This window comes from Prosopis cineraria, unplaced genomic scaffold (assembly GCF_029017545.1).
Source record: "Prosopis cineraria cultivar Desert tree isolate PC_DT_omini unplaced genomic scaffold, ASM2901754v1 PC10, whole genome shotgun sequence".
Taxonomy (NCBI): domain Eukaryota; kingdom Viridiplantae; phylum Streptophyta; class Magnoliopsida; order Fabales; family Fabaceae; genus Prosopis; species Prosopis cineraria.
The window spans coordinates 9,202,926-9,275,014 of record NW_026555341.1 but is presented as its reverse complement, the minus strand read 5'-3'; the positions used below and the strand labels follow the sequence as shown (position 1 = coordinate 9,275,014).

Sequence of the window (72,089 nt, the reverse complement as noted above, 5' to 3'; positions counted from 1 at the left end):
TAATTTTTAAGCTATATATTTTATATGAGGTTTTGCATGTTGTAATGGATTAATATAGCATCATAAGAATAATTTGGTTTGGTTTAGGTGATTATTCAAGTTTTGTTTTTGGTGTGGTTAATACAAAAATAATTGTTAGGTTATAAATTAAAAGAGATTTCAATTAATCTATAAATTAATTTCTTATTTAATTTTTGAATGATAATTTAAAAAATATATAATAAAATAAAAATAATAAAATTAAATGAATTTAATTTATTTTGTGGATAAAAAAGATTAAGTTTAGGTTATTGAATTGTAATTGATTGCGCTACTTATACTTAATAATTTTTCTTATTGAACTTACTTTATTTATTTAATTTGAATTTAATTTTTTAAATTAATTTCATTATAAAAAAATCTTTCATTATTTAGCTTTTCATAATCATAATTTAAATAATTTATTTATTCTCTCTTAGAGAGATGACCTAATTTACACATTACTATAAAATTTAATTTTTATTAATTTTGATATTATTCGATAATAATATCAATGTCTTTTTGTCATAGATATGTATCATAATGTTGACAAAAAGGTTTTATGCTAGTTAATAATTCAAGGAACAATGTGGCCATGATTCATTGAAGATAAGGATAAACTTGATTAATAGCAGACAAATTAGGGATTGAATTTTATGCGACTCAATAGCTTAAGAAATGAATTGTATTGAGTTATACTTGAGAGGCTATGTTATATTAAATTACACTTAAGAAATTGGTTTTTAAGTGAGTCACAGCTTGAAGAATCAAGAGATTAATTTTCTCAAGTAAAAATAAAATATAGCTTAAAATAATTTATATTGAATATTAATTTCAATATATGTTACCACTTACCACTTCTATCTCATCTCAATTACAAGTAAACCGAACCAAATTTTTCAATCTTAATTATAAGAAAGCTGCAAAAGTTACTTCATTGTTTCATGCACTGGGAGTTTCAACCCCCAGCCGCTCCCCACCTCATTCTTGTCACTTAGGCTATCCTCAAGTAATTGAAAGTTATCCAATTTTAAGTTTAATTAGCATTTTTTTAATTAATGTAAAGATCATATAAGTAAACAATATGTATGTATTTATGTAAGCACTTTTAGAGTCTAAAGCATGTTTTGACTTTGATAAATTCTCAAAACTTAACTCACATAATTTTTTTTATTTATAAAACAAAAATTTTGCCTCCTCATTTAAAATATTAAAAGTTTAGTAGTTTATTGCAATTGGGCCTCTATATATTGAAATCTTTTAGGAGGCAAAAATAGTTGATCTGTTGGTCTTTTAAATTTTTTTTTTTCTGGCTTAGGGTATATAGGAAGTGTTTGAGATTGCTTCTTTCTCTAGATAGGGCCCATTTGAGGAAAGGCTCACTTCTATATATGAATGAATGCTGGCCCATAAAATTTTTTTTTAACCATTGCAATGGATCTCAGAAAAATTAATTGACTTTTGATCTGAAGAATGACAGAAGAAAACAGCAAACATCTATGTCAAAAATAGTAATAATAATAATAATAAACAAAAGAGGATGAACTATGAAGCTTATGGATCCTTTCTTGAGGAAAAGAAAGCAATAATGAAATGAACCTTGAACTAATGAATTTCTCATGACATTTTCAAATGACACATCATGTGATATGCACATACAAGGCTGCTTGTTATATTACTTAATATTTTCAAAACACGCCTTCATTGTAAGAATTCTTTTGTATTATAAATCTTTGCGTGTTTAAAAACTGGTTGAGGAAACTGAAGAAGACGCGCGATTACGTATAAACATAAATGTGATGTTTTATAATTTAATTGAAGGCTGGTGGGGGAGGGCTGGAATATTGGAGCTTTACTTAAAAGGAGATATGAGTATATATGGCTTTAACAAGCCAATTGAATTAGCTTTAACATACGGATTTCAATTCATCAACTCAGTTCCTTTTCTTCAAATGGCTTTGCACAGAAACACATTTAAGCTTTAAATCTCTTCTCTGGAAAGAGGGATGGAAAAGAAGAAGAAGAAGAAAAGTGCAAACTGTTGAAGGATTCGCTTTGTTCTAAAGAACAGGTGAGGAACATCCATGTTTGTTTGTTTGTTTCTTTTATTTTTATTAATTTTTCTCCTTTGCTGATCATGGAGAATCCAAATTCTAAAACTAGATGAACATTTGGATTGCTTTTATTTTTATATAAGTTCGCTCTCCATTCAATTTCATCCACTAAGTGACAGTTTAACAGCTAATTTGTTTGAAAACTTCTTCCCCATCAAGCTAAACTTTTCCTTTATTATCCCCAACTTTTAATATTGATATGTAACATGTGGTATTTCTATATATTGACATGTAACACGTGGTATTTTTGGCCAAAAACTTCAAGAATTTGTCATTTGGCCCAAAAAAGAAAAACTTCAAGAATTCATTCAAGATTCCCTCCACTAGAACAATGATCTTATAGCCTTGTAGCATGTAGGCTCCCTTATAAGTGGAAAGTTGTCTGTTCAATTCAGCTTATAATCTTATTAGAATATTATAAGTTCCTACCTCTCTAATTAAAAAAAGAACTAATTAATATCGTTTAATTAAGAAGTTTTAAACTAAATATTTAGTATTTAAAAATTGAAACATGCACACCCTATATTTCTAAACGTTTGCTTCTAGTGCACATATCTTGAGATAATTAATGAGTGTCATTATACATGATCTTTATTTATAAATAAGTTTCACCAAAATTTAAAAACTAGAGTCAAGTTCTTTAGGTGAGTTTAATTTGATGGTGGTATTCAAAAACAATGCTACGGGTTTTAAGTAAAAATTTATAATTCACAAATTAATTTTTTTTAACACTTGATATAACGTATAGTCTCCATGAAGTTAACTGTGCCTACTTAAAGCTACATAATTATATAGTGAATTATAAATTTTACATCTCAATTAAACTAATTATAAAAGAAAAAAATTATTTACTTCTTATAATTTTAAATAGATTACAACTCGATTTATAAAATTTACTCGTCCAACTAAGCCACTCTAGTATAATTTGTTGGTCCTTGAACTTTTAGAAAATATCCAGTCATTCAAGGATTGATGTACTAGATTGCATTGGTCAGTAAAATTTTAAAAATACTAAGTTGTAGTCAAATTAAAATTGCAATGGCTTAATTTTCATATGAATAGAAAGTCATAATTTTATAAGCCTTGGAGAGTATATATGATTATATCAGTTTTAATTATGCAATGTAGTAGAAATGTGTCTAGCATATATAATAAAATTTATAACAAACTAAACTACCATAAATACAACCAAAAGTTTTAATTATCAGACTAAATATGAATACATCTTATATATCAATGCAAGGTTGTAAACTTACGAGTTTAAATAAATTTATGATAAAAATGTAAACTCTTATCGTAAATTTGAATCATAAATTCATAAGAATTTACCTCTATTAACAAATAACTATTAAAATATGATCGTAATTTAATTTAAATATATTAAAAATACAAATTATTAAAATTAAACCCATCCACATTGATAAATTACCATGTACAAAATATAAAAATTTTAAAATAGAGAAACTTATTTTTGATATTTTTGTTTTCTTTTTCATCAATATTAGTTTTTGCATTTCAATTTTTGTTATGAAATAAGTCCTATAACTTTTATGAACTAAATTCTTCATAGTATATATTTAAATTGTTCAAGTCAAAAAAAAATAATGAGCTTAACAATTTTAACTAAGTTTGCATTTAATCTAAATTTATGAATTAGTCAACACAATTTTATAAGTTAGAAGTATAAAAATGATAAATTCAAAGGTAAACTCAAATTTGTATCTATTCCAAATTTATGAGTGAGTTGATAAGATTTTATTAGTTAAAAATTTAAAAATGTTAAATTCAAACAATCAACTCTAGAGTTTAACAACTATGTACCAATATTTTAAAAATGATTTATAAAATATCAATTAAGTTTTTTAATTGTTATAAAGAGAAAGAAACAAGGCTTTGGCATTATCAAAGTGGGAGGACCTGTTGTATTTGTTCTATTATATTAGCAATCATACATCATGCAGAAGTGGAAGCGTGCATGTGTGCGTGTGTGCGCAATTTTGAAGGATAAAACACATAGACTAAAATGTGAGAATAATTAACTATTTCAAGGATGGACCTAATGTCTAACTAATTAAATTAATACTTGATATATGTAGAAAAAGGGCAAAATTGTTGGGTTTGAATTCAGAATTCCCACCGTTATATATGCAAAGTGATCAGTAATGGCATTAGTGCAGTTAGCAGCTGCAGCAGCTCAAGCACAGAGAGACAGAGGTACGGTTTCACTTAAAAAGCTTCACTCAACAGTAATTGCGCAACGTAGACTAGGCTACACTTCATTCATAGCCCACTTGTTGGTCTCTTCTTTTAATCAAAAGACACCTCTCTCTCTCTCTCTCTCTCACGCACATAATAACCAAAGTTATCAAACCCTAAGCATTGGAAATGGAGAAAGAAACACTATTGGAGATCTCCACTTTGTAGGAGGATCGCTGAATGAGTAGCTTTATGATCACTTTTCAAACTATACTATTATTATTATACCCCCCCCCTCTCTCTCGCCTGTAAAATACTCGCCAGCATTCTTAACGTTAAAAGTGGTCTAATCCCCCACCATGCTTCCTTGTTCTCTGCTTTCAAACCACATTTTGAATCTCACTTGCTTCAACCATATAGATCCTATACAGCTCTCTCAACATATATTTCAGGATGATGAAGTAGGAATTAATTCTTCTGACATATATTTAATTATGTTGTGGTTATATATGTTGAACTATACGTTTATCAATATATAGATATTAACCATTTAATTAATCACGTGGTAAAAACTATAATTATTTAGCCTATACTGTTATCCCATAATCTTAGTATTTGACTTATGCTTGAGTAGGATTACGATTTATATCATTTAAGATGTAGAGAGAGAGAGAGAGAGAGAGAGAGATGTACATATACTTTTATTTTGAAAAATTGCGGTTTCGTTTTTCTCTTTATTTGGTCGACGTTTTAAGAGACTTTTTTTTTTGTTTTGGCTGTGTTTTCTCTTTACATGCATAGATAGAAGATAAAAAAACGACAGAGATAATAATTAAAGTGTCGGATAATTTTTGAACTGTATTCAAAACCAAAACTTGGACCTTGACTACATATGCTTTTCTTCCTTAACAAGATCTAGCGAGAGCCTCTTTAGCTAAAGCAGACCACCCAGATGTTGACACGTGGAAGGCCCATCTTCAGATTACATCACAAGGCCAGAGAGAGGAAAACCCTAAATGAGGTCACAACAGAAAGATTGCGCAGTCTAAGAGTGTGTGTGTGTGAGGGAGAGAGAGAAAGAGAAGAAAGAAATTTGCAGTATGTTATTTTATTTGGACGGTTTAATTTGGTGTCCCTCTACTCCAAGCATTCTTTGCTTAAAGAGAGGTTAGCCCCAGGAATAAAGCCAGAGGACAAAAATAGCAGTGGGTTAAAGTTAAAGCACATCACTTGCCCACCATGCCAATTCACCATTAATTGTTTTCTACAAAATCATAACAAGTTTTTAAATATATTGCACACGTCAGAGTTACATTATAACGTATTAACGTATATATATGCAGTATTTACAAATGTTTTCACATCAGCTGGAAATTAAAGATCCAACGGAACCGGCCAGTCTGCAACTTTTACGACGGATCATATCGACATGATGAAAAGAATGATTTGCAACTTTTTAACATATTTAATTTGATTTTCACACTCTGAGGGAATAGTGTTGCACTGTGTATATAGCAGGACAGAGCTAGAGTGTAGTTAGATAAATTAGGGACCGTCTGGGACTTTGCTATTCATTGGACGAAACCTTTTCTAAGACCTCGTCACATTTGATTCTGTCCAAAAAAATATATCCTTGGTACTTCAATCATAAGGGAACGGAACTAAGATTATATATATGTGATCATGGAATGAGAGCTTTTTGGAACCAAGTTGGTATCAGAAGTGGAAAAACGATCATGGAATGAACTGGAAAAGCACTTGGGGACGAATGGGGGATTTCAGAGACGAATATATAAGGAAGAAGCATGTGTGGTGGTAAAGAAAGTAGAAGATGAGACAATTAAGACAATTGAAAACTTTTATGAAAAGGATCGCTAAAAAGCTTATATGTAAGTGATTGGGTTTAGAATAAATGTGATCGATCATGGGTAGGAAGGTTAAGGTAAGCTTTGTTATTTTATATAGGTAGTAGGTAGGTATATAGGTATCTATAGGTTAATTCGGTGTAGCATATGCATGCACGGTGTAGCTTCTCGTACATGCAAACTTATTGTCTCTCGACTCTAAAAGAGTCATAGATTAAAAAGCTTAACATTTAAGCAATGTCGTCTTCTTCTTTTCTCTCTTGATCGATCGTCTTTATTGTACATTGCAGAATCACGCGTGTTTAGGTTTTGATCAACCCACTCATACATATATAAGTGTCTCACACTTAGTATCGTTAAACAAGTAATGATTGTTGCTGGGAGATAGTACCTTATATATTTACAATAGTATTAATTGATTAATTCTATGCCCTGCATTTCCTACGTTTTCAAATGCAAAAGAGTTTCAATCAACTCATTCAGTTTAAAAAAATTAATTAGTTTTAATAACTATGTTTGAAATTGAAATGTTTGGACTAAAATATCTTTTATAATTAATGTTTATTTCCCCCCTTTAATTTAATGATACTATCCATTTATGAGGGACTATTTAAATAAAAAAATATAATTAATGCTTTTTAAAATTTGTAGTTTTGCTTCCAATTAAAAACAAAGAAACATGTGATAGTTTCTCTTATATCTAAAAACAGAAGGAGTGTCTATTAATTCTCAAGCACCTTCAAACAACTCAAAGGAAACAATAATGAAAGATGATAGAAATCTTGTTTGGACTGAGTATGTATAAGAAATCTTGGTAAAACATCATATCACCTTTGCATATCTATAATTTGAATATACAACAATCTTAATTATTGTACTCATTTTTCCTCATTTAACTCCCTCTGTTAAAAAAATACAAGTTTTTAAGAGCTGTATGTTAAAAAAATGTAAGGCTTTTTAGTATTTTAAAATGTAATTAATGTGTTTCTCCCAAAATTTCCCTCAATAAATAAATCATTTTATAGATATTTTTAAATAAAACACATTATTAAATAAGGATAATTTATGAAAAGATGGTATTGATTTAAAGGCAATTAACTAATTTATTGAGAGATAGGATTCAATTTAAAATATCTTATATTTTTCAATAAAGGAAGTATAAGATATTCTTTTGGATGACTTATGTATGTTTCATAATAAAATGTTTTGAAAAATAATGATTAATTAATAAAGCTTATTTAAAAATCACTCCTGATTATTTCACTCTTTAATTATCTTTATTTCTTTGTATCTCTCATTAAATGAAGGATGTTTGTAAAAGCGTATACTTCATCTGTTAAAAAATATAAGATAATTTTTGAAATGTTGAATGTTAAAAAATGTAAAATATTTTTAGTCTCTTAAGGTGTAATTATTATTATTTTTTAAAGTGTCCCTATTGAATAAATTATTTTATATTTATTTTAGGATGAAACACTCTATTAAATAGAAATAAATATAAAAAGATAAGGTTAGTTTGAAAATAAATAACTATTTTATTGAGGGTTAATATTCAATTAAAAATGTCTTATATTTTTAAATAGAGAAAATATTTATTTAAAAAAATAAAATTCTAAGTTATATTTAGTTAATTTAATTAATATTTTTAATTTAATTAATCAGAAAATTTCTTATAAAATATGATGAAGGGAATATTATTTGTTTAAGAAAGTTAAAGGTAAATCTATTGATGTCTGGTCTGGTTTTCTATTATGTATTAATCATTAATTATTATATATGAATGCTTTTAAACTTATTTAGGTTACAAAACACATCACTTTACATCGAAAACCAAAAAAACGAACTCTCTTGGCTCTTTGCATAACCAGCAACGAGAATGATAGAGAGAATGAAATCTCGCTCTGTACTTACTTGAAGGATATTTTTGGTACATCATTGACTTTTGCATATAAACTAAAATATAAATATGAATATGAATATAAAAATATAACTAAATCAAATCAATTAGACGTTTTGTAATGGATTTATATCAAAATGAAAGAAACTTACTAAACACTTCTATTTCTCATGCGTGTGTATATTCATATAGTTTCAATTTTAAAATTAGTATTATATATTAGGACGTTGAATTTACACTAACTCAACCCAAAAAACTTCAATCATTGGCCAAAACACTTTAATTTAAAATTTATAGCAACCAATTATCTAATATTTTAATAGGAAAAAGATCATAGTTTAGCGTAAATATAAAATGACCCAATCATCAACTCAAATAACATCAAAGCCAGTAACAAGATGCCACGTGGCCACCTGACCAGGACATGTGGGCCCCAAATGTCTTATTTGCTTGAGACCACAGGCTCTGTAAATTCCCTCCCATCTTAACGGTTTCTCACTCACGGACACGAACCATTTTCCGTTATATAACGGTGAAATCACACGTCGTTAACCTCTTCCTCCTCCATATAAATACGACGATCTCAAACGATTTCTTTCCCTCGTCTGCGATTTCCCCATGTTTGAGCTCTCTCTTTCTGCCATTAAATCTCAATTTCGTATCCGATTCTTTCCAGATTTCGCAAACTAAATGCCGCCTAATCCATTCATCGCTGAATTTTGTATTGCCTGTGTTGATTCCTGAGCAGATTCCTCTGTTTCCTGAAGATCTTTTTGGGAGGTTCAGTCGCAGCTGAAATTCAGTGCGCGAAGGAAATTGCATTTCCTCCTCCCCTGAGTTTACTCAGTGGCGTTGGAGGAATTTGGAGCTTTAACGTTCTCACTAGAAAAAGGTGGCGATGAATTTTCACGATTCTGCTCTGTTTGGAGATGGAGGAATGAAGAGCCGATGATAAACTCAAATGAATTCGGAGCTTGTTCCTACGAGAAGAAATTCTTAGGAGGTAAGCTTATCAATCTGTTTAGGAAAAAGAGTGTTAGTCGTAAGCCGTCTTTCTCCTCCATGTGTGTTTGTTTTAGCATTTAACTCAATTTCGGATCCCAACTGTTTAAATCCATGGAGTGATTTAGCATTAACGTAACTATATTAGATATTGTTGTGACGCTCTCTTTTAAATTTTCATTTTCGTTTACCAGAGCTCTTCTACTGGTGGTTTTGCAAACGAATGTGAGAAATCGAGTTGCGGTGTAGATGATGAAGTTGAAGCATATGTGAAACCACCATACCGAAAGAAAGATTCATTAGTCTCCTTGTGGCTGTGCCTCGGGTCTCTGAAACATTTGAGTGCAAAAAGCAGTTTAGGTTTTGCTTGGTAAGTCATTTTGGAATGGCAAATTGGCAATGACTACTACATTCTACTCTTAGAAACCAAATGCCAAACAGGATTCCAATTTCCGAGTTCTTATTTTATTCATCTCATTGCTTTCGTCCTCCGACATACTTTGATTTCCCAACCCATTTTTGTGTTTCTCAATCCCCAAAAGCACAGAACATTGGTCATATCACAACTCTTTAATAATAGAAATACGTATCAGTTTCTCTCTCATTTGGATATCTCGGAGAATGGGGATTGATGTGATTAATGATCCATACATAAAAGAAAAAGAGAGAGTCCAGGGGACAAATTAGTGTGTATTTTTTTAATTGGGGTTTTTGGGTTGGTGCATGGTGTCAGAAACTTCGGCTTGGTCCGCTTGGACACGCTTTGGTTCTTGATTTCGATTTGTGCAGGCTAAAGCGGGCACATAGTATCCTTGGTCACTCTAACAACACCTGCTTGAAGAACCCTTGTCCCATTCTGTTTCTTTCTACTTTTAATTATTGAGTAGACCCGTTTTCAATTGCCATTCATTCTTTTGGGTTTTAGAGATTGCTTTCATTCTGCTCGGATCCCGAGCCTCGTTGAATAATGCTTTTTCCTTTTTCCTCTTTTGCTAGGACTATTTTGTTTCGCCCTGACCATATATAATATTATAACTCCATTGTCTTTTCTTTTCATTCGAACTTGGTTGTAGCTGGGATTTCTTTATTTTGGTGCTCTTTTTTTTTGCAACCTAACTATCGCCATTGCCTATCACTGTTTTATTAAAGAAAAAGTGTGACTTCGTCCGCCAATCGAATTCGCCCCTGATACCCAAATTGTTCTAATTATATTCAGTTTTTTAACGTGATTTTTTTTTGTTAATTAGACCAAAACTTGAAGGTGGAGCGGTAATTAGACAGTTCAAATTTTTTTATTCACCGAATTTAATTTTTGGGCAGAAACAAAAAGGGGATAGCGAGTAAAGATGTTTACGTGCATAGCATGTACGAAGCAAACGACGGATGACAGGGAAGAAGAAGAAGGTGGACGTGACAGTGGCACGCCCAGTACGAAAGAGGCCGTCAAAGGCCTGACGGCGCAGGTTCTTAGTTCCTCTCTCTCTTTTCCCCCTTCCCCTCTACCCCCACCCTCTCCCCTTCAGCTACAATGTTTGCTTTTTGGTTTCGGAACTTCTGGAAACGATAACCCCATTAAGGCCCTGATTTAGCGGGGACCATTCTTGGAATCTTTTATATCCACGGATACCTATATTGTCATGTAAAATCCATCCTAGAGAACAAAATATAAAGTTCTTTTTAATAAAAATTAAGAAAGCCAGTTTTTAGTACTTTTAAATTATATATAAATTAAAATTTCCACCTGAATCTCCTTTTTTTATTCTACCCAAAAATACAGGGCGCTGTTTTGGGTGGGGAGTAAATTGTTTCGGTTCTACAGATGACGTATCTCGTTAGGCCCATTGTTGTTGAGGGATGGTCCACTTCCCTGTCCTGTTTTTTTTTTTTTTTTTCCTTTTGATCTGCTTCCTTATGATGGTTTTTTTATTCGTTAAGTTCAAGATTATTTAGCGCCATGAGACCCGTTATGTTATGACTATCTTGGGCCAATGAAGCTTTTTTCAGAGGCATGTTTGAGTTAGAAATCACACCGCTAACTTGGTATTGAACGGGGCAAAGTGCTAAATAACTGTGTGAAATGATTATTTTCCACCGCTACACATTTACAATAGGCTAATAAAGTTGGAGTAAATTTAACCGGGCAGTAGCTTTTCCTCCCTCCTCTTTTTCATCAATTCTTAGCTCTGTTTGCATTTCAAAAGAAATTTCGATTTTTGGTCAATTTTTCTTATATTAAAGGAGAAGAATAGTAGTGGGAACATATTTCATATTCAGCAATTGATCTGTTGATAAAAGATGCAATGCACAGAAGAATCTGCTAAATGCGTATCCTTGGTGTGGCCCATCCTTGAATTCTTGTCGACCCTTTGTTGTCAAAAGCTTATGAGCGCGCACACACGCGCAGGCGTTAATAGAAAAGAAAGAAACTTACATCAGCGAAAAGCCAAACCTGGATAGTTATAAGGCATAAAAATATCTGGGCATAATGGTAACTTCTACTTTGATCGATCACTATATAAGGCACTATATTTCTAAAAACTATCTTTGTATTTGTCTATTTACAATTGCTGCATGATCATCTCTGATCCGCGTCATGTCAATACGCTGATTAGTTGTCTTGAAATGGTCGGGGTAGAGATTTTGCCGGGAAGCATTTTATGATTAAGCAACATAGTTTGGCAACTAACAATTGGCTATAAATTGGTGAGAACTGAGAGGGTTCAACAATTAGAAAATGCTTACCTTACCGTTAGAGTACATGGTGTCGAAGACTCAAAGGAGGCTCCTTTAAGACTTCACATTACGGGATGATGTCATCCATTTGTAACATCTAGACGAGTACATACTCTAGCTGTAAAGGTTTCGCGTGATGCTTTGAAAATGGTGTGAGCCAGTTAGCCTGAAACCTTAGACTCCAATCTCCATCTATTTTTATTCAAATACACTTTTCTCTTTCAGAACTTCCAAGGCGGTTTCCCCACTCCTTTCCTGTGTACCATCACCATGTGTCCATGCCTCAGTTTTTTATTCCTTCTTTCGGTCAAATTCTGATCAGCAATATGCTTATACGATTTGATAGTTTGATTGCATGATTATCATTTCCTCTTCTGGAAAATAAAAAATCGTTTCTCTACTCTCTTTACTTTTTGCCTTGATCTACATACCAATATTGATTGAGAGAATCATTTTCGAGATAAAATAGAAAAGAAAAGAATATTTATAGGCGAATCTACACTGTTAAGAGATGGGGAAAGGACTCTCACTCAGGTATTCGGAAAGCCTTGGCATATCAGCATGATAGGAATTAAAAAGAAGACCGGTCCCCACTAGAATAGTAATTCCATCATGCTAAAGTTAGAAGAACTGTAAAAGGTGGATATGTGAAGGTACTTTTACTCAGGCTTCGGTAGAAGTCATGTATATGGCATTTGATTTGAGACAAATTTTGGTGTTTCAAATGTTTGGGTACCTGGGCATCATCTTTGGAAGATTTTGAAAGTCATTGTGTGATCATCCTCCTGAGAATGATATATTATAAGACCAAAAATTTTCTAAATATATGATATATTTGTTTGTGAATTTTTTTTCGATAATAGCTTTTATGGTCAAACGCTTCTTGTTTTGCTTATTTAAAAAACTTGATATTGACAAATTAAGTTTATATATATTGCGCTCTGTTATTAGTAACATCTTTGCATGCTGATATGAGTTAAGTATCCTGCCGGTAAACATCTCTGCAATGTGTTGGTAATGTTTTAATGTTGAGTGATAATAACTAATTAACTACTGTTGGTAATAATATGTGATTACCAATATCTTAAAATGCCCATTATCAGCAGGATGAAAGACGCTACTAATTGCACCAATATCCGATCTATGCCTGAATACACCTTATATACAATATTGTATAACCTCAGATATAATCGAAATAAGTTTTCTTCGCTAACGAACTAATTTTATTGTTCTATTCCTTATAACAATGCTTTGAATTCATAGATGTTAATGTGCGTTTTTTATTGTGAATGTACAGTTAAAAGATATGTTCATTAAGCAATGCAAACCCTGCACAGGGTCCCCTAGCTACAAGAAAGGGCAGAGACCTTTTCCAGACTTTGATACTATATCTGAAGGGGTTCCATATCCCTACATTGGAGGTGCAAGTTCAAGTTCAACCCCTGCATGGGACTTTACAAGCTCCCGTTACCCCGGTGGTAGATCTGACCCCAGATTTGTTGGGGCCGGACGCGACTCAACAGTATCAGCACAATCATGTGATGTAGTTTTAGAGGACGAGGACGAACCCAAGGAGTGGATGGCTCAGGTGGAACCTGGTGTTCACATCACCTTTGTGTCTCTTCCTGATGGAGGGAATGATCTCAAAAGAATTCGCTTCAGGTAGGGTCAATTATATATAAAGGCTAGGCTTTTGTTTTCAGTTGCATATTTGGTACTCCCTCATTTTCATTTAAAAGAAAAACTATCACTGTTAACTTATTTTTTTATATAAATAAAATTATATTTTTCAGTAAGCATTTATTAAAAATTTCTTAAATTACTTTTTATAATTTCATTATTCACAATTTTAAGAAATAATTAATGAAAACTTGATTAGCACAATTAATGAAGAGTATTTTAGTTTAAGTATTTTATTTTTAAATTTAATTAATATAGTTAACTAATTTTTTTTAAATTATGTGAGATAATTTTTTTTTCCTACCAATTGAAACGGAGGGAGTACTTTATATGGAGCAACAATAGCAATCAAAATTAGTCATGTGACACTGATATTGGATACCAAGAATAGAATAAAATAAAATGTTGTCATTGCTTACTTAATGAAACCCTCTAAAGTTTATAGTGGTAAGTTTCAAAGTTTCCCATAAGGCTATAATGTCCTTTGTTGATGCTTTTGATGGATGTGTTCAAATGTAGATAATTGCAGCAATTAGATCAAATGCTTCATAGTAGTGGACTGGAAGAGTATGCTGACATTGAGTATATTGACTCCCTGTTCAATTACGATGAACTTAGAATTGGGAACCTTCAAAAAAGCTCTTAATCCAAACAAAATTTTTTAGTTGTTGAGACATAATTATGGTGTACGAGCTCAGACTGACAATACTTCGCATTTGAACTTGAAGCCGAGAGATGTTCAATAAATGGCAAGCTCAGAGATGGTGGGGTGAGAATTACGACCGGATCATGGAGCTCTATAACGTCCAAAGATTCAATCGACAAGCTTTTCAAACTCCCTCGAGGGCTGATGATGAGGTAAATTAGCTCCTTCTTACATTATCATTTTCCTTTTTTTTTTTGGATAGGATCATCATTTTGCTTATTTAGTGAAGATAAATTATTTTACTCTGAGACAAAACTAAATAAATTTTCGTAACTGCTTATTATCAAATTTTTTTAAAAAATTTAAACTAAATATTTTAACTAGATAATTTGAGAACAACGCAGAGTCTATTATTGTAATCTTGAATTTTTTTTTGGGGTAAAACTATTACTGAGATCTTTAATATACTTACTATTGTGTTGAAATTTAATTTTAACTAAAGAACAGTGACAAAGATAGAAGATTACTTCAGAGTTCAACCTCAAAAAATAATATTAATATCTTACAAATGAATCTTTTAACAACATGGATACAGGCAAGAGATTCTTCTTATACAAGATTAGGATCTGCACGAGAGAGCAAGGAGTGGACACCGCGGCATCACTATAGACCCTCGGGATACAGAGGACACTTCCCTTCTGACCATTTTGATCAGGCTGTTGGCCACCAGTTCCAAGCGGGATCATCCATGGAACCACCTCGCCCAACTACTGATTCTGTAAATGAACCTTCTGTCAGTAATGCCGGTGACATGGAGGCAGAATGGATTGAGGAAGACGAGCCCGGGGTCTACATTACAATCCGACAATTAGCTGACGGTACCAGGGAGCTCCGACGTGTCAGGTTCAGGTAACGCAATCCATGTCTTGTTTTAATTTATATATGTTTGTTAAAACCTTAACCGATGATGATCCTAGAAACTTCTTCTGTATGGTGAAGTGAAATCATAAGCTCCTAGACTTCATGTTTCCAGATTAATGTCCTTAAATTCTGCCATTTGAACCAAGATAAACTTTAGCGATCAACATAGGTTTCTAGTTCACATGAAAATTTCCTCTTATTGCTTGATTTGTATATCTTCAGAAACGTGTTCAATACTTTTTAGTAACAAAAATATATGATGCTATTCTGTTACATATGGTTAGCCTGTTAAAAATTAGGCAAACCCAGTATATAGATTATTGACTCTGTTTCACTTGTGGGCAGTCGGGAAAGATTTGGAGAAGTAAATGCAAAGACATGGTGGGAAGAGAACAGGGAGAGAATACAAGAACAGTACCTTTGATTGAAGAAGCCTTCATCAAACAAAAATATTACAGTTGAAATTATTCTCAATTTTGTTTGCCACTCAACCCTAACGATATAACTCCACACTTTGGAGTGGATACAGAACTGGCCTGCCCTTCCACTGCTCTGCACCACCAACAAATATTAACGCGTAAGCAATGGACCGTCCAACGGCCTTCTCAGTTTTGTTTTTTTGTTTTTTTTTTTTTCGGTGCAAGGCGGCATTATTTATTACCACTGTTATACTCATATGAGACTTCAGATCATTTTTGTGGTGACTCACTGGTCAATATGGGTGACAAGACAACTACTCACCATTGTGGGATGGGCAGTTCTGATAGTTCATTTCAGTATATTTCCTTTCTCCCCATCTTTTTTTTTTTTTTTGTTTCCTTTTCCTCTGGGATTATTTTGTCACGGTAGTTGCTTTGACTTCATTGATTGTTTCTATTTATTAATTTTTTCCCCCTCTCATGCGCAAAGTGTCGTGGCTGCTGCACCACCTCTTGTATTTACTTTGAGTTGTTATACATGGTTACATCATATTATAAAATATAACTGACATGCTATTTTGTATGCTCGACCGATTGCTTATCTTTATCGCCCCTTGTTAGGAAGGGGCAGTCGGGAACGTTGTGAAAGGAGACTATATCTTAAATCAATTTTAAAAAATTTGTGTTTTTTTCATCTTATTATATATTAGTTATTAAAACTAATTTTTATTAAATATAAAACTTTTTACATTGACTTAAATGCACTTATACTTGGATAATATAATAATTTCTTCCTCAAGTGTAGACATTAATCTCCTCACATTAAAGATGTCACAAGCACCAAATTCATATAAGTGCAATTAGGGCTAGTTTAATTTTCAGACTTTAAATGATGTAGTAGGCACAAGTCATTGTTGCAGTTAAGGCCAATCCTATTTTAATCTTCAAATATATGCATGATTATAAGTTTTTAACATTATCTTTCTTATAAAGGTTTCAAGTGAAATGTAATTTTGATATTCCTTGTTGATAATAAAGAGTGAATGCTTGAAGATGAAAAAGAGAAAAAATTGGCAATTAAAAGTAGAGGAAGATATATCTTAATTCAAAATATCAAAACTGAAATTTACAAGTTTAAATACAGTTTTAAATAATAAAAAAATTTCTCATACCAACTTAAGTGTACTAATACTTGAATATCCTAACATGTCTCTCTCAAGTATAAGTTCATAAGCTCCTCATATAAAAAATGATGCAAACCTTGTTCTTTCAAATTTAGTCTAATTTCAAGCTTTAAATGGTATAACACACATAAATCTCTACTACAGCCAGGTTAGTACATTTTACATTTTAAATGTGTATATAATTATAGGCTTTCAACATTGCCAAAAATTATGTTAGCTTTGGTTTTAGTATAGTGACTTGTTAGAAAAGAGGAACGTCAGCCCTAAAACTAGTGGAGATAGAACAAATATTATTATATATTACTAAGTAAATTTAATTCTATCTTAATATGACTTTCCATATTAACTCGAATTCATATAAACTTGAATACCCTGACAATCTCCTCACCAAATATGAATTCACAATCTCCCCATATCTAAAACAACATAAACAAGCATGATTAGCCCAATTTTTCAGGCTTCAAATCTTGTAACATCAACAAAGATTAGTTTCATTTTTAAACTTCAAATGTGCGCACACCACGTGTTTTCCAATATCATCTTTTTTACTCAAGAGTCTTGAACAAAATTATAAAACACAATTTTGACATCACTTATTAAAAATGGAGTGTGTCAACCGGATAACAAGATGTGAGAACAAATGAATGGGAATCTACTTTATGGCATTTCACTTAGCCCATTACCTGTCAAAACCCTTGATCTCAAATAAAATATCAATGTGCACTAGTCTATAAAAAGAGACTATCCTTTTGATTACTGATGAGAGACTTTCGAACTTGTAAACCTCACTACTCCAAATCCACCCAATCCAAAGACGACCTTGAAAATTATTCAAAAAGTGACAAGGTAAATCTGAAACTAAAATCGTACGCTTTCGGAAAATTCAACGGGACGGTTCGCCTTCGAGTTATCGGAAACGAAACTAAATAAATGCGTGCTATTTATTCATAAAAACTCGTTCAATACATGAGACAATAAACAAAGTAGCGAATCAGCAACGCACAGGTTACGTCCCACCACATAAGGGATACAAACGATCAAACACAAAACAAACGCAGAAGTATTAAAAAGTTAATAGCAAAGCTATACTGGACTCTGGAGGAGCATTAAGAACATATTTGACATGGAAGGAAGATCACTAGGTTGGTACTTGTCATCCAGCAACTTTCCTAGGAAAAGTTCTTCCAGTAGAAACAACTTGAGCAGGCCTCGCCAGCAAGTTTCTAGATTCCGAACCCCACTGCACTCCTGCTTTCATTGCAGGAGGCCGTCGAGCTTGTCCCATAGACTGTCTACGGACTTCAACACTCATGTTCGCAAACTTCTCAGCTGTTTCTGAAACCCCACGCACTGTCCTCCCCTTGTTCATAGACGCTGCAAACCCAACATTAACTTTTCATATCATTAAACAACACACACATACTCTCATACCTAACGAAACAACTAATATTAACATGCTTGCTTACTTGGGCTGTCCTTCCCGGGAGGTCTATATTTCGGTTGTTTCTTCAAGGCCTTATCAGTCTTGTTTCCAACCTTCTGTACAATCAAGAATTTGTTGGCATTACACAGAAGAATAAGATAGAAGATTTAACAGGAACAGGTCAGCACCAAGGTCCAGAGATGCATGCCAGCCACGACTGTTAAAAGCATAGCATAGCATGTAACTAGCCTTGATTTATCCCATAACCCAAAGTTTACAGATGACCACCACATTTTAGACAAGTTGAAATTTCCAACAAACGATGGCTTCACCATATTACAGGAACCTATCCTATGTTGATGTCATGCGTGACAAAACGCATCTGTTGGAAATAAATAGCTTGACAGAAATCAATGGACAGGTGTAAGAAACAGAGCTATCCCAAGGTAGAATAGACACGACTGAGATACATAACAGCAGAATTCACCTCATTTGTCAGATCCAGCTTGCGTTGCACACCTGAAAGAACAGTCACCACTAGATGAGAATCTCCGCAAGTTCAGTACATGCACATGATTATTCCTAGCAAAAATAACCTAGAAAAAACTAAAATCAAGCGGTCACCTGCAGCTAAAGGAGGATGTGATTTCGAGGGAGAAAAATTATTGGTTATCTTCGAATTAGATAAAGCACTTGAATATCTCTTAACATCATGCCGATACACTGATCCCCGTGCTCCAGCTGTGGTAACTAGGACACTTAGTATTCCCTATAATTTGAATATCAAGAAACCCTGAACTACCCAACAAGACTACAAATACAATAATACGAACCAGATGGAGGTGTTCTGGCAATTGCCTTGGTGCGGAGGGAAGGAGGAATATAAAAGCAACTCTACAAGAACAATGAGAGCCTAAGAATTACCAGCACAACAGAAAAATCATAGGGAATAGGTAAGGATAAAGACATAAATGTTATCCGCAATGCGTAATTAAAAACTCACCTGAAAGAATGGGTGCTGAAGGGCCTCATAAGCCGTTGGCCTCTTGCAAGGATCCCATGAGCAAAGCGCCTAAATAGATTGCAATATTGCATGAAAGGAACAGGAAAAATACATCACATTCCGTCATATGGAAGGTAGATATAATTGAAATGTCTTTAGCATAGAGGTGAGCTACTTACTGTCATGAGGTCAATAGCATCAGCGCTTGCAGAGGGGATTAGAACAGAAAGATGTACACCAGCAAACTGCAATGATTCATGGTGAAGGCAGATGATAACAATAATTAGTGGAAGACACTTCCTAGCTTAAGGATGCACAATATTAGCATAAAACATCTACCACTAAAATTACAGAAATTATAAAATAATTAGTGGCACATGAATTAGTGAAGTCTCCAAAAGCTTGCTAAAAAAGATTGCATGAATCAAATTAAAGCAAACCTCTGGAAACTGATAGTTGATATCCCTTGCAAGTTTAAGCCCATCAGCCCATGACTCAATGGTTGGACTGCCAATCACACTGCATATTTTGTAGATCTCATCTGGTTCACTGTATACAAAGCCATTAAGACGTGTTTATTTCCCACGGAAACTCGGTATACAGATTGCTTCACTCAGAAATCACCTCATATAAAATATGTGGAAAACTCATATGAAGATTAGAAGCAAAGAAAAACCTTATTTCCCACAACAGGGAAAAATTTTGAAACCTCCAAGCAACAAAAAGAACTCAGAGGAAGCAATGGAGAGAGAGAGAGAAGCAAAATACCTGGCACCAGGAAAAAGAGGACGGAGAGTGAAGAGTTCAGCCATAATAGCACCCATGGCCCACATATCTAGGGGTAAAATACCAAAATTAGTATACAAAATGTCCTTACATTATTCATCCTGTCCCTTGTCACTAAGGGAACTGGTATCAGACAAGGCAAAAAGCAACAAAATAAATGTGCATCAGATACTTACCAACTTCAGATCCGTAAAGATAGGACTGAAGCAGCACTTCAGGAGCTCGATACCTAGTTAGAGGTCATCATCATAGAAGTCACCAAAACCCTTATACACAGATAGTCGAAACAAAAACTCATTAAATAAAGATACCTACCACCGTGTGGAGACATATTTGGTATAGGGTGGTTGTGAGCTGATCTCTCGTGCAAGACCAAAATCAGCAACTTTAATAACATCCTTGGTAACCAGCAAGTTTTCTGCAAAGAACAGTCTCCATCATATAAAACTGGCAAAACTAACAGCAGAATATATATAAATACAACAGACTAAGAACCTAGTCTACGTAAGCATGACAAAGTGGCTGTTCCATTCATTATCAACTCCTCTCCAATAACACACACAATCATTTAATACAAAAAGAGAACTAAATGCCACCAACATTGTATGATTTCCATGTCAGACCACACAGGAAACTCTACATTCTATATCAAGATGTACTTTTCCAAGCCTGCACCCACAGAATTACCTGGCTTCAGGTCACGGTGAAAATATCCATGCTGGTGCATGTAAGCAAGACTTTGGAAAATTTGAAAACACCAATTTCTAACTTCATCTTCAGAAAACAGCTTAGACCTGTCTTTCATGAGTTGATACAGGCTGTATTCCTGCATTCCCCAAATGGTACCTTGGTTAGTTTTAGAACTTACACGTGCCTATCATTATGCCAAAAGAAATTGCCACCTACCATGTACTCAAAAACAAAGTATAGAATGTCACATTCTCGAATAACTTCCTTCAGCTTCACAATATTAGGGTGATTCATTCTCCTCAATGACTACAACAAGATGAAAAAGTTTTTTAAGTATATATGGAAGAATATAACCAACGGAGGAAAAATTAGAAGCATATAACAAGGCAACTATAAATTATGCAAGATGAACACGTAATCACCTTGACCTCTCTCAGATTTACACACTCCTCCCAAGAGTAATATTTCTTCTTCATTTTCTTGATTGCAACCTGTAATTTCAAATAACTTGTCAAGAGCTACATAGAGCATAGCTTAGGATATAGCAATTTTTAACATGCTAACCACCCTTACAACTTCACCAGTTTGCTTATAAATAGCTCTCCAGACACTCCCAAATGCTCCATCACCAACTTCCTTGATTAACTTGTACCTGTGATCACTCCCCAAGGAACAAAATGAGTACGAGTCAATAGGAAACAAGGAAAAATAAATAACCTTCAGAACAGATGATTACCTCTCCATTATTCGCTAGGAATGCAAAGCAGCCCTTTCTTTATTCAAAAGATATAAGAAAACACACAAGATAATATAATGTATCTCTCGCAGACGATGCTGAGAAAGTCTACTGAGTATCAACAGATAGGTGCTGTTCCAGCAAGAACCACCATCAATTTTCTGTCAAGGCATAGGAAGGCTCAAAAACAGAAGCTTTCAGATGGAAGGGCTGCACAGCCTTATTGATTGATAGACCTATGGCTTCATAAGGGTAGCAGGATGCAGGTGGCAGTGATGAACAAGAACTATAGATCATATTACCACTTCCCAAGTCTAACCAAAATGAGTGACCAAGGCAACAACATTGATCATTACAAAATGCCACCGACCCAAGACATGAGAACTCCAGTAATAGCTACTTCAAAACTAATATGAATTGTTTCAGAGCCTTCAGGTAACTGATATTTGTTCACCACCAATATCCACCACAAGCAAAAACGAATTAATTACAAATTGATAATAGGGCACACTGATTCAATGCAACTGCTTATCCAGTAGTTGACATGGAGGAAGCATCCAACATTCAGTCAGAAATCTACAGACTTCAGCCCTAACGAAGAGAGAAAAGATCTAATTAAATTTAGTAGATTAAAAAAGATTATAGTTGTTCTCATTGAAAGTGGTTCATGAAAATTGTCTTACCCCCATTGAAGATTTGCGAGATGTTTTAACTGGATTTTCGGTCATCAATGCACTGTTCCAAGGGAACATTTATTAACAAACATTTCTCATATTGAATTTAGCAAAAGAAGAAGAACAAGCGCTTACTTGCACAGGTGCACTAAAGATGGAGCACCTGTCTCAGAAGAAACTAGCATAACGTACCCAGTGGTGATCATCCAAGAGGAACAGAACCCTAGGTGCAATTAACAAAGGAAACCAGAAGAAAATCTACAAGGACAAAGATATGCCAATCATGCACTTCTTGGAAAGAAAGCAAACGATAATGGTAGCAATTTGGCCAAACAGAAATTGTCTCCATATCTTGAACGAGAAAACAAGACCTTCAAAATTCAAATCAAGGGCACCCTGTAAAAAGGCAAAAGTGAAAAGTTTAGTAACGAACTCAAACTTATAATTTCAATGTCTTCTTCATGCTGCATACTGCCAAATTTCTGACAAAAATATATCAAAAATAATAGGCTATGGCATTGGAAATACTATTCGCTGTTGCTGACCATGAAGTTAGAAATTTAGGGCTAAACTTGAAGCTTAGCTAGTCAAGAAATGCAAGTTATCAGCATACCAGGATCAGGTAAGCCAAAATCTGAAATAAAAATCTCCAGCATAAAAACTTCAGAAGAGATATCAATGTTTTGAATTATGTATGCAGCAAACGCTTGTAGCACATGCTAAAAACCTGAATAATCTAAGTTTGCAAATTGCAACCAGGAAAGATATTAGAAGTATTGGATTAAGCCAAATTAGAACAGTCCAAGCTGCAACCAGCATCACGTGCCAATTATAACACGATATTGCACAGCAAACACGAGGCCAATCAGAGTAGCAAAATTCAGGAGTAAATGCAATAATATAATTAACGACAAATAAAATATCCAACAAAATCCCAAGAAAAAACCCCTATCGGTGAGGAAAAAATACACCAAGAAGCACAGACTCCCAAATTCGACCCTTAAACATTACGAAAAGACAAAAAAAAAAAATCAACCGCGATAAAACTCCTCGACAGGCAAATAAATTGCTTGATGCACAATCAAACGACAGTCGCTTCTCAGATGCAACCCATCGAGCTCGACAAAATTTTTCATAAACGAGAAGCAAACGAACGACGATTTAAAGTTTTCCAGGAGAACGATCATTAGATTAGAGCCGAGCCAATCACAGAAACAAAAAGAGACTATCCAATTTATATCGGATCCGATCGGAAACGCCGAGACAAAAGAGCCAAAAAAGGAAGATCAAGTAACGACAAAGCCAAACAAGGTGCAAAGAGAACCTGAACGGCAAGCAGCATAACCACCGTCGAAAGAGTTGGAATCCAGAGATTCCTCTCCGTTCACTTTTCCCACCAAACTCCGAATATCTAAATTCTGAAGTCAGACTCTGTGTCTCCCTCTTCGTGCGAACCAAGGAATGGGAATTCTGCCTTCCCACAGGATTTATATACCATACCCTACCATACCATATGTCTTCGAGTCTCGACCTATTTATAGCTCCTCTCCGCGTGGACCCATCTCATGTCAGATCGGACGGTTGATCCTTCGCCAGCTTTCATCTTTGAAACGTGGCACATCTTCGAACGCAAGATTTTATAATCAAAATTCGAGGAGGATTTTTCCAGATATTAAGGTTTAGATTAAGATAAAATAATCAGAACTTTTTCTCTCAAACAAATAATGAGAATCATTGCAGAAATTTAGAAAAGGATAATAAAATTTAGAATTTTTTAAAAAATTGAAATTGAAATATACGAAGATGGGTAATAAATACTTCCTCTATTAAAAATAAAAATATTTTTTAAAAAATTAATATTTAAAAATATAAGATATTTTTAATCTTTCGAGATACAATTATTACTTTTTTTATGGATGAATGATTTTATATTTATTATAAAGTATTTAATAGGGGTAAATAAAAAAAGATAAGGTTATTTTAAAAATAAATAAGTACTCCCTCTATCCCAAATTATAGGACACTTTTAGACAAAATCTCACTTACCAATAAATTTCATTAAATACACTTAATAACTTTATCTTTTCAAAATATAAATATAAATTTTTAAAAATACCCATCATTTAATGCATTAAAAAGAAAGGGGATGAAAATTAATTATAAAAAAGGTTAATATTATAATTGGTGCATTTAATGAAACCTTAATATATCCAAAGTGTCTTATATTTTAGGATAAAAAAATTCTCTCAAAAGTGCCCTGTAATTTGAGACGGAAGGAGTATTTTATTGAAGGTGAGATTTAATTAAAAATATCTTACATTTTTAAACAAAAAAAAATAATACTTTTCTGCATCAAAACATAGGATAGTGATAACAAATTTAAGGTTTTTAAGAAAATTTAATTGAAACTTTAATTTTTTAAAAAAATTTATATATTTTTAATTTTACCCTCATTAAATATCTTATATAAATATTTTAACAATAATAATTATAATTCTAATGTATCATTTTTTAAAAATAAATAATAAAATAAAATAAAAATATAATTAAAAATAATTATAAAAATTATTCAATAATATATATTTTAAATTAAGTAAAATTTTTTAAAAAAATGCTCTATGTTAGTTTGGATTTTGGAAAGAGTAAGTGATATGCGCCAGCTGCCTAAGCCTATCTTCACGAAATTTAATATTAAATATTTATGCTTTAGATACAAAAAGAAAGAAAAGCTACTTTTTTTTTTTTAAGAAGAAAAAGAAGAACAAAACTACTAGTTACATGTGTGCCATAAATAGTAATAATATTTCTAAAAAATGATAATATTTGTTTTTTCCGAAATATTCTTTGGGTTTCAAAATATAAATATTTTGAAATTATTATATTTTTTATGTGCCTATAATTTATTTTTATATTAATAAAAATTTTAAAAAATAAGTGTGCCGATAAATGCTACATAAAAATTAGACGTTGAAGTATAATGGGACGAAATAAATAACTGGATTAAAATTTTATGAAAAAAATTAAAACAAAAACTTATATTTCTAAATAGAGAGTACTATTTGTTGATTGAGATTGTGTAAATGAACTTCATGAAGAAAAGGTGGAACCGGCATGTCGCTTTTGTAAGTGACAATTCTCTCCATTGATAATGATAATTGCTCTACGTGATGTCTAGGGGTGGAAAGACAGTTCGATTTGGAAAAATATAATTATAAATTGGTTAAATGAATTGTCAACTTAAATAAAAATATAAACACCAAATTTAATAATTATAATATCCTCAGTTGATAAAATGATATTTTTGAGTAAATCCAATTGTAAATACCAAATTTCTAAACTATTGGTATTTGGAATTGTGAATAAAATCAATTGATTAACATTAATTCATCAAAAATACTTGTGGACTTAAATAATTGTAAATTCAAATTTTGCGACAAATATCTCTGATTTATGGCATTTACCGAGTCACACTCACATTTGATATCGATGTGTTATCATCATCCTATTCAGTTGATGCATTATGAAATGAAGTCGCTAAAAAAAGTCTAATTTAACTAATATTTTTCATAAATCAAGATCATGCCTCTGACAAAGACATTTTTCGAATGATATATATTGTTAAATGTTGGTTTTTTAAGTCATCACACTTACAAAATTACAATTTTATATACCGGTCGTAAATATAAGATCCATTTAAAATTTTTTATTTAATATTAAAAATAAGATATCATTCCTCTTGTCTCTCATATGAAATTTTTCTTTCTTATATATAATATTCTTATTTATTGGGATATTTTTATTACTGTATATTAAATTTTGAGTAAAATACAATGATATCACATCTATTTTAATTTACTTTAATTATAGATACATCCTCTCTATTTTTAAAATTCATGTGAACCTCTCATAAAATCAATAGTTATTAATACAAATTTTTATTCTGCTTTTAAAATTTTATTTTTATCTATTCAACTGTTAGTTAACCATTAAATCACATATATTGAAAAAAATATCCTTCTTTAAATATAAATGTTACATGAAAATCATTTAAATTATCCAAAATACATGTATGGATATATTGTACCCTTTTTACTCATATTTTTATTTTTGGCTAAATTATACTTTTAACCCTTTAACTTCATATAAGATTTCAGTTTGAATCTTTAATTTTATAAAGTATCTTTTTAATTCTTTAACTCCCAACACCATCAGTTTCAAATTATTTTTTTTGTGCCTATAACATTCTAAAAACTAGCCACCTGTTAATCAAACTAATTAGGGGTTATTAAGTAAAATTAATATGTTATGTGATCAGAAAGGACTGATGAATTTTTGAATTGTATTTTCAGCCTTAGATTTGGGTCTAAGGCAAAGTTGGGTTACCTAGACCTCAAAAAAAAATGATTATGTGCCAAATGCCACGACACATGAGTAGTGTGTAGTGGCATGACATGCCATAACACATAGAGAACCCTCTCTATGTTACATGGTGTGGCAAACAGCCAAATTCAAGTAGTGATAAGTCATGAATCAACTCAAAAAACATAAGAGAAGTGAGAAGGAAAGGCAAGAGAGATGAAGAAAGCTTGAGAGCACTGTTAGAGCTTACTTCCTAGAGCATTTTGGAGCATTTTGAGATTAGCAAACACAAAAGATAAGTTTCCAAAGCCCTAATCTTCTTTTCTTTTCCTCTTTTAAGATTTTTAAAGGTTAGAGTCTGTTTTTAGATATAACATTTGGTCCATAAAGGCTATATGTTTAAATTGACTTAAATAAAGTTAGTGAGAGTTATTTACCTTGTTTAAACTAATTATTGAAGGTTTTACACATTTTGGTGGTTGATGATGCATTTATGATTGAATATTTATATTTATTAGGGTGGTTGAAAAGGTTTAAATGCCATTAATGATGAGTTAGGACCTTAATGAAGTTAGTTGGGGTTAATAAAAGTTAATACCTAATGGGTAAGCTTAGACGCTAGAGATGAAAACTTTAGGATATTTTGAGTGTTGAAACAAGAGTTTAAATTATATAAATGGTGATAATAATGAGTTTAGACATAACTAATTCTAGATTAATCATCCATGCACCTATTTGGCTTGAGAGCGAAGCATTGATTTGAAAGGTAAATCTTTGACTACTCAAAGGTTTGAAGTAATAGGAAGAAATCTTTTGGTGTAAGTATTTGTTAATTGATTTATGTTTTGAAAATGAAATGATGGACAAGAATGATTGAATTTCATGATTATAACCATATGCAAGTCACATAAAGTGTTGATTATCCCATTTTGGCTATAAATATAAACTTTGGATTTGAAATGTTTGCATACCACAATTATGTGTTGAAATGAGAAGTAAACAAGTTGATGAGATGATTGTGTTGTTGTATTAACATTCCAAGGTAATATGTGAATAAAGTGGAGAATATGCAAATGTGACATGAGATTGAGAATATAAGTGAAGTGAGATAAGTGGAAATATTTATAATGCTCACTTGTGATAGTTTGATGCATGAACCAAATAAGCTTGGATTTGTATATGTGCATATGTAAAAAGTGTGAGCATAATTCATAGCATAATCAATTTTTGTGAGACTTCACTTAGGGAGAAGAGTAGATAAAAATCGACATGGTAATAGCTATCAATCGTTAGAATTGAAGGATAAGCCTTGTTCCACTGTTTATCAAAGGATTGTCATATTGTTTGTCAAATGTTTTGAACTTAGCTAACTCCATCAGTTTGTCAAGGGAATTAGCTTAGGGTTTATGACACTTCAATGATTTGAGAATGGAAAAAGTTGTGGTCCAAGAGTGAATTTAGTGATCTTTGGCTGAGTCACTCTTCACAATTAGTGAGCTTGGGCAGTCCATTTATGCGGACAAAGCCCTATCTGAATTATAGCTCACAATTTCTGTCAGATAGTATAAGGAGGATATAAAAATGGTTAGATCATTCATTGTTATCTAATATATTACATGGTTGCTAAGTTTGTAGCAAGTTGTGATATTTATTTTTACCATTATTACATAATTGTTATTATTGTGGCAATGTGCATTATGCAATGATTGTGGGAAATGATAATGTGATTATTTGAATTTTAGTGTGATTAAATGTGATTTTATTATAAGTTGAGAAATTTACATGTTTATACGTATTTGCACATGGCCACATGTGAAGCTTTCGATTAATAAGCAATTGCATAAGATAAATGTACTCTAGTTGTTGAATGGTTGTATTCACCCCTCTCCCTTAACATTTTACAAGCTTTAGCTCAAGTGGCAGAAAAAAGGAAAGCTACGAAGGCTTAAGAATCTAATATTCCTTCTGTAAAGCTTCTTGTCTTATTTTGATTATATGTAATTTTGAGGATTATTGCCAACTAGGAATTGTATTCTTTTGTTATATTTGCACTAAACTATATGCATGATTTGACTGTTGTACGTTAGGCCTTATAATCATTGTGTGTAAATTTAATTCTTTTTAATAAAATCAAAATACTAGTGCAGGTATAGAAGAAACTATAATATTGTTGTATTTGAAGTTAAGTGTTTAAATGCAATGTTAGACCTTCCTATTTTATTTTCGGTATCAAGGGCTTGATGATTGAAAATGAGACTTGATTGTTATTATGTGTATTTGATGTGTTAGACAAGTTGGCTTTAATTTATTGAGTATGGTCTAAATGTTGGTTGTAACTATTGGCACAAGTATGTAGGGTTTTAGACACCCTTGTCTTTGTGAAAAGTAAAAAAAATGTGTTTGGGTGCCCAACTCTTTTGTGTGAAATTATTTGAAAGTAAAACATATGTTATTAGCTAGTTTATGTAAAATAATTTTTGTAGACACCTAAATCATCTCCATTAGATGTTGAATATAGAAATAAGGCATGTTGAAAGTTGCTCCTAGGTGCTGCCATATGACAACATTATGTTGTCAAATTCTGTGTAAAGAGGAACAGGCCATGGCTCATCACTCTATTTTCATTCCTACTTAATGTTTTTCAACTAATTTTAAGTCTTTTTGATCATCAAATGATATCACATGCTTCCATACTTATTTATACTTCGCTTTTAACCTAATAAAGTCATTTTTGGATTATTTTTTGTAAGGTTTAAACTTGGGATACCAATTATTGAAAGAAATTTTTTAGTTTTTGAAATTCTTTTAAATGGTTAACTATAGTTGGTAATCCTCTAAGATTAATTTCAATGATTACCAATAGTGTGTGAATTAAGTATTAGATTAGTAAAAGTGACCCTATAGTACCAATTATTATTATTTTGAAATTAATAAATTTAATATATCGATATTTAAGAATATTTTCTCAATACTTGAAAGTTCAACGTAAACATTTGTTGGAATGAAACTAATAATATTAGGGTTAAATGATTAAAAAGACACTTTATAAAGTTAAGGAACTAAAATAAAACATTATATCATGTTAAAAGGACTAAATATATTCTTTACCCTTTATTTTTTAAGTTATGCAAAATTATTTATTTAGTAATTTTTTTAAAAATTAAATAAATATGTTAGGTAAAATAATATTTTTCAAACATATGTAAAAAAATTAATGAAATAGGAATTTAATACAATGATAGTAAATTAGTCAATATAATTTATTTTTCTTTTTCAATAAATTTTATTATTCTAACATTATAGCAAAAATATATATTTAAATTTAGTCATACTTAATTATTTAAAGTTCCTTAAATTGGAGGGGGAGAGAGAGTAGACAATAAAATATTAGTAAAATATTAATTATTAAATATTTAGTAAAATAGAATGGAGGTGAGTGTATTTTACTCTTAAATTTTAATTATTAAATATTAGGGGTATTTTGAAAAGGTGTCACAAATTTTCTATATGTTACTTACATATATCCAACTTATCTACTTTTTCTAAATTATTCGAATTAATTAAGGAAATCTTGGTTTTAGGATACATATTTTGATAATGATATGATAGAAGTGCTCAAATCTTTGCTGGATAACAACAAAGTTGATGAATAAAATATCTATCAAATCAGATAAATTATTAATCTGGTGTGATATTTTATTGTTACTGCCTCTAATCTTATTTACGAAGCAATCACAGTTATTACTTATTACAATTTTTCCTTTTATACTTATTCAATATTAATGTGGGAAAATAACTTTTTTAAGGATATACTGCCTTTATTTTTAAATAAAAGCGAAATTGTTATATAGTTTCTTGTTTTCTTATAAGCAAAATAATAATTTTCAAGAAAAAAAAAAAGAAAACTTTATGGTAGTATCTTTTATTGATTATCCTTCATTTAGTGATAATATCATTAAATTAGGAGAAAAATGCAATCAAAGTAGAAAGCTTCTTTAATTTTTAAACAAATAAATGAATTTTTAGTTTTTTTTTTGTTTTAATAAGAAATATTGAGAGTGACATGGAAATATGAATGGGGCAGCATACGTTAGGAAAGAGCCCTATGATAAGACAATTAGAATTGTGTTTTATTAATATGGCAAAAGGCCAAAAAACATGACAAATTATTGGATTTTTCATCATGTTTTCAGAAACTAGAAGCATGATTATGATGAGGCTAGCTGCGATAATAAAGACAGCCGACCAAATCACAATTATGCAGACCCAACTACAGGTGTACCAAAAATACAACGAAGGAGTTCAGAAGGGATAAGCGGATGAATGGGCATGTCTATTTTTTTAAAAAAAAAATATTTTCTGTTTTCAAAAATAAAAAATAAACAAATTGTTTAAATAATTGTTTTGAATTTAAAATTTTCAAAGCTATTCTTATTTTTTATTTTTAAAAATAAAAAATAGAAACAACTTTTAGCATTTTCTTTTCTTTTTATTTTAAAATTATATTACATTTTCTGATTAAAAAAAGTATATTAAATTTGATTATTATAAATTATAGTAAATTATTATTACAAGTTATCACCATTAACCATTGTAACCATCAAGTAGAGTTGTCAATGACAGGCGCGACCCCTTTAAACCCCCAAATATCCACGGCTATGCTGTTATTTTGGGTATAAAACGATAATTTGAAAGCCTGAAAATAAAAAAGACAACCATTTTAAGCTCTTCTATATTTTTTTTAAAATTTTAATATAAAAAATTAAATATTACATACAATCATATACTAAAAGAAAACCCCAGCCGTTTATTTATTAGTTTATTTATTTTAAAGCACTTTTTGAGAGGATATTTGTAAAAATACCTAAAAAAAAAAACCCTAGCCTCAATTAGTCATTCTCATTCCTTCTCTCTCATCCATTGATTGATCAACTAATCAAGTACACAGCTAGCCACCCTCCTTTCCTCCGTCCCTCGTCCATCAAGAATTACGTGATCATGTTAGCAAAATCTAAGTATTATTGAGGTTGATCTTATAATGTTGTTATTTTTTTATTAGACTTAAATTTGTTGTTGAGTAGATTGATTTAAATTTATTTTTCTTGACTTAATGTTATGCACGGTATTTTTTTAAAATTTTAAATATGTTTTTTAAATTTTTAAATTAAAAAATGAAAAGAAAAAAATAGGGCAACGGCCCTTAAGGCTGACTCTTTAGCCCTAAGGGCCAAGGCCAAGTTATACAAAATAAAATCTTGAAATGTAATCTATTTAAAAGGGCCACGCTATTTAGGCTTGACCTTCTAATTGACAACTCTAATTACTTGCCATTTTTAACTTTCAAATTATTTTTAAATTAACATAATCAAACATATTTTCTTTTTTTAATAGATTTATAAAATAGTTGTTAAGGAAAAGAATGAGAACAAAATCAAACAGGTTCTATGTAACATCTTGAAAAATTAAACCCTTATTAGTTAAATTAAATGAGGTTAATTAAATAGATAAATGTGGTGTATAGTTACAGAAAGCTAACAGATATTTTGGGTGGTAATTTTAGCCCTAAAATTGAGTTCAAAGTGAAGGTGGCCACCCAGACTTTGAAATTAGAGAAAAATAAAGAGAAATGGCTCTATGCCATATGTTGCAGTGCGTACACGTGATGCTATGGCGCACGAGTCATCAAATCGAGTATCAAACCTCTTTGTATCACATGTTGCGGTGTAGCATGCACCGCAGGGCATGGTCAAATTTTTCAATTTATCAGACACAAATTTGATACAAATACCAAAGAAAAGAAAGAGAATTCGAGCAAGAGGGAAGGAGAAGACCAAAAGAGCTCTGTTAGGGCTTGGAATATTAAACCATCAAGAGTATTTTAAAGCTTCTTAACACTAAAAATAAGTTCCTTAAGCCTAAATCCCCTTTCCTCTTCTATTTTGTTAAGTTGAGAAGTTATACTAGAAATAATGATGAGTGGTGAATGATTTATGTAATTGAGGCTCCTCCTCCCGTTTTTGTGTTCAAGGGATTAAGCATTAAAATTATGATATGAATATGTTAATTGCATGTTGTGGTATGTTGCACACGTCCGTTATAGTTTATTGAGTACGGTTTAGAGTGAAAATTAGAATTTTAGCACTTGGATTGAAATTGGGACAATCGATTTCTACTTTGATTGAAAAAGGAGTGAGTTAAAGAACAAGTATCCAATTTTGATTGAGAAATAATTTAATTATAAAACCAATGTTATTAGCTAGAGTTAGGTAAAAATTCTCTGAAGACACTTGGGTTGCCTAACCGGGACGTTTGATAGAGAAAAGGAGCACGTTTAAAGTTCACTCTCAAGAGCTGTCATTTGACAACTCTGTTGCTATAAAAAATGTGCAATGTATCATGGCACATGATGCATAGGGAAACATGCCACAACACATGTATCACAAGCTATAGTGCACCCTTACATTTTAATATAATAAGTTGTTTGCTTAATTGAAATACAAATGCTTTGTTATAAAATTATATCCCATGCTTATGTGAATTTATTTTGCTCTGATTTGTGATTTATAAATGTGCATTTGAGTGTTTTAAAAGTTTTAAAAACTTGGAATCCTATTGGAGTAAATTCTGCAAGCTAGGTAGTCTATTAGGTTAATCTCTTAAGTATCTTGATACTTGAAGTTAAATGATAAATAGTAAGGGAGACCTTATATCCTAAACGACTGTAAGTATAAAATTTATTTTTAAATGGTCATAGTTACTATATTATTAAATTAAAATTCTTAATTTTAAGGATCCCTTGAACGATCAAACTTTTTTGTGATACTTTTGTTCAGTTGTTAATAATAGTAGAGGGAGAAAACACAATAAATTAAATAGGTATTTTATTATTAAAGTAAGTCATTAAAAATAATGATATATAAAATTTTATTTAATTGAATTGGTATAATTTTATATATTGGATGGAGTATGCATGGATGATGTAGTATAACAGATTCATGCAAGAATTTCTTCAGCTATTAGAATTGCTAATTGGGGTAAAAAAACTGATTGGACATCATCTTCTAATTTTTTATTATAAAAATTATTCACGTAAATTGTTAAAATTTGCAATTATTGCTATTGCTATATCAATTCTATTCATTGCGTGTTTTTATTTTAATTTGAAGATTACAATATCATCTCATCAATTAATTTTGAATATTTGTCAAGTTTCCAATTAAGTCAATATAATCATGTTAAGTGGACAGTCCTTTTTTTTTTTATACATGTTAATTTTCCAGTCTTAAGGATATGCAATAATATTAATTAAGAAATTATAGAAGTCAATCTCATTATAACAATTAAAATTGGAATTTTTGCAAATATCCCTCACAAAGATGCGAATCTAGTTATTATAATTTCTAAATTAAAGTGGAATGCAATGATCATAACCTAACTAATATAATTGGTGGCCAATTAGGTGGGTTGAATTTAGCGATGATAATGATGACGACCACGATGATGTGCAAAGATATTGTTACATAAAGTGCGCCAGATTTTCTAGTTTAAAGATTGAACGAGGTTTAAAATATGTAATTCTTTCCGTCAAATTGGTAAATTAATGCAATTATCTGGATGGCTACGAAATATACATGATAAAACATCTTTAAAAGAGTTACCTTCAATCAAATTCGATAATACTTGAATCTGATCTAATCAAATAATCAGATAAAAAAATAAAAATTCCAAAAAACACAACTTATTTTTAATTACATGCAATCTCTCTTTATTTTTAGACTTTTATACCATGTACATAGAACAGGCACCTAGATTTATCAACATATACAGGTAAAATTATTTTTTTATTGATGACTTGTGATATGATACCTTTAAAAACATTTTTTTTCAAGTTATAGTAGTGTTACATTGTAATCATTGGTATATACTGCCACAATTTATATTTAATTTCTTCAAATATTAACTTAATTAAAAAAGAATTGGTTTTCCCCCATAAAATGATATTTGAGTGAAGTTGATATTATGTAACGATTGAGTGTGATATTATTGTACAATTGACAGTTTAATGAGTCTTTCGAGTGAAATCATATGCGTGTGAACTCATGTTGGGGAGTTGATGATTGGTACGGAATTTAATAATAATGTGTAGTTCGGTCAGGGCACTTGGAGGATGCCATGATGGTGGTCCATTGGCCATATTTGTTAGGTTCATTATGCATTTAATTATTAAATTATACTTCTTTCATATTTTTAATAATGATGATGATGATAGCGATCTGAATGACCTTTTAAAAAAAAGAATAAAATTAAAGTATGTTAGGATAAGGCTAATATCATAACAAGCTCCGCAGCTCAAACAACACTTATTTATTATTTAATGACAATTTTTACATTGGCAGTGAAATTTAAATCCCATATTATTATAGGGTACTTTAAACATTACATCGGTAGTGAAATTTAAACCCCATATTTAATGACAATTTTCATGTTAGTAGTGAAATTTAAACCCCATATTATTATAGTGAGCAGAGTATATGTCACTTAGTTCTTCTTGTCTTTATTATGGGTACTTTATAAAAAGATTTTCTTTTGTCCTTAATATAAGGTACATGAAAAATTATTTATTATTATTTTTCAATTTTAGCTATGTTGTAAATTTAATTTTATGACTTATTATATATTGTGTATCTCTCTTTCTATTTTAATAAGGATGAAGTTAGAGAATTTTTTTTATTTTAAAACATATTTAATAAGTTAACTATCATTCATTGATTTTAGTGAAATAATTGAAAGCATTTTATAATAGAGGCCGAGAGAATACTTATTAAGTAGACTGCATTATTAGCAACAAAATTTAAAATTCATATTTTTATAAAATATGAGCCACATGAGTATGAGGAAAAATAGAATTTTAAATTGTCTCTCTTTTATAATTTTTTTTTACTTCGAACAAGTTATAGTTCCGCTAAGATTTTTGCTCAAAATAATTTATAATCCTTGTAATTTTTTTCATTCATTGAATTATAAGAATTTTGTCATTCCATATCAAAGTTAAAGAAACAAACCAATAATTGAGGAGTTGAGAAATTAAAGGTTATTTTTTTGGTAATTACTAAACGTACCACATTTTGTTGACATCATTTGAATACAAATGCCAGTTCATGAATAATGGCTCCTCCACCATTAGGAATTTAGAATGAAGATGCCTAACATCTTAGAAATCTCATCTCGAGAAGCTCCTAAGGTTAGAGAAATTGGAATGCAACTATAGCCCACTCGGAAGGACATCAAGCTAAGCAAATGCAAAATCATTCAGAACCTAAACCACTGCAACAAAATGATTTTGAGATTAATTATTCATTTTTAGCTTGTACTGTTATTTGATTGGTCAAATTTGAGTATTGTCGACGAAGCCAAGAGGTGCAAGATAATTTAATTTAAAAATTAATAAATTTTTGAAAAATAATAATTTAAATAATCAAATATAATAATTATACTATGGCTAAAATTGTGATAACATTGGCAGATTTATCATCATTTCTTTTTTATAAAATTATATTAAACATGTTAATGTAGTTTATAAATATATTCTTCATATTATATCCTATCTTAATTATTAAAATATTACATATTTAATAAGATTTTAAATTCAAATATTTTTTATTTAGTTCAAAGTTACAAAACACTAAGAATAAAGGGTGCAAATTAAACTACAAAATTTACATACCTTAACTGTAATTCTTACCCAAACGTGGGAATGCATTTGTGACTTGCCCACCATCGTTGTAACATTGCTCCGCCGTTGGTCGAGCTAAATTGAAAGAAGTTATCTTAAATATGTTGATTCAAACTTTAAATCTCGTACTTCAGCCATTATAATTTCTTTTAGTAAAAACTTTTTTGGATGGAAAGAAAAGTTAGAATAAAAAAATGAGAGGAAAGAAAATGAAGGAAAGAGAAAATTAAAAAGAAAATATTACCACTCCTTAAATTTGAATGGACAAGAAAAAACAGAAAGAAAAAAATGAATAAATATCACAATGATTATAATACCTATATGTATGATTATAATACCCTTATTTTTATCTTTACAAAAATAATTTGAAGTATATTAAAATTAACATTATCAAAATAATTTAAAATCAAAGTATTGAATATATTTCATGTTATAATATTTTAAAACTAAATAATTTAACAAGTATGATTTTTATTTAAAATTTAAAATTGCATAATTTCATATTATTTGTCTATTTAAAAAAATTTAAAATTTTTTTATTTATCATTTTTAGAAAAAAAATGTTTTGAGTTTTTGAAGTTTACTGTAAGATTTTTTTAAAAAAATAAAACTAGATATCAATAGTAAACAACTAAACAAAGTACAAAACAGCTAACAAAAAAACAAATAAAAAACAAGCTCTTTCATTATCCTCCATGTCTAATACTATGAAATTGATGATGATTAAAAGGGCAAAAACTATTGTTCAAAATGTGTAATAATCTAGCAAGAAAATCTGCATGCCTATTTTTGTTTCTATGAATGTGATAAAAAATATTTCTATCTTCTCCGTAGAAGAAAACTCTAGCTTCTTCAACCAAGTTTTAAAAAGAATAGTCATAATTGCACCTGTTCAAAACCAACTTCATGGCCTCATTGCAATCAGAGAAAACTTCAACATGGTAGATTCTCCTTACCTAACACTGGTGTAGACTTTGTATGATATCAATGAGCTCAACTATAGCGGGAGGAATCAGAGCAAATCGGCAACTAAATCCATAAATTCAATTATTATGCATGTCTTGCAAGATTCCACCACATCACTCCCATTCTCTCTAGCAAAGCCATCAACATAGAGTTGAAAGCAGTCTACATTATAAAGTTGTCCTTGATCCTTTCCAATTCTCATTGTTCTCAATGAGGAGCAATTATTAACTAAGTCTCTATTAATACAAGCTCTAATCAAATTAAAGCCACCATCATTGAGAATACACACATGGTCTAAGTCAACTAAAACACTATACCAACTAACCCAAATGTCCCAACATATATATTCCAACATACACACAATCTCAGTCAAATACCAATATTTTGTTTTGAGAGAATGATAGTTAGGTTTTAAATAAATGAATTAGTGACAATTAGATTCTTAATAAATTTTCTCACAAAATAAATTATAAATATCAATTTAAATAATTACAAATAAAGTTTTTTGTTATAATCTAAAAATTATATTTGATAGTTAAATGCTTATTTATAATTAAAATTCTTAAATTTGTAATAATTTAAATTGAATTTTTTAATTTATTTTTTTAAAAAAATTTATTGAGAACTTAATTAATATTAATTTTGTGTTTTAAAATCTAACTCTCATTCTTCTTTTATTTTATGTTTTTCGAGCTCCAACGTCCTTGTCGTATTATTTGTAGTTTTTTATTTGGGGATTCAAATATATTCTTATGCATCTTTTTCCAGGCACGGATCTAATTAAATAAAAGGAAGTCTGCACAAGAAGATGATGGCAAAAGCCACAGAACAAGAGGAGGGCGGAGCGAGAAAGAAAGTTTTATCCTCAAAATCTCTTCACAAGTGAAGGGAAAACTTGAGAAAAAATGTAATGAATTTTACACTTTTTTTTTCTCATTTTTTTAAAAAATAATAATAAATTTTTTTAAAAAAATATAATTAATAATTTAATTTAAAATTTTTAAAAACTTTTTTATCATTAATAAATTTATTTAATTATCAAATTACCTTTTAATAATTTCTATAATATATAAAAAATTTATAAATATATAAATAAAATTAATAATTATTTATTTTCAATAAAAATAATTTAATAATTTATATAAATTTATTAATGAAAGAAAAATTTTTAAAATTTTTTAAAAAATTATAATATTTTAAAATATTAAATTATCATTTAGAGAAATTTTATTATTATTTTTTTTCTTGTCCAAATTAAAAAAATATTTTTTCTCTCTTAATTTTCTATTTTCTTTATATTTTTTCTCCATCCGGACAAAAGATAATGCGTGCAGATAGAGGCGGAGGATGGGGTGGCGTGAAGATAGAGGCAAAGAGGGGGTGCCACGTGTCAGAGTACGGCTCTTAGGTGGGAGGCCATCTCGCACGCCACCATGTCACCTCTTTCTTTTCTCCCACTTCAAGCTATTCCCACTTTTCATCATCTTTGTCTGCGTACTCAAATTGATCTTTCCTCCACAATCTTTGGCGTTTTTTTTTTTTTTGGGTTATGTATCTATTTTCTCATGTCCTATCATTTTCTTGTTATATTTGGTTTCTATTGCATTTTAATTTTTTATATTTTTTATTAGATAAAAAAATGTAAATTTAAAAATATTTTTGTTATTATCAACTCAATTATTAAATTTATTTTTTACGCATGTTATAATCTCAATTAGAACTAATAATTAATTATGTATCTTTATATATTGTTATTATTGTTAATCGTTAATTGTTGCTGTTAATCATTATTGTATAATCACATATTGGATGAGGAGAAGGAAAATATAAGATAAAATGGAAAAAAATAGAAAAAAAAGGCATAGAAAACATGAGAATAATATCTATATGGAAAATATGTGAGCAGCATACTTAGTGCGTTGTAGTCTTTAGGTGATTGTAGAAGCCACATTTTTCTACTCTAAAATCTCCTTACGAGAAAACTTTAGGAAAAAAATACACGAGGCCTCATACATCTTTTTTTCCTCCACTTTTCTCTCAATATTCCTTTTATTCCTTCCTATCCAAATAGGAAAATAATTATATTCATCCCCCTTCTTGATCCTCTCTCTTTTCGCTTCTTTTCTCTTCATGCAGGTCGATGTGAGATTAGTTGCAATATGATGGATTTAATGCAATGATAGGATTATACTTTTATATGGGTCCTCTAATTTCTAGACTCTACTCATAGGATACTTGGTGCATTGCTCAAGGAAGAAGGATTGAATTTATTCTAACAATAGACATATATAAAAAGTTCTAAATGTTTTAACCATCCAAATCCTTCTTTTACCTGTTTTTCATTAGGCAGCATTGAGAAGACTACTGAACCTGTGCCTTCTGTTGTTGAACACAGAGAGAGAGTAGCTAGATTTTAATCCCAAAAACACTGATGGGCTTTCCAAAGACACAGAATGCTGATGAGTGGTCCAGTTGGCTAAACTCAAAAGAAGACAATTTTGATACGTAATGCGAACCACAAAACTTGGTACAAAGTCATGAAGCACCTGAACTTCATTTGAAAATTCAGAGTAAGAGATCTCTCATGCATGGACTAGTTAATTAAAACTAAGCCAGTAATTGTGGTTTAGTGTGATTACAACACAGGTCTCCCATTTCCGGTACTGTTCATCTTGGTAATGTGGACTTCCTGAGGCAGAAGATTGTACTTGACTCCATGTACCTCAAAGATCTTCTTCAGCTCTAGCAAAAGCTCTGTGATCCGATTGTTTCGTTCCCCGTAGTTCTGATGGTTGATAGTATGTTGAACACACAGACACAGCTTCAGCTTATCCACATTCTCTATCTCTTTGGCTATCACTGCGTGCTTTGGATTCCAGTACTTGGGCTTGCTCTCTATGTACCTGTATATATATATATAGTCGTTAAAACTTAATCATAGTACGATCATAGGACTGTTTAACGTAGCATATATAGGGACGTGAGAAGAAAGATGAAGAGAAACATGTTCTTACGTTTGAATTGCTTTCTTGAGTGAAATGATGGTCTCCATAGGAGTTGAAACATCAACAACGAAATCAATAGAATCCCACATCTCTGGACTCCTATAGAAATTGCTTATTGGCTTGTTGAGCAAAACTGCGTTGGGGTAGTAGATTTTCTCATTGTCGTATCGAAGAAACACAGTCGTCAAGATATTCATCTCTTCCACAGTCATCTGTTCATCAGTAGAAGTATATATAATACAAGACTATTAAACTTAGTAATTAAGGTGCGACGTGGGCATTTTTCAAGTTGAGAATTTCGTACGTGAACATCATCAATGACGCAGCGATCTCCAATGTCAAAAGGGTGCATGACAAAGACGAAGATGATGGCCTCCAACACAGTCTTGCAGGTACCTTGGAAGGCAACCCCGACCAGAACTATCTGTGTAATGACGAAAAGTATCACTTTGATTGTAGCCAGCTCCATCACCAAAAGGAGAACTACGATTATTATCACTGTCACTATTGAGCTGGCTATCTTGTGAAGCTGTTGCACTGCTGTTTTTGTGTCATTCAGTGATTGTGCTAGAGCCTTTCTTTCATAATAAGCTCGAATCTGATCATCCACGCATATTCATTTGTTAATTATTAAGTATTGTACTGCAAAAAGATATCTTATATATATTGATTAAGCTGGCAAAGAAACGGATCATTGAACTGGGGAATTTTGCAATTAATAAAAACTTACCACCCAATTTCTAAAGGAAGACCTGGAGATCTTTCCAGTTTCGAGGGCACCTTCAAAGAGTGGGAATATAGTATGAACCTCAACTCTCTTCAAAAATCTCATGAGATCCTCCTCCTCAATATACCTTCAATAAAATTATATAAATATGAATCAGATGCCACTCATTGTGTCAATAAAAAGTCAGTTATATATGTTGTTTACAATTTAGAAAACCAGGAATATATATATATATATATATGGTCTTGGTGGTTAGCATATCGACTTCTCCCATCTGGGAACGTAAGATAGATACGTTTATTTGTGTGTCTCTAAAGCTTGTTCAACTTACAGTGTAGAGAGTGGTGACCACCATAATCTTTACCAAATTAAAGATGATAATATTAAGCAGCATGTGACCCAGATTAAAAGCCATGGAAGGCCCAGTTACGTTGGAGTGGAACAATCATAGACAGAGACTAATAAAGCCATAGGATAGGGTTTGATCATGTTTTGAGTAGTATTTTGATCCACTTCATGCATGCTCTCCATCTTGCTAAATAGTGGAGAGAATATTTGATATATATGGCACAGTGTTTTCGTGGTGGGGCCAAGATAATGGAGCAGCTGGACTTATTGCGACAATACAAAACGTAACGATGATTGTACTGTGGCCTGTGGCCCTTAGAGCCCATCAGGGAATAGTGTACACTGCTATGAACCCAAATGAAGGAGAGGCTAATGGGGTCAGCTAGATCGAATTGAAGCTTCCGTTGAAGAGTCTGGTGATGGCTGCTTGGCTACCTGGCTACCACATATTAACGTCATACTACATAATAAATGGCTGTCGTTTGGTGCAGAAGCAGCATCAATGAGGAAGGACCACAGAGCAACTAAGGTTGCTATTTGAGAGGATTGTTGTTGGTCAAGAAAAAGAGAGGATTGTATAATTAAAAGGACCCCAAAGCAACCTAACTCTTCAAAAGTCTCACAAGGTGTCGTTTCATGAAGCACCTGTGCCTGAATCAAAATCTGAAGTGGGCTAGGGGATATTGTTTTGATCCCTGTGAATGCAGCTGGTTCACACGAATATTCTTTAAACCACGCGCGCTCGCGCGTCATTAAGTTACATCTCAGTGGTCCTTGTGCATGCGTAAGAGGTAGAGCCGGTAATTCAAGTTGAGCCCGACGGTTTAGCTTGAAGCTGCCCGAAAAAAATTAAGGCAGAGTTTAAAAAAATTATGATATTTTTATATTTAGGTCTATTCGGGCTCTGAAGAGGCCTGAGGAAATTCGGGCCAAGCCCGATCGAGTTCGAACTTGGCCCGAACACCCAAATATTTTTTATTTTTACAAAATATATAAAAATAATAAATATTAATTAATTATTTAAGTTTGAGGTCATTTTATATTAAAATACCATATATTTGAGTTTATACATCATTTAAGTATTTTTTTGTAAATAAAATAATTAATTTTAAAGTAAAAAATTTAATTAAAAATAATTTTAAAAATAAAATTCAGATATTTGAGCCGCTCTAAGGAATTCAGGCCAGGCTTAGTTATTCGAGCCTTTTGAAGAGTCGGGCTTATTCGGGTTCGAGCCTATTCGAGTTGGGTTTATTCGAGCCAAGCCCGAATAGACTCAGCCGGCCCAAATTTTCAGCTCTACTAAAAGATATTGAATTTTATCACGTTCTTTTTAGTGGCAGAGTTACTATGAGGAGGACCATACATTTTTAGTGTACAGTCGCATGTTATAATTTCTTCATATATATGTATAAAGCATTAATCAACATTACTGACAAGCAAAATTCATTTCATGAGATCTTATGGATTAAGAGATCTTTTATATATCATGGTAATGTATTTTCACAAAATTTGTCATTAATCTAGAATTGTTAACCTCTCGTGTATATATATTGAGAAAGTAAAATACAATATATTTAACACAATAATACTTCAAAAATTATTTGATTGGATGTTTATAATTATTTAAATTTTATAAAATTTGGTCTGGAAGACTAAGGTGCGTAGTTATGTTATTTTTAAATTAAAAAATAATTGATTTAATGAAAATCAACTATAAAAAATAGAAGTGTAAATTAAAGATATTAAAGCTATTGACAAATGAACTCTCAATCCATAGCATAAATAATTATTGGGTTCTGTTACTAGATGTTCTCACAGCATAAAAAGTTTCTTCCTTTTTTTTTTTTTTTCAGATCGGCCAGCTTAATGAAAACGTGATATAGGGGCCCCAAAAGACACTGCTATATGTGAAGACATCATTGAAAGTTTGAGAAGATTTCCTTAAAAAAAAGTTTGAGATGATTAATTTAAAGGATAGATAATTTAAACAATTTAGATTTAAATCTAAACCAGAAGAAATTAACGTTCTTCTTATCTTTTCTGATATATGATGTCATTCAACCCATGGAAAAAAGTGTATGGAAGCTAATTAAATAGTTAACCTGAGAGGCTGCTATGAGAATTGTTTAAATTGTGTGTATCGGTCTAATTATAGTCTAATTATCATGTGAACGACAACATTTTATTTCAAGGGCAAGCAGGTACGTTTAATCAATTGAAAGCTAAGTTATCTATTTAAGCATATCGACGACCTAAAATCTAATAATTAATTAATTAAACTTAAAGAGACAAATAATACACAGTACACTTACTTGGCACCAGGTTTAGCAACGTTCTTGAAAATCCTCTGAGCACAATTCCGAGCTTCCCACTCGCTGCAAATCTCAGACTCGGCGTTCCCGAAATCGTCGATCGTCCGGGAAATCGTCGACAAGCCCGACGACTTCACGTAGTTCACCAGTCTCTTCACACTCCACGCCGACGCCGTGCTCTTCATACTCAGCTCTCTCAGCTTGTCCATATCAATCTTCCTCGACCCAAACTTCTTCGACTTGTGCAAGTTCTTCGCCTCCTTTATCGCCTTATTCCTTCCCTTCCAGTTCGCCGGCATGGACTTGGACCCCGTCAGAGTATGCTGCGACGTCGTTTCATCGTTCTCCTCCAAGGGAGGCCCAGAGAGTGTGTCCAGTATGTAGTGATGGAACACGCTCTCTTTCATTCTGTCGAAGTAGGTCGCGACGTGGAACGATGAGGCTAGCATTTTCACCAGCACAATCTTGACGAGCCAGATTATGGCTCCGACGAGGACGGCCACAAGGGCCTGAAACACCTTGTTGAGGAACTTGTGATTTTTCTTCTGGACGTTGTCGAAGACGACGGTCCAGTACGAGAATAACACGAGGCCTAGCCATATGCAGTTTCTGATGCTTTTCCTGAGACCGTAGATGAAGTATAAGACCTTTTCTCTGAGCATGAAGTTTCTCTCTATGATGAATACGGACACAGCTACGAGCCAACCAGAGACTAAGCGTCCACTGAAGGTTACCATCCCCATCAAGCACCATTTCCAAATCTCCAAACCCCACGAATACTTCGTTTTGATGGAGGGAATGGTGAGACAAGAGACCAAGCTGGTTAATATGATGAGGAACAACGCCCACTCAACCACGCGCTTCCACTGAATCTTCCGACGACGACGTTTGGTTTTCTCGTGGGACTTTGGGCCGTCCTCCTCCACCTGATCTTCTTCTTCATCGTCGTCTTCGTTCCATTCGTCGTCGGTGGAAGAATACCGGCCGGCAATGTCTTCGGCTTCTTCGGAGACGGTGAATTGGGTGTAGAGTGGGTGGTAGTGTTCTTGGATGCGAGATTTGGGTTTGGAGAAGCTCAGGCGATTGAGCGTCTTGACTCTGGAAGTGAGTTTGGGCTTGTTGGTGGTGGTGGTGGTGTCATTGTTTATGTTGTTCTGATGAGTTTCCATGGAGGGATGACCAGTGTTGAGGTGGTCGATGAAGAGGACGACCTGATCGGTCTTTGGTTTATCCATGGATATCGATCAGAGAGGGCTTGGAAAATGGGGGCAAGGGGGTGACTCTGAAGACTTATTTTTTCGAACAAAAGGGGTGAGCCTGAAGACTGCTTCTAGTCCTCAAATGGTGGTGATGATATATCGATATCTGTGCAGTGCAGTGCGTGCAGGCCTATTTAAAGACTGGAACATGCTTTTACCTTTGGTCCTACTCATTCGACTTTAACCAATCACTGTTATTACATTTTCTTAATTAAGTTCCAATTTAAACCACGTGGGTGAGTTCCTCGTCTTTTTTTTTTTTTTGGGGGGGGGGGGTGGGGCCGGGGTGTGGGGAACTCGGGAATGGACACTAAATTGACTTCATGAAATGCAAGTGAAAACTGGGATTTAAATCCTCTTCATCAAGTACAGAAAGTCGTAATATTGGCATTCAACATATCAAGACACTGATTCAATAATTAATGCTAGTCAAAAATTTGATTGAGCACTAGTTTGATTGGTTATCAACAAAAAATTTTACTAGACTATCTAGTTAAGCTACTGGTTTAATTATTTATTACTTTAAGAAGTCAGGCTGACGAAATTTTTAGTATATACACATTTCTATACTCAATCATATTTGTCAATTTAATTGTCCATTTGATGTAATGGCTTTATAATTATTATTATTAGTTAAATTAGCATTTAGATTGATGGATTTACATTTAAATTTTAAATTTTAAATTTTAGATTTCACATTTAACTTAAAATTCGTATGTTTAAAATTGTTGTTAGATACTATACAAAATTTTAAAGGTTTAAGAGAGAAAAGTTGAAATTCAAAGCATAAACAGAAGATTAGAAATGACGAGCTTATATTTATTCTTTAATTAGTGAAAAACTATAACGAGAAATGAGACAAGTGATGAGGATAACAAGGATCTTGATTGCAAAAATGTGAAAAAAAAAGTAAGAGGGTTGAAAATTGAAATTTAGTTGGTAAAAAAATAGTTAAAATTTTAAGTAATTAGGATTTAGAGTAAATTTAAAATTATAAAAAATTTATAATAAAATATAAATTTGTATTTGGATCAAGTTCAAATTCAAATATTTTTAAATCCAAATATCTAAGCATCGAAAAGGACCCTCAGTGTTTTTTTTTTTTTTAAATCATATCACTTCTTTGATACAGTGATTAAATGAATAATATATTTATTTTTATTCTATATATGATTAGTAACTTTACACCATTCAAGCAACTAAATAATTAAATGAATGAATGAGATTGAATAAAGGGAGATATATTGGAAGAGTGTGTAGAGAGTACTCAAGTCCATATGTACATACTTATCAAATTTTGATTATACTTAATTTAATATATTGTATGCATGTTAACAAGTTCAATGGATGAGAGATATATATATATATATATATAAAGAATAAAAATGAAACATATAAACCTAAATATATGAGAATAATATTCAATGATAAAGGGACGTGGGCGAATCATGCCAATGATGAGGACGATGAGGGGATTGATGGAAATTATATTTGATTTGATTTAGAATTTATTAAGATTTGATTTAGTATTTAGGGATTGATATTATTTTTTTAATATTTTACATTTATTTTATATTTAAGTTCTATCTCAAATAAAATAAGATATTTAGACTAACTAGACACCTTATCATCATATTTTAAATTATAATTTAATTTAGATTTATTACTCTCTCCGTCCTAAATTATGAGGCATTTTTGAAGTTATTTCATCATCCTAAAATATAAGACATTTTGAATATATTAAAATTTTATTAAATATACTAATTACAATATTATCTTTTTTCTTTATATATTAATTTTCGTCCTTTCTAATTTCAGTATATTAAATGATTGATATTTTTAAAAGTTTATATTTTTATTTTAAAAATATAATATTGTTAAGTGTATTTAATGAAATTTATTAGTCTTATAATTTACGACAGATGGTGCATTATTTTATTATTTCTAGGGCTATATGAATAGTCCTAGCACTACTAGAAAAAACCAAATTAGTGAGAAAATTTAGCGAGGAATTATCTACTCCTCTCTAAAATATCAAATTAGCAAGGAAATTAGCAAAAGATATAAATTTCATAGCTCGACTTAAAATTAGTGAAAAAAAATAGCGAGAGACTCCAATCCCTCAAGGAATTTAGTGAGGGATTCTATTCATACCTAATTGCTGAAAAAAAATTAACTTTTGACGATGACTTTTAGTTATATATTGAATTATTTTCATTTAAAAATTAACTAAAATATTTATAATAAAATTATTTAATATTTAATATTTTTTTTATTTTAAGTTCATTTTCATTAATAAAATATAAATATTTTTAACATATAATTGAAAATAAAATTAAATATATATTTGTATTTTTATAATATATTATTTGATATATTTGTATAGTTAAATAATATATATTTAATTTCTTATATAATGATTGTAGGCACCTTTTAGTTTAACCGGTAAAGAAAGAGAGCATAAGGCTTGAAAAATAAGAGATTAAAGGTTTAAGTTTTGGCCTTGACATAAACATAATGAATATGTAATATGACAAGAAGCAAATAACATGATGATAGATGAATGACGATATGTCATAAGTTGTTACACACGTGTTGGGTGATGAAACATAAGATGGTAGGTGACAGTGGCGGAGCCACCTGTAATTGAGGGGGGCATATGCCCCCCTTACCTGGGAAAAATGACATGTTTGAGAGTATATATTTTTATAGTTTATAATTTGCACCTTTTACTTATTATACTTTACATCCCTTTATTTTTATATTTTAAATTTTAAACTCATTTCAATCTTATTTTTTTAGCTCAGATCTATTCAAATTTTTAACTTACCCTCATGAATATTAACCCACAATTTCACTATACCTAAGTATCAATATTATTTATTAATTATTTAAAAAATAAAAAAAAAATAATATGACTAAATAGATTCACTCTCACTCCTCATCTTAAATACTACTTAGGAACTAGCTAAAAAAAAAGCAATGATAAATAATGAAGATTCAAAACTCAAGAGTAAATTAGGTAAATGTTTTTTATTAGTTTGTTGCACTTACAAATCTACAATTGAAAGCTGAATAGGGAACAAAGAAAGAAGAAAAGAGAAATAGTTGATTTAGAAGAGACAAAACTGTCTTCCTTTTATCGAAAATCCTAACTCCGTCATTGCCCCTGACCCAGGATTTTAGCTTTGCCATTGGTAGGTGGCATGGCGATTGAGGAGGCACGAGGTTGTTGGCGACATGTTACAAGTTAATGCACATATAGCAGGTGATGTAGTATCATTATTTTTAAATATAAGTATATTTACTATAAAATTGATCCTTCATTAAAACTATCAAATTTTGAATAATATTAACTCACTAATTAGCAAGGAAGATATGATCTTTCACTAAATTTAACGAGTCACTTTTTAATTATGAATTTAATGAAAAAAAACTATCATTCAACGAGGGATATTAAATTTTATTTTTTTTAGTGGTGTAGAGTTTTTTCAATTGTGTTACGTTTAAATAAGAATTATATGGTCATCTCTTCCTCCTTCCTTCTCTCTCTTCCCCTCTCCTAATTCATGTTTCACATCAGGGGGTATTCATCATAAAATTAAAACCATGAGCAAGAGAATGTGAGGAAAGTATTAGAAGACAGAAGCAAAGCGTCCAAAAACGGACACAAGCTTGCACCACAAATGGTGGAATTAAGTGCGCTGTGAGCACATGCCATGGCATGGGCCCACTTTCCCCCACTTCTGGATGCTCATATAATATATCACATCGATGTTATGTTATGCTTTTCTAATTAAATTACACCGCCCTCGGTTCCCCCAAAGAATAATTGAAATACAAAACCATCAACATCCAAACTACAAACAAGAGCCAAAATCTTTACTTTCACTGGTTAAATTACGAAAGCTAGCTAGTGATTAATTAAAAGGTCGAACCCGTCACATTGTTTTTTATTTTAGTTGTTTTCATACAAACATATATTATATATTAAAAATGTTGAATATTGATGGTGCAGTACAAGCTGGGGAGTACCAAAAACAGGCGAAAAGAGCACTCGGAGAGAACGCGTGGGCCATAATATGGCTTGATTTCGATCTTCTCACGCATTCATCCTATTTGAAGCCTTTCCATAATTCCATGCTTTTCATTCCACAAACGTGTTGTACTCCGCGTGGAATATTCACCTTTCAATTCCTTGGTAAACCCGTCTCAAAGTCAATCCGTTCAAGAATATTGGACAGATTATTTGGTTAGATTTTATATAAGTTTTAAGAAAATTAATTAATTTAAATTAAATCTCAATCAATTTTAAAATATTAAATTTCAAGAATTTCCTAATTCAATTCTTAATTTTATAATTTTTTTGATGAATTTGTAATTTATGTTTTAAATTTAACAGAAATAATAAATTTATTTATTCTTTGACTATATTAAAATTTAAAAAAAATTTTAAATTCATTACAATGAAATTATAAAATTAAGAGTTAAATTTGTAAATCTTTAAAATTTGACATTTTGAAATTGATTGAATCTTAATTTGAATCAATTGATCCCTTTCGAATTTATATATCATTCTTCCTTTGTATATTTTTTCTTTTTTTATTGAACTTGAAATGATATGCAGTTTGTCATATTTTTCTTCCGTAACTGTGTTTTTAAGATTTTGTATGGTTTGTGTGTATGAATGTTTCATTTACTTCTCTTGAACTAATGTATTTTATATTAAAATATTATTCTTTTTAAAATTACATGAAAATATTTTTGTATAATTTAATCATAATTATATTGGCATTAATTTAACTAGTGTTACCAAATGACCCTTGAATTATTGCCTCAATCAGTTCGATTTTCTGTATCTTGTTTGGATAACTTCCAACAACTAGAACAAGCGTTAATATTCAAACAACACTAACAAGAATATACATACACATACATTATCAATAGGCCCTCACACAAACGCACGTTTTTGGATATCGATCACATGGCTCAACATTATTGGTGTGGTCCCTTTCTTCGGCCCCACCCCATGTGTGCCCCCCACAACCAAAAAGTGCTACGACTTAAGGATCATCTCTCTCATACCCAATAAGGTCTGGGCTTACGTATTCAACCTTATCGTTTTGCAAAGACCCACCACATTGTGACATAGACCTCTATACCAACGTTCTATCAATTGAACCATGTGACACAATAATTATCCCATTTCATTCTTTAAATATGTGATGGGGAATTTAATTCTTTATTTATGTAAATGGAGAGAACTCTGTGCATATAGAATATTTTTCTGGTTTTATCTCTCCAAGCTCTTATCTAAAATTGAACATATTTTGTAGAAGGCAAATAAGGTTCGAACCCTTAAATCAAGATCATGATACGTCTGGTTAGTTGATTACTAATCTAACACGTTAATGCATTTGTCTTTCTGTATGATTTAAAGTAACCGATAAAATCTCTTCGTATTCTTAACGATATTTATAAGCGGGTGATTTCGACGCTCTAAATGTGATTAAGATCCTTTGACACCACTAGGTGCGTATTTGGTAAAGCCTTTTAATTCCTTATAATTGTATATAACATAAAGGACGAAGGTAGATAATTTCCGGCCAGAAGATAATTTTCGTATTCAGAGCTTGTGATGTGATAATATTTTGCAGATTATTGTGGACAATGATATATATCATGAAGACAAAAGCAGCAGCAGCTAGCATTGTTAAGTTGAATTCCGTGGAAAGAATATCTATTGAAATAGCATTGTGCTTTTGATGGGTACACTTTAAGGAAGCAGCAACTTGCGGAGTCACAGTTACAGAGACAGAGAACAACAAAAGAAAAGGCCAAAGAAGAAGAGATGAAGAAGAGGAAGCCATATAACATAGCCAATACATTTTGTTGGCCTATAAAGAATAACAATATATATATATATATATCTAAACTAGAACAAATCTGCCTATAACTTGGTTGATTATTTGGGTTACCAAGATATTGTTGCATTGATGAACTTGTAGCTGACTCATTCTTACGTGTCCTTTTAAAAATGAATAATCCCTATGCTGAGAAGGACTGGAGCTAATTCTTCTCACAGGTTGGTCTTCAAGCACCGGACGAAGCGTACCAGAGGGTTTTCTGGCAAATCAAGATCTTCTCAGTTTCAATGTCGTATTCGGTGTTTTCTTGACGACACTGCCAACGCATTCCCTCGGCCATTGTGGCAATTGCGTCTACAAAATAAGTTGATTCTCGGATGATTGCGTGCCCAGCTGGTCGCAGAATCCTGTCCATCTCCAGCATCACGTACTTCATCTCACATCTGCAAATAAGTTTCACGCCCTTTGTTCAATCTCATGGAAATCTTAGTCTTCTTTCGGCAGAGTGTCTTGTCAAGCGTTTATATAATATAAATAAGGGTGTTTAATGTAATCCTAGGGCTTGTTTGTTTTTTTCCCCCTTTTTTTAAAAAACATTATTTTGTAAACTAATTTTTAAACACTATTTTTCAAAACAAAACAAAACAAAAATATTTGGTTATGTTAATTTAAAAATATTTTGAGTAAAAAAACTTGGCTGATAATAGCAGTGACAGTGAGTAATAGAAGTGACCTAAAATAGATAGTGGTTGATCATAGTTAAAAGTAATTTACAACAATTGAATCTAGTGTTTTTTTAAAATAAAAACAAAAAGAAAACAGCTCTGAGATTTTTTTTATTTTCTATTTTTAAAAACATTTAAATTCAAAACACTTATCCAAATAATTTTTTTATTTTTTTAAGAAAGAGAAACTATTTTTTAAAATAAAAATCAAACAATCCCTTAATCTTGAGAAATTTCAAAAGGAAATATTAAAAATTTTATATTTTTCATCTTAAAAAATTCATTTAAATTTTAAAAATAAAATATGAAATTGTTTAATCTCCCAGGGAGGGGAGTTGATAACGAACGGCTAAAGCCTGTTATCATTGCGAAATCTTGAGCCCATCCCAAATAAGCTTTTAATCTGGTCTGGGCCTAAACCCAATTTGGATTTTACACAAATCCAAAAATCTCACCTGTGGCTTTCAGCAGTGAAGAGCCCATCCAGATGAAGGAGGTCATATGTTCGGGGATAAGTAGAAAATGCCTCGCACCTGCGAAACAACCCACAACTCAGACACATTATTCGCACAAATAACTATTAACCAGTGCAATATAAACCATTTGGTGATTACCAGTCATGGAAGGTTCCAATCAGGCCTCGATCAAAAACCACAGGGAGAGTGTTCGTGGCATACGAGGAGACCACATTCATGAACCACACAGGATCGCCGATCAAAGCCGCCGCCAAACCTCCGAACACAGTGTTCATGTCCATCACATTCCGTACCTTGTCGGTCCCGAGCTCCGGCAGCAACTTCTTGTAGTGATGAACCCTCTTCTTCCACTTACTATCATCGTGCGAGAACATGCTCGCAGACCCGCTAGGCACATCTGTGATTCTCTCCGGCGCCACGTGTAGACGCTGAGGCCACCGGGAAACCTTGCCCAGGCTCGATTTCTTGAGTTTGGGGTCCGGAACTACCACGCATGGACGGAGAGGAGTGTACCAGGCTGAGTCAGGTTCGAGGCCGTCGTCGCATTTTGGTGGGTACGATTCTGGGCCTAGGTTGTCGTAGCATTTGTTATCTGGTATTTTCTGCCACACTGCTATGTCTTCCTTCTTGTTGTACAGCTTGAAGCACAAGGATGTGAGCAGTTCCTGAAGCTTGTTATAGTCCGATCTCTGCTCTTCCACAGTCGTGTTCCATCCCCTCCACCTCCTCTCGTAGTTCACCGGCGGACCGGACAGCACCCAGAATCCTCCGGGTCGCAGAATACGATGAATCTCAAACAGATAAATCCCACCTGAAAACATACGTCTCAACACTGTCATATGTTACATTTGCCTCTGTTACTTTCGTGTTTGTACTTGTAATAACATAACGAAGTGCTGGGTCGATTCAAGCATTATTAGCCCCTTCCACTGAAACCAGAAGATTCTAGATTGTGTATAATTTCTAGTAGATGATAAGGTTTGTAAGAATTACCGAATTCGGTCCATGGAATGAGGCATCTTGAGCAGTGAGCCATGTCGAAGGAGTTAGAAGGGAAAGGAAGTCGCTGGGTGGAAAGGACGCCAAGAATTGCAGGGATGCCACGTTCAAGAGCGAACTGAACTTGAGCTTCATGGTTATCTCTTGGGGCCAGAGAAACTGTGAGCACCCCACGATCCAACAAGTCACCACCCCAGCTAGCAACCTTGGATATAAAAATCAGAGTTCTCAGGATTGGATTTAGTTCATATAACAAAACCTATGTTTATGTCAAGTCTAACAGTTCAACTCTGCCATCAAAACTAACAAGAAACTCACCCCACAACCAGTATCAATGGCAGTTCGGACAGTGCCATCTTTCATTTCTGGGATCAGATCTCTCATCAAATCAACATATTCTCCAACACCATTGGGGAACATAGTACCTCCACCAGGAAACAGGAATTTCTCTCCCTCCTTTTTCAGCCAATGTTGATTTGATTTCTGCTTGTTTATCCAATCATACGGCACGTTCCTGAAATTTATAATTGGCCCAAAAATGACCAGCAGCTCAGAATAACCCGTCTTTATTAAAATTGTAAACAAGCGTTGTCTAGAACAGTTTGTACATGTCTCAATAAATCAACTTTTCTGAAACCAGTAAAAAGTTAGGCTCCAAGAAATTGGCAAAATTAGAATTCGAAGAGGTGACAGTGCACCTACCCACGTATCTCATGTTCACCTCAGTTAGGATGGCCAACTAACTCATTAAGTAACGTTAACTAAACTCATAAAGCATAAGCATAGACTCATAAATATACCTGTACCAACATTCATCTCTGCTCTTTGGCCATCTGATTGGAGGCTTGTACCCATCAGGAGGGGGAACTAAGCATTCTTCCCTATCATACTTTGCAGGACAATGGCGTTCCAACAAGGTTAGCCTATAGGTACCGTACTTCCTCCATCTCTAAAAAACCAAGCAAGCTTGCTTCATCATCATGTAAATACCACTTGGTGAACAAGAAAAACAACACTTCATAGCATAAATAATAATAATACCCTTGGATCTGTGCATGGAGTGTAGTCTTGATGATCAATGTTGCATTCAGGAAAGATAATGGGTTTGATTTGCAGAGGAGCTACTGAGGATTCCTTTGCAGAACTCATCATCATTGCCTTCTGAATGTTGTTGGTGATGATACTGTCTTTATTAGAGCAATAGAATCCACCCAGGTAGAAGCTAAGCCCGCACAGCACAAGCAAGATTGCAGTAGGGACAACCTTGGACTTCTTGTCTGGCAGGTTGATCGGTTTTCCATCTTTATGCTTCATCTGCAGAAATGGCGTGGATTCAATTTCCAGGAAAAAAAAAATTGCACAATAACATAGAACAAGAAGACCACTCTGTGTTCATAAATCAATACCCAGAAAGAGCAGTGGACAAATAATACGAAGCTCAGAACTTGTTAGTACCAATTAGATCAATGAGACAAGACACAAAATCACGTGACAGACGCAGTCGGGGGGGAATCAGAGCGAGTAAAGAGTAAAAAAGAGAGGGAATGATAAGTTCCAGCTGGTAGGTACTACTTGACGACATCGACATTAAAACGACATGGGCAAGCTGTAAATATGCAATGTCGTACCACACCGACACTTTGTCGTTTTGCCTTTATGGCTGTCACATGCCATTGGCTACAGAGAGAGCCCATACGAGCCGAACTGTTTCATCCCCCCAAAAAAGTTGAAGAAGTCACAAAACAAAGGCAAAGCCAGGCCAGATCTTACAGTGCCACCCCATTATGACATTGAAGATACGGAAAAAAAGGAAACTATGAGTGAAACGGCATAACGTCGTTTAATAATTCCTTGACAGGTATGAAAGGTTTTCATCGCCCATTGCTCAGTTATTGCCAAGCAACTGTTTTTTCTTTCTTATGAATCATTTTATCATTTGCTTATGATGTTCACAAACAGAGCTTTTTGGCATCCAAGTTCCTCTGATTCAGAAATAAACAAGCATGTGTTCTTTAAAAAAAAAAAATCTAACGAGCATCCCACGCTCACCGGAGCTCATGGCAGCTAAACATAGAAAACTGAAAAAAAAAAAAACAAGAAGAAGCAGAAGAAAACAGAAAACAGAGGGAAAAAAACAGAGAACCCGGAAAAAGAAATCAGATCTGTGATGAAACAGCGAGGGGATGGAAGCATCAACGAGCATAATCAGATCTGGGTATGACAGAAGGAGATGACAGAGCAAAAGAACAACGTAGAGGAGAAACAAAAACAAGAGAAGGAGGGCATGGAAATGCGTACCGCTATACGTGACCGAGTAGTTCCTCTTTCTCACTCTGTTTTGAAATGCTAACAGAGCAATGGCGGTGTGCGAGTCACAGAGGAGGAACAAGAGGCAAAATCCTAGAAAGGGAACACGATAGTGTTTGTTCTGTAAACAGAGATGGGCCTCAGGCTAATCTTAGTCAATGATTATATATAATAAAAAATATCATGCCCTGTGGTCCCCTGTTCCGGATTTCTATTTTCTTGTTTCTTCGCTTCAATGATGAAGAGGGAGAAGCAGGTGAGTGGAAAAACAAAGGAAAACGAGCCAACATGCACTGAAAATCTGAAACTTTTTATAGGGTTTCCTGGGTGATTAATGATTCCCAGTTCTATAGATTTCCCCTCAGGGTAAATATCATGAAACCCTAAGTTCTACAAATTTATTACACGCAATTTTTAATATTTTTAAATGAATAAATATACTCAATTTTAAAATAAAAAAAATAAAATATTAATAAGTTGATTCTTATAATTTTAACTGCACTTCAAGTTTGACTCAGTTGAAATTAATTCCTAATCATATACTTTTACAATGTAGTTTCTATAATTTTATTTATTAAAAATGTTAACTAATCATATACTTTTACAATGTAGTTTCTATAATTTTATTTATTAAAAATGTTAGGGACTAACATTTTTAATAAATAAAATTATAATTAATAAAGTTATTATTAAAATTTAAAAACTAATGTTTTAAATAGTTATGATTTTGAGAATGAGTTGTAGAAAGTTAAAATTTAAAATGAGTCATAACTAAATTAAATTATAGACATTAAGTTAAAATTTAAGGATTAAATTACGGCTGAATCAAAAGAATATGAATTAAGTGATTAATTTGTCTTAAAACATAATGGGGAAAAATAAAAAAAAGTCATATATACTTTTAATATTATTACAGTACTATACTCTACGCATAGAGGAAGGGGGATTAGACCTCCTTAATTTTTTAAAATTTTTTTAAATTATATAGGTGTTACATACTTCTGGTCCCTCATAAAATTTGTGAAAGCTTTATGGTATATATATTTTTTAATCTTGTCCTCATTTATTTTTAAATACTGACTCTATCCTTATAATAAACATTATGAAATTTCAGTAAAAAAAATACAATTATAATGATTTTTTTTTTGGTTAAAAAAGGTGCCAGCATGACATGGTATATTTTTAATTTATTAAAAGATAGAGACAGACCGACAGTAAATTACATTGTATTTAAACCAAAAAAAAGGCCCACACAATTAGTTTAATCACCACCTTAAGCATTTGCCACTTGGATGCTATTCGGATTGATGGTATCCTAAATTTCATTGACTTACCCAAACAATTTTTAGTCCACATATATACAAAATATAAATATTTAACATGTTTGTGTCTTCATGGTTATGATCTCTTATTTTCAATAAGAAGAAAGATTTCCATGTAAATCAAAGTTGGGTGATACACACTAAAGCTTTTGCTGATAGCAGTATAAGATCAGTATTCAGACCTCTTCTCTGTTGACCTCATAGATAGAAATAAATAACTTTTTCATTGTCTTAATTCTATTGTTATTTACACATAAAAATTTACTTATGACATCATATTATTATTTTATTAAAAATTGTAGAAGTGTGGTTAACTTGTGACAAATAATGGTTGTTTAAGTTTTGTCAGAATATCATTAAAAGTCTAACCATCGGAAACCTAAGCTAGTTAGGCTTGTCATAATAAGCAAGTAAAGAATGTGTTTTTATGACAATAAGCAAATTTTGGTGTTACCATCAATTAACATTTTGTTTGTCATGTAATGTGGTGTGCGTTCTCTAGCATAGTGTGATTATTGTTTAATACACCCACTATTCCTGATTGTTTTAAATAAAATTATATATATATATATATAATCTAATGAATGAACCATGCATATTATTTAAGAGTTATGAATAAATTACTAGTTTATTGAAATTTTTACATTTTGTATTAAAATGAATAGGAATATCATGCCAAAAAAAATGATAGTACTCAAATAACCTGTAAACAATTAAAAAATAGTTGTTAAATAAGCACATGAATTTGGTAAGGGCCGACACGACAGGATAGTGATAGGGATTGGACTTCCACGTTAATTCAAAGTTGGGAGACGCGCACCGCATAACTGGAAGGAATGGTCCCATGAATTGGGAAAATCCAACATTTTCCATTTTTTTATTGGGATAATGATAATTAAGTACCACAAAACAAACTTAAATTTCATTAATTTTATTTTAAAATTTAACAAATTTTTATTTTTATTTTTAATAAATATTCTTAAATCTCATTATTAATATTTTTATTCAAAACATTTCATAAGAGTAAAAAATGAAAAGAGAAATATTAAAAATTTATAAGTGCCCTATAAGTAGAATTACATTTTTTCCCTCTCAATAATTTTACAGGAGTGCATTCTTTTTAAGTTTTTAACAATTCATTATTCACTATTGTCAAGTCGATTTTTATGATTGTTCCAAAACCTTACCTTAGAAATCAAAATTCAGTAACAAAAGCTATCTTAGATTTCAATCAAAATTAATTAGACACAAGGAGGACTCAAAAATTCAAGCCCAATCTTGGATTCACTTTAACTTAGTTTTTCTTAAAATTTAGGCTTACTCCAAAAATTCAAAACTTCTTATAGGAAACTCATGATTGAGCTTACTCTTGTCTTCTTTTAAAGCTAAATAACTATGTATATAGGAAAAATATTAAACTTGAGTTTGACTAAGTCATTTAGTACAATCCATTTGTTCAGACGGACTTCTCCACTTTGCCTTTACTAATTTTCCAGATTTATTGTCTTCAATTTGAAAATTCAAATCTTACATTATAGGACTCCAATTAATGTGATCTCTGGCTATAGAATAGTCGCTATTTTGGAGCACTGATTTTAAAAATAAGGGATGGTCGTATTGCTATGCATTTGTGTGTATGTTTGACTTTGACCTCTATTAAAGTGCTTAATCAATTGTTGTTAAAGTTAGTAGTTGCTCGTATTGTTTAATTGTTCCTCGTTTAATGGTTTTTTTGACTGGTTTTGTTCGAAATATTCTTTAATAAAAATTAAAAAATAAAAAGAAGGAAAATAAGTCGTCATTGACTTCATTATTATCGTGATTGTTAAAGTAGCACGTCTTCCTTTGCCAACAGTGATGCAGCACCGACTTTCCAGTACTGAACCACGTTCACTAACCATATTTATAATTGACTTTTTAAATCAGATTGTGCGTCAAAAAAATTCAAATAAGTATAATTAAGTAAATTTATGAGGTTACTAGGTCACTGATTACCTCTTCATTTCTCACCCCCTTCCGTTTAAATCATTTACTCCCACGAGTCCTTATTGTAAAATACATCTAGATACTTCATTGAAATTAAAAAAATAGTTAATTTATTTTTTTCTAAAACCATAATAAATTTTAAATTTTATCCCTATTTAATGAAATTTAAATTCACATTACATTATCTCCCATAGCCAATAAATTTAAATAGGAGTAATATTTGAAAAAATATAATTAATATTTCATCAAGTACTTTACATTTAAAATCAAATAATCTTTTCACAAGGCACCCTGTAATAGATATTAGAGGGAGCAGAAGAATTGAGCATAGCTAACGGAGTTAGTTATTTATGATTCAATGAACTAATGTTCAAATTTCTATTAAGAAAGTGTATGTGCATTTGATATTTGACCACGCTGTGAATATGATTGTTTCTAATAGAATGACATACCTTTCTAATCTTATTTATAGGGCAAAAAAAATATTTGTTTTAATTCTATTTATAAAATATCTCAATTATCATTGTGTTTATTGTAACATCCCAATTTAAATTTTAATAGTTAATTTGGGTTAATAAAAATTTTGAAAAGTATTATTAAATTATTATTATAAAAAAAAAGGTATGAAAAAAAAAATAATAAAATAAAAAAATAATAATAATAAATAAAAAAATAAAATATTATTAAATTATTATTATTATAATAATAAAAAGAAAGAAAGAAAAAGAAAGGAAGAAGAAGAAGAAGTGAACTTGCTTCGTCCGCCGCCTCAACAGTAACAATAATAAAATAATAATAAAAAGAAAAGAAGAAGAAGAGAGAGAAAATAATTAAAAAAAATGTGGGACCCACTGAATTTTTATAAAAACTCACCTGTTCCTTCATTTCTTCATTCCTTCTTTCGTGCGTGAGCTTCGGCAGAGAGAGCATCTGTGAGCCAAATTCACCGGTGCTGGGTTTTAAGGTAAGAGTTTTTAATAGGATATTTAGGGTGTGATTTTAAGCTTTTCAAGACTAAGTAAGTGTTCTAAAAATTTTTCTTAGTCATCCTTCTTCTTTAGTTTCTGAGTTTGTAGTGGTAGAAAATTTAAGATCTGAAAGAGGGATGAATTTATGTTGAATAAATATGGTTTTTGAGGTTGTCAGTAGTATAATAAATGTTATATAGTATAAATTTGTTAATGATCTTTGAATTATGGCTTATGGATTATGATTCTAAGCTAGAGACTCAATTTTTAATTTTTGGGTATTTTAGGTACGAATTTATAAAATAAAAAGAAAATTTTGATAATAGAAATTAGTTTAAAATTTGATTTTTAGATTATTAATGTTTATTGATAATTAAAAGAGGAGTTAAAAATTTTACTTAATAGTATTAACTATAGATTTGTATTAAGATTGAGATTAGGAATTATGTTATATTTTTAATTCTATTATTAGAATTATTTTATTAGTTTCAAAAATTGAAACTAATATTTATAAATAATATGTTATTTGTAGATTGTATTACTGGTGAAGATTGTGGAGAGAGAGAAATTTTAAGGAATAATTTATTGAAAAAGCCACAAGGTAACCATGCTTTTAATTTGTGATTAGTGTTACTTCATGTTAATTGGGTGATTATTGAGAAAATTATGAATTTTGTAATATTGTATAATTGTGCAATATTATTATGAATTTGTTTGATTATTGTGGGAGGTGTTGGGAGACTTGCTATTGTTGTTGTATTTATGTGCCACGTGGTACGCCCCTATTGGAGCTCAATAGGTGGTTTGTAAGGGCTCGGGCTAATCTACCTTTGGCCGGGTAATTTAGTACCGAGTGAAGGCTACGGCTCGAGGTTAATGGAGGGATATAAGGATGGTTGTTTGTGTTTATTATAATATTTCTTATATTTGTTGGAATTATATTATTTTTAATTCTCACTTAGTAAGCACACACTTAACTGTTTGTATACACTATCATAAATTGGCTTTGGTTACTGGGACTTTTGAGTCTCATTATGTGGTTAACAATTTTCAGGAGAAGAGCCAAGAGTGACACGTGGAGGAGTCCCAGAGGCTTAGTGGTATAGATCCACTGTCTCTTTTGGGTATTTAATTTATGATTTATAATGTATTATATTGCCAATATTAGGGCTTTTTGTTTATTGTCAATTATATGAATATATAAATGTAATCATGCCTTTCAAACTATTTCTATTTTTGGTACAATTTGGATGACTGTAATTTTAATATTTGGTTTACTTTGGATTGGTTAAAATGGCATGATTATAAGGTCAAATAACTGGCTTGTGTTGAAAATTGATTAAATTGCTTATTTTACTTGTTGGGAGTATAAGGATGGACAAATGTGATTTAGTTTACTTGTTGGGGTATAAGGATGGACAAATGTGATTTAGCCTAATGGCATGTGGGAGGTAAAAATTTATCTGAAATGTTATAGTGTGTGAGTTGAAGCCGATTATAAAATATTTTATATTGAAATTTATTGATATAAAAATGTGTTGGGTGGCTGTAACCCAACTATGGTTGAGTTAAATTATTTAAAAAAAAAATTTTGGTGTGTTACAAATTTTGGTATCAGAGCTTCATGGTTCCAATTCTTATAAATTATGAAATTGTTATACATTAACCTAGTTTATTGGCAATATACATTATTAAATCATAATGCTTCTCCATTATTTTTCTTGTCTTGAGATTAGTGTTAATTTAATTATGTGACTTCCATCCTTTAGGAGGGGAGAGATGGTGTCCAAAACTAGGAGAGGTGGCGAAATTGTCGGTGATTCTATAGAGCCAATAGGAAATGACATACCTTCACTGCCACAACCGGAGCCCACACAGCAACAAATTGGGCAGGGCGAGCCCATACAGTCACAACTAAGGCAGGATGAGCCAACCATGAGGCAAATGATGGATCTACTATATAATCTTAGTGACCGCATGAAGAGACAAGAAGAAGAATTGGCCGCTTTAAGACAATATAAGGAGAATGACAACCGAGAGGGAAATGGCCAACAAGAAGGAAGCCATACCAAGGTATTCAATGCGAGCCAATCTGCTGATGAAGGCTTACCTTCCTATTCTCACCATGAGACTAGTCCGAAGAATGTGAGTCTCCACTCTGACCAACAGACATCCACGATCACAAAGATCTGGAGTACTTTTCGTAAGTTTAATCCTCCTACTTTCGATGGAAATCTTAAGCCAGCAGTGGTTGAAGAATGGATAGATCAATTGGAGAGTATTTTTCGTATGGTTGTGTGCACTTCTAATCAAAAGGTGCAGCTGGCAATATTCCTACTACAGAAGAGTGCTAAGAAATGGTGGGAAACATCAGGACCGAAGGATGATTCCTCTCTTACTTGGGAAGATTTTAAAGCCATATTGTTCGAGAATTATTTTCCTACTGCACTGAGAGCAGAAAAGGAGGCTGAGTTTCATGCATTCCGCCAGGGTGATTTAGATGAGGATGAATTTATTGAACAATTCTCAGAATTATCTAAATACTTTACTTACCTCCAGAAACATGAAGACACGGAGTGGATGGCTGAACGATTACTAGAGAAGGCGAGGCCTGATCTAAGGGAACAGTTAGCCCCTTTTGAGATCAAGACATTCAGTGAGATGTGCAATAAGCTTCGAATAGTTTCTCGGAGGAAGAGAGAGGCTAGATTAGAAGCTGATAGAGAGAGGAGGAAAGAACCTCATGGGAAGCCCCCTATCCACACCCGACCCATTGGTGGAGTAGAGAAGAGGAGCAGTCAAATCTTTGGAGGTTTTAGAAATCAGAAGAAGAAGGGCTACTATCATAAGGGCCAGAGCTACAGAGGGAATCAGAGTGGAAGTCAAGGGTCCTATAGGAGCCCAGCTACCTTTAATCCTACTCCTAGTGCTGCTAGTAATCAAGCATGCAGTAAGTGTGGGAAGTTTCATTCTGGTGATTGTTGGGTTTGTTACATCTGTCAGAAGCCTGGTCATATTGCTAGATTCTGCTATCAAAACCAAAATAGGGGTAATGATCAGAGACCTACAGTACCAGCACGAGTGTATGCCCTCTCTGGGCCAGAGGCTGCTAATAACCCTAATGCTATCAGAGGTATAATCCGAATCCTTGATAATGATGTTTGTGCTTTGTTTGATTCGGGTGCTACACACTCTTTTGTGTCTGATGAATGTGTGAAAAGATGTAAATTGCCTGTGTGTACCTTACCTTTTGATGTGAAGATTTCTACTCCTGCTGGTTTGACTGTAAGGACTGCTAAGGCATGTCTAAATGTAGAGGTTGAGTATGAGGGTCGAAAGACCACCATAGACCTCATTTGTTTGTCTTTGTCTGGGATTGATGTTATTGTGGGGATGGATTGGTTGTCTGCAAATGGAGCTGTACTTAATTGTCAGAAAAAGAGTGTGTCACTCTCAGTTCTTACTGTAACCCCTGTAGAGTCCCAAAGTCCTATGTTGTTGTCTGCAGCTCAAGTAGAACAGTGTATAAGAAAGGGCTGTCAAGCTTTTATGATTTTCTTCTCAATCAAGGCAGAGATTGAAGAAGGTGTAGATCAGATTCCAGTAGTGAGAGAATTCCCTGACGTCTTTCCTACTGAAGTGATCGGTTTGCCTCCAGAACGAGAGGTTGAGTTCTCGATTGAACTCGTACCTGGTACGGGGCCTATTTCTAAGGCACCCTATAGGATGTCTCCATCGAAGTTAGCTGAGTTAAAGAGACAAATTGAAGAGTTGTTAGAGAAGGGGTTTATCAGACCGAGTGTATCACCATGGGGGTCACCGGTACTGTTTGTGAAAAAGAAAGATGGAAGCCTTAGATTGTGTATTGATTATAGACAATTGAATAAGGTAACCATCAAGAATAAGTACCCCTTACCTCGAATTGATGATTTGTTAGACCAATTAGTCAATTCAGTGGTGTTTTCTAAGATTGATCTAAGATCAGGGTATCATCAATTGAGGGTTAGAGCAGAGGATATCCCTAAAACTGCTTTTAGAACTAGATATGGGCACTATGAGTTCCTAGTGATGCCGTTTGGGTTAACAAATGCCCCAGCTGTCTTCATGGATTATATGAATCGAATCTTCAGGCCTTATCTCGATGAATTTGTTGTAGTCTTTATTGATGACATACTTATTTATTCTCGAGATGAGGTGGACCATGCTAGACATCTTAAAATTGTTTTGGAGATATTAAGAGAGCACAAGCTCTATGCCAAGTTGAGCAAATGTGATTTTTGGCTTAAAGAAGTTAAATTCTTAGGCCATGTTGTTTCAGAAGAAGGGGTAGCAGTGGACCCTAGTAAGATAGATGCAGTGATGAAATGGGAGCAACCTCGAAGTGTGACAGAGATTAGGAGTTTCTTGGGTCTTGCAGGCTACTATCGTCGTTTCATTAAGGGTTTTTCACAAATTGCAATGCCCTTGACTAAGTTGACCAGGAAAGATGCTCCATTTATTTGGACGAACGAGTGTGAAGTTGCCTTCCAGGAACTGAAAAAGAGGTTGACCACCACACCGGTGCTCACCTTACCTGTTCCAACTGCTCCTTATACCTTATATACTGATGCTTCTAAGAAAGGTTTAGGTTGTGTATTGATGCAGGAGGATCGAGTAGTGGCTTATGCCTCTCGACAGTTGAGACCTCATGAGGAAAATTACCCTACTCATGACTTGGAGCTTGCTGCTGTGGTATTTGCCTTGAAGATTTGGAGGCACTATCTTTATGGTTCTTCTTTTGAAGTCTTCAGTGATCATAAAAGTTTAAAATATTTGTTTGATCAAAAGGAGCTCAACATGAGACAGCGCAGATGGATTGAGTTTTTGAAGGATTATGACTTTGAGTTGAAGTATCATCCAGGGAAAGCTAACGTAGTCGCCGACGCTCTGAGCAGGAAACTTGTACATACTGCTCACATGATGGTCAGAGAACATGAATTATGGAGTAGTTTTCATGCAGTAAATGTAGAAGTAGTCGAAAATCGTTTGGCTGCTCTACATATTACTGAATTTGAGAATAATTTTTGGGAAGAAATCAGAATTTCGCAGCAGAAGGACGATTATTTGAATAAGATTAGGGTAGAGATTGGGGCTGGAAAGGCTGAACATTTTGATGTGACCGATGATGATGTCGTAAGATATAAAGGTAGAGTATGTGTGCCTAATGATACTCGATTGAAAAATATCTTACTTGAGGAGGCTCATCAAAGTAAATATACCATTCACCCAGGAGCAACTAAGATGTATCATGACTTAAGACGTGGTTGGTGGTGGCCAAGGATGAAGAGAGATGTAACTGAACATGTAACTCATTGTTTGACTTGCCAGAAAGTCAAAATTGAGCATCAGAAACCAGCCGGGATGCTACAGTCTCTTGATATTCCAGAGTGGAAATGGGACAGCATTTCTATGGACTTCATTACAGGATTGCCCAGAACATCTTCTGGTCATGACACTATATGGGTAATCGTAGATCGACTCACCAAATCAGCTCATTTTCTTGCTACTAATATCAAGTATTCTCTCAAAAAATTAACTGAAATCTACATAAGAGAAGTGGTGAGATTGCATGGAGTGCCGACAAATATTGTATCTGATCGTGATCCGAGATTCACATCAAACTTTTGGAAGTCATTACAGGAAGCTATGGGTACTCGTCTGAGTTTTAGCACCGCTTACCACCCCCAGACCGATGGGCAAACGGAACGAACCATACAAACTCTTGAAGACATGTTAAGAGCGTGTGCCATTGAGCTTAGAGGTAATTGGGATAGTCACTTACCATTAGCTGAATTTGCCTACAATAATAGTTTTCATTCTAGCATTCAGATGGCACCTTATGAGGCATTGTATGGAAGAAAATGTAGATCGCCACTGTGTTGGACAGAATTAAGTGAGAGAACTGTTTTGGGGCCAGACATTGTTGATGAGACTACCCAAAAGATTGCTTTAATTAAGCAAAAATTACTCACAGCTCAAAGTAGACAAAAGAGTTATGCGGATAAAAGGAGAAGACCGCTTGAGTTTGAAGTAGGTGACCATGTATTTTTGAAAATCTCTCCAGTAACTGGTGTTGGAAGAGCTATTAAGGCTAAGAAGTTGACACCAAGGTTTATGGGGCCTTTTGAGATCTTAAAACGAGTTGGACCAGTAGCGTATCAAGTAGCATTACCACCCCAAATTGCTGGAATACACAACGTATTCCATGTGTCACAACTGAAAAAGTATCAACCAGATCCTTCCCATATAATTGAACCCGAGGTAATTGAACTCAGGGAGAATTTGACATTCAGAGCTGAACCAGAAAGGATTATGGATTATAAGGACAAGCAATTAAGAAATAAGATCATTAGATTGGTTAAAGTAATCTGGAAGAGCACAACTCCAGGTGATGTTACGTGGGAGACCGAGGACAGTATGCGACGTGATTATCCTCGTCTTTTTGATTAAGTGAGTAGTTAATAGTTATTAATTTTAAATTTTGAGGACAAAATTTGTAAAAGGAGGGGAGAATTGTAACATCCCAATTTAAATTTTAATAGTTAATTTGGGTTAATAAAAATTTTGAAAAGTATTATTAAATTATTATTATAAAAAAAAAGGTATGAAAAAAAAAATAATAAAAATAAAAAAAATAATAATAATAAATAAAAAATAAAATATTATTAAATTATTATTATTATAATAATAAAAAGAAAGAAAGAAAAAGAAAGGAAGAAGAAGAAGAAAGTGAATTTGCTTCGTCCGCCGCCTCAACAGTAACAATAATAAAATAATAATAAAAAGAAAAGAAGAAGAAAGAGAGAAAATAATTAAAAAAAATGTGGGACCCACTGAATTTTTATAAAAACTCACCTGTTCCTTCATTTCTTCATTCCTTCTTTCGTGCGTGAGCTTCGGCAGAGAGAGCATCTGTGAGCCAAATTCACCGGTGCTGGGTTTTAAGGTAAGAGTTTTTAATAGGATATTTAGGGTGTGATTTTAAGCTTTTCAAGACTAAGTAAGTGTTCTAAAAATTTTTCTTAGTCATCCTTCTTCTTTAGTTTCTGAGTTTGTAGTGGTAGAAAATTTAAGATCTGAAAGAGGGATGAATTTATGTTGAATAAATATGGTTTTTGAGGTTGTCAGTAGTATAATAAATGTTATAAAGTATAAATTTGTTAATGATCTTTGAATTTATGGCTTATGGATTATGATTCTAAGCTAGAGACTCAATTTTTAATTTTTGGGTATTTTAGGTACGAATTTATAAAATAAAAAGAAAATTTTGATAATAGAAATTAGTTTAAAATTTGATTTTTAGATTATTAATGTTTATTGATAATTAAAAGAGGAGTTAAAAATTTTACTTAATAGTATTAACTATAGATTTGTATTAAGATTGAGATTAGGAATTATGTTATATTTTTAATTCTATTATTAGAATTATTTTATTAGTTTCAAAAATTGAAACTAATATTTATAAATAATATGTTATTTGTAGATTGTATTACTGGTGAAGATTGTGGAGAGAGAGAAATTTTAAGGAATAATTTATTGAAAAAGCCACAAGGTAACCATGCTTTTAATTTGTGATTAGTGTTACTTCATGTTAATTGGGTGATTATTGAGAAAATTATGAATTTTGTAATATTGTATAATTGTGCAATATTATTATGAATTTGTTTGATTATTGTGGGAGGTGTTGGGAGACTTGCTATTGTTGTTGTATTTATGTGCCACGTGGTACGCCCCTATTGGAGCTCAATAGGTGGTTTGTAAGGGCTCGGGCTAATCTACCTTTGGCCGGGTAATTTAGTACCGAGTGAGGGCTACGGCTCGAGGTTAATGGAGGGATATAAGGATGGTTGTTTGTGTTTATTATAATATTTCTTATATTTGTTGGAATTATATTATTTTTAATTCTCACTTAGTAAGCACACACTTAACTGTTTGTATACACTATCATAAATTGGCTTTGGTTACTGGGACTTTTGAGTCTCATTATGTGGTTAACAATTTTCAGGAGAAGAGCCAAGAGTGACACGTGGAGGAGTCCCAGAGGCTTAGTGGTATAGATCCACTGTCTCTTTTAGGTATTTAATTTATTATTTATAATGTATTATATTGCCAATATTAGGGCTTTTTGTTTATTGTCAATTATATGAATATATAAATGTAATCATGCCTTTCAAACTATTTCTATTTTTGGTACAATTTGGATGACTGTAATTTTAATATTTGGTTTACTTTGGATTGGTTAAAATGGCATGATTATAAGGTCAAATAACTGGCTTGTGTTGAAAATTGATTAAATTGCTTATTTTACTTGTTGGGAGTATAAGGATGGACAAATGTGATTTAGTTTACTTGTTGGGAGTATAAGGATGGACAAATGTGATTTAGCCTAATGGCATGTGGGAGGTAAAAATTTATCTGAAATGTTATAGTGTGTGAGTTGAAGCCGATTATAAAATATTTTATATTGAAATTTATTGATATAAAAATGTGTTGGGTGGCTGTAACCCAACTATGGTTGAGTTAAATTATTTAAAAAAAAAATTTTGGTGTGTTACATTTATTTTTACCCTCATACCCCTATTAAATGTCGAAAAAAATATTAAATGCTAAAATATTTTATTTTTAAGGTATGTATATTATTTGTCCAAAAAAAATGTATATTTAATAGGTAAAGTTAAAAACTTATTAAAAATTTTAGATATAGTTACTAAGGTTTAAGATTTACCTTGATTCCGATAAAAATACTAAAAATGACTTATAAATAGAAGCTATGAAATAAAAAAATGATAATCACAGATAAAGAGAAACTTCAATAGAAGTAGTGGCTGTGCATGGCTTTTATTGAGGAGATTAATAATTAATTAAGTAAATATATAAATTTAGTCATGAATTATTTTTTAACAAATATTAAATATTTTACATCATAAGGTGATGCAAAGAAATTCATCAACTCAAAAACAAGGAGTATTTGGCATCTTTTGTCAATTTTTAAAAAACAACCATCTATTAAAATTGTGGGCATGTGCACGAAGATAGACATGGGTGCATCCCTCACACACACAAGCTTCACTATCTAGCAGTCAATAGAGGTGACAAGAACAAGGACAAGCGACAGAGGAGGTTGGAGGAATTATGGGATTGATAGGGTATAGATCGAGCAAGGAATAGGGCAACACAAAAACCATGCTAGCCAGGTTAGAGCCTAGCCCGATGTTTGGTCTAATTTTACATTGAGCTAGAAATGATAATTCATAGTTTGGTCTAGTCCAGTATGAACTCAACACCATAACAAGCCATGTTTAGTCCTCTAGATTACTAGACTGGTCTCCTAGGCCAAAACTTTCTTTTTAAAAAAATACAAACCACATTTCTATATCACATTTGAGAGAAGATGAAGAAACATGTATAAAGCAAGTATCAATGGTAAACCAACATCCAGATCAAAAAAATCATTACCATGAAAGAAGAAGAAGATAAACCAACACCCATCACCATTAACAAAACCAATTTTTCATATATAAGAATAAGATGAAAAAAATGAGCTGACTAAAAGCAAAGATGAAGATATAGGAACTATCACCATGAATCCCATTCCTCAAATCTTGAATGCATTAAAGATGATATAATTATTAATTGATCATCACATTTATCAATTTTAAAAAAAAAACAAGAATTGATCCTTCAAAGCTTGGACATTTTCAGAGGCATTGTGAAATAATCCCAAAAATGACAATGTTCAAGCTATAACCCAAGAATAGAATGCTTGAAAACATATGAATCTTTATACTAACCAATCATTGAACCATCATAAAATCCTCCTCAAAGATCCATGAGCTTTGAACTCTACAATGATTGATGCGAGGAATAGGGAGGCTATGTGGAAGAATTAAAGAAAGAAGAAAGGATAGATGGCGAGTTTGGGAAGATGAGGAAAATGCTGTAGAGTGCAAACTGAAGAGGAAGACTTGGAATGTGGAAGAAATGAAATTGAAAGGTTAGAGATTAAATGAAAATGACATTGTTAGAGCATTAATATATATATATATATATATATATCATATTTGGCTATACCAGACTAATAAGTGTGATAGCTTAGTCTGGAATCCAATCTAGTCCAATCAATCTAGTTTGGTTGGTTTAGTTTTTGCATCAAGTTACTTCTCCAAATTAGGTTGAGTTGGTTTGCTGGGGCTAAATTGAGTTACCTAGACCACTGAGTTTTATGTACAACCCTAGTGAGGAGGATAATGGGAGAAGGCGACAAGAATAAGAATGAGCTGCTGAGCATTCAATAGTTCTTGGAGTTGAGCACAAAGGACTTGGAGTGCAAGGAGTTGGGGAATGTGCTCAAAACAGCTTTTCAAGTGCTAGATGAAGAAGACAACAAGATTGTGACCAAAGATAAGTTGTACAAGGCAATGGAACTAGTGGATTGCAATGAGAATAATTTGCATGCGTCAAGAGATCCAATCTTGGTGTCCATAATTGTCATATGGAAGGCTTTTAGGTTGCAAGAGATTGAGTTAGGTTGTGAATGATAGAAATGAAAAATGAAAAAGAGCATGAAGAATGAAGAATTTGCATGTGTGATTGTGGTAAAGAAAGAGATATAAAGATGGGGTTGTTCATGAGTGAGAGAGAGGGAGAGGAAGAGGGAGAGAGATGGAAGAGTTGCTGAAGTGAGAGAGTGCAATGTGAGAGAGAGAGAGAGTTAAATGAATGTCAATCTCACAATTTTTATAAACAATCATTTGTTAAAATTTGACAAAAGATACACGATGCTTTGTTTTTTTTTAGCTGATGAATTTATTTACATTGCATCATAGTATAATATACTCAATATTTCTTAAAAAATAATTTATAATTAAATTTGCACATTATCCATAATTAATTACTCCATAATGTAGGGATTTAATTGTAATCTTGGAAATAATCGACAAAAAACACGCCTACATCCACATGCATCTGTTCGCTCACTTTATTTCTTTTGTCAGTTTATGATTATGATCATCGCTGTCAATGAACGCGTTAGCTTGTCTAGTTGAGTCGCATTTAAATATTCCAATTCTTTTTTGGGAAACAGTGAAAGCGCGGCTGACGCACGTAGTATAATTAATGCGAGGAGTTCGTCCATTTTATTTTTCATCATCTTCTTTTCTTTGTTTAATAATTATTAAATTAAGATTCGAATGATTTAGTTTAGATCTCTTATAAAATTATTATTAAAATATTAAGTTATAAAAATACAAAATATTAAAATTCATGCTGCTAAAATTAAAATGAACAATTAAAAATTACAGTAAAAACAAAATAAAGGGACTATTATATAGGAAATCAAAACTAGATCATTACAAGGAGAGGGGAGAATCCTCGCCCATTTGCAAGAATTTATAGGGACAGGCAAGGTACACAAAAATTGTTAAATTTACCTGATTTTTATTTGTTAAAAATGTTAAAATTAACAATGTAATTTGACATTTTGGCCCCCATAAAATTGGTTCCAGATCTGTCCCTGGTTGTTTGGCATTTATTTTTGGATTATCATGTTAAATGTTCCACTTTTTCCTTTTTCTTAACAGTAACATAGACAGGAGGAGTAGTCTACCAGTAGATTACATTAAATTAAAATACAATGGTATTTTACCAGAATACCCTTATCAATGCTAGTCCTTGGGGACTCTTATTTTTGACTATCTCGAGAAGAGTAGAATCAGTGAGTGAATAAATCTCAACTCGAAATTGAACCACCTCATTAGCCGCATGAATTATTGCCTAATGCTTCAAATTTCTCAGTTTGAATTGGGAATTAGGTATTTATCAACAAGAAACTTGCGAAAAGGTGTATATGTGTATTTTGGCCAACCACCCAGAAAAAAAAAAAAAAAAAAGACAAAGTGCCAAACAGGCTGTAACACTTTAGTATCTGATACCAATCCAAATTCAATATCTGTCCTAGCCAAGTGTATAATGAGGGAGCTAAAATGTCTGTGACTTGCTATTTATTATTTAGTTTCCTTTCCTAATTGATTTATATTATTTTATTATTTATTTTCTCAAACATGTTAGATATAGTAACCACAATATGAAACATGTTAGAAACTGGCTAAAGAGAGGGGAAAAATAACTGCTGCAAGATGCTGTGATGTTTAAGTTATTAGTATTTAACTATTTTTTAAAATTATATTCCATCCGTATTATTTTATTATTTATGTTAATCAAACATGTTAGATTGAGGAAGCACGATGTGAAACACCAGCATGTGCTGTGTTACAAAACCTTCTTGCGATCTCCCCAGTTATGTTTCCCATCCTTAGTGTTCTGACATCTCACTCTAAAATATCCTTTAAAAAAAGCTGTGAAGATATAACAATAATAATAGTAATAGTAATACTCCTATATAAATGTCAACACTAACATGGACGCACCTTTTTTGAAAGCTTCTAAACATGGAATTGCCAAGCTAAAAGTTACACGAATTTTATTTTTTTTTATTATTATTTTTATTTTTTTGGTGATCTTGCTTGCTAAGCGATAAAGAAACTACGATAAAATAATTATTACTTTTTTTTCCTACAATTAAATGGGGAAGGGCAGGTAGAGATGACTGACTGAATTTTTATTTAAGACTTTGTGAATTATTGAACATTTTTTTAAAGGAAGGGATAAATATAGAACAAAATAATAAAAGGGCGTGGAAAATG

The 72,089-nt window shown here is 32.1% G+C and overlaps 4 protein-coding genes and 1 long non-coding RNA gene across 14 annotated transcripts; 2 read left to right on the top strand and 3 right to left on the bottom strand.

Moving 5' to 3' along the window:
- Window positions 1–8,716: 8,716 nt before the first annotated feature.
- Window positions 8,717–16,055, top strand: LOC129323181 (protein BREVIS RADIX-like). 2 transcript variants are annotated; one of them, XM_054969777.1, is made up of 7 exons: window positions 8,717–9,093; window positions 9,287–9,462; window positions 10,413–10,555; window positions 13,123–13,487; window positions 14,234–14,363; window positions 14,747–15,060; window positions 15,418–16,055. In XM_054969777.1, exons 3-7 carry the CDS (start codon window positions 10,439–10,441, stop codon window positions 15,494–15,496), a joined length of 1,005 nt encoding a protein of 334 aa, XP_054825752.1. In that variant the 5' UTR covers window positions 8,717–9,093; window positions 9,287–9,462; window positions 10,413–10,438; the 3' UTR covers window positions 15,497–16,055. The 2 variants fall into 2 exon arrangements, with proteins under 2 accessions (XP_054825752.1, XP_054825753.1); XM_054969778.1 differs by lacking the exon at window positions 9,287–9,462.
- A 1,543-nt stretch (window positions 16,056–17,598) lies between these two features.
- On the bottom strand, window positions 17,599–23,479 carry LOC129322347 (cyclin-dependent kinase F-4-like). Of its 8 annotated transcripts, none has more exons than XM_054968658.1 (19): window positions 23,312–23,479; window positions 22,123–22,383; window positions 21,997–22,048; window positions 21,314–21,904; window positions 21,151–21,229; window positions 21,000–21,068; window positions 20,794–20,883; window positions 20,575–20,713; window positions 20,203–20,305; window positions 20,064–20,116; window positions 19,870–19,936; window positions 19,542–19,650; window positions 19,281–19,346; window positions 19,102–19,170; window positions 18,932–18,992; window positions 18,723–18,848; window positions 18,586–18,617; window positions 18,142–18,214; window positions 17,599–18,067 (listed from the first exon to the last, which is right to left on the bottom strand). In XM_054968658.1, the coding sequence occupies exons 4-19, from the start codon at window positions 21,319–21,321 to the stop codon at window positions 17,829–17,831; spliced, it is 1,383 nt and encodes a 460-aa protein (XP_054824633.1). In that variant the 5' UTR covers window positions 21,322–21,904; window positions 21,997–22,048; window positions 22,123–22,383; window positions 23,312–23,479; the 3' UTR covers window positions 17,599–17,828. The 8 variants fall into 8 exon arrangements, with proteins under 8 accessions (XP_054824633.1, XP_054824639.1, XP_054824636.1 ...); XM_054968664.1 differs by having other exon boundaries at window positions 17,599–18,049; XM_054968661.1 differs by having other exon boundaries at window positions 18,142–18,211.
- A 16,043-nt stretch (window positions 23,480–39,522) lies between these two features.
- Window positions 39,523–44,781, bottom strand: LOC129321922 (mechanosensitive ion channel protein 10-like). Its single transcript, XM_054967902.1, has 5 exons — window positions 43,441–44,781; window positions 40,781–40,904; window positions 40,355–40,648; window positions 40,060–40,262; window positions 39,523–39,948 (listed from the first exon to the last, which is right to left on the bottom strand). Exons 1-5 carry the CDS (start codon window positions 44,673–44,675, stop codon window positions 39,681–39,683), a joined length of 2,124 nt encoding a protein of 707 aa, XP_054823877.1. The 5' UTR covers window positions 44,676–44,781; the 3' UTR covers window positions 39,523–39,680.
- Window positions 44,782–50,409: 5,628 nt separating this feature from the next.
- Window positions 50,410–55,221, bottom strand: LOC129321663 (probable methyltransferase PMT21). Of its 2 annotated transcripts, none has more exons than XM_054967516.1 (8): window positions 55,065–55,221; window positions 53,808–54,080; window positions 53,567–53,715; window positions 53,085–53,280; window positions 52,761–52,971; window positions 51,906–52,578; window positions 51,747–51,824; window positions 50,410–51,009 (listed from the first exon to the last, which is right to left on the bottom strand). In XM_054967516.1, the coding sequence occupies exons 2-8, from the start codon at window positions 54,078–54,080 to the stop codon at window positions 50,793–50,795; spliced, it is 1,797 nt and encodes a 598-aa protein (XP_054823491.1). In that variant the 5' UTR covers window positions 55,065–55,221; the 3' UTR covers window positions 50,410–50,792. The 2 variants fall into 2 exon arrangements, with proteins under 2 accessions (XP_054823491.1, XP_054823492.1); XM_054967517.1 differs by lacking the exon at window positions 55,065–55,221 and adding an exon at window positions 54,173–54,313.
- A 3,943-nt stretch (window positions 55,222–59,164) lies between these two features.
- On the top strand, window positions 59,165–60,576 carry LOC129321545 (uncharacterized). Its single transcript, XR_008596028.1, has 2 exons — window positions 59,165–59,345; window positions 60,404–60,576. It is a non-coding gene; the product is annotated as an uncharacterized LOC129321545 (long non-coding RNA).
- The last annotated feature ends 11,513 nt before the right edge of the window (window positions 60,577–72,089 follow it).

Excerpts from the sequence above, each read along its gene's own strand:
- LOC129323181 (XM_054969778.1), top strand. The coding sequence starts at position 10,439 with ATGTTTACGTGCATAGCATGTACGAAGCAAACGACGGATGACAGGGAA. Across the intron at positions 13,488-14,233 it reads CTCAAAAGAATTCGCTTCAG|CCGAGAGATGTTCAATAAAT; the intron begins GTAGGGTCAATT and ends TTGAACTTGAAG. Across the intron at positions 14,364-14,746 it reads CCTCGAGGGCTGATGATGAG|GCAAGAGATTCTTCTTATAC; the intron begins GTAAATTAGCTC and ends ACATGGATACAG.
- LOC129321922 (XM_054967902.1), bottom strand. The coding sequence starts at position 44,675 with ATGGATAAACCAAAGACCGATCAGGTCGTCCTCTTCATCGACCACCTC. Across the intron at positions 40,905-43,440 it reads GTTGCTAAACCTGGTGCCAA|GTATATTGAGGAGGAGGATC; the intron begins GTAAGTGTACTG and ends ATTTTATTGAAG. Across the intron at positions 39,949-40,059 it reads CTCAAGAAAGCAATTCAAAC|GTACATAGAGAGCAAGCCCA; the intron begins GTAAGAACATGT and ends ATATATATACAG.
- LOC129321663 (XM_054967516.1), bottom strand. The coding sequence starts at position 54,080 with ATGAAGCATAAAGATGGAAAACCGATCAACCTGCCAGACAAGAAGTCC. Across the intron at positions 53,716-53,807 it reads CTCCATGCACAGATCCAAGG|AGATGGAGGAAGTACGGTAC; the intron begins GTATTATTATTA and ends TTGGTTTTTTAG. Across the intron at positions 52,972-53,084 it reads CCATTGATACTGGTTGTGGG|GTTGCTAGCTGGGGTGGTGA; the intron begins GTGAGTTTCTTG and ends TTTATATCCAAG.
- LOC129322347 (XM_054968658.1), bottom strand. Across the intron at positions 19,937-20,063 it reads TCTTTACGGATCTGAAGTTG|ATATGTGGGCCATGGGTGCT; the intron begins GTAAGTATCTGA and ends TTTTACCCCTAG. Across the intron at positions 18,068-18,141 it reads TCCCGGGAAGGACAGCCCAA|TTAATGTTGGGTTTGCAGCG; the intron begins GTAAGCAAGCAT and ends TGATATGAAAAG.